Source organism: Momordica charantia, assembly GCF_013281855.1.
Source record: "Momordica charantia cultivar OHB3-1 chromosome 7 unlocalized genomic scaffold, Mcharantia_2.0 BLBB01000007.1, whole genome shotgun sequence".
Classification (NCBI taxonomy): domain Eukaryota; kingdom Viridiplantae; phylum Streptophyta; class Magnoliopsida; order Cucurbitales; family Cucurbitaceae; genus Momordica; species Momordica charantia.
Window position 1 is genome coordinate 6,694,970 of NW_028275165.1, and position 72,089 is coordinate 6,767,058.

General features: G+C 36.4%; 1 protein-coding gene, 1 long non-coding RNA gene and 2 pseudogenes across 2 annotated transcripts; 2 read left to right on the forward strand and 2 right to left on the reverse strand.

Moving 5' to 3' along the window:
• Positions 1-16,409: 16,409 nt before the first annotated feature.
• LOC148210227 (uncharacterized) lies at positions 16,410-21,435 on the reverse strand (annotated as a pseudogene).
• A 2,306-nt stretch (positions 21,436-23,741) lies between these two features.
• LOC111018851 (fiber) lies at positions 23,742-33,043 on the forward strand. The gene is made up of 3 exons (XM_022295095.2): positions 23,742-23,978; positions 32,618-32,700; positions 32,798-33,043. The coding sequence occupies exons 1-3, from the start codon at positions 23,900-23,902 to the stop codon at positions 32,831-32,833; spliced, it is 198 nt and encodes a 65-aa protein (XP_022150787.1). The 5' UTR covers positions 23,742-23,899; the 3' UTR covers positions 32,834-33,043.
• Positions 33,044-36,419: 3,376 nt separating this feature from the next.
• LOC111018825 (ribosome-inactivating protein bryodin II pseudogene) lies at positions 36,420-37,900 on the forward strand (annotated as a pseudogene).
• A 270-nt stretch (positions 37,901-38,170) lies between these two features.
• Positions 38,171-43,004, reverse strand: LOC148210228 (uncharacterized). Its single transcript, XR_015792173.1, has 2 exons — positions 42,309-43,004; positions 38,171-38,484 (listed from the first exon to the last, which is right to left on the reverse strand). It is a non-coding gene; the product is annotated as an uncharacterized LOC148210228 (long non-coding RNA).
• Between the last annotated feature and the right edge of the window lie 29,085 nt (positions 43,005-72,089).

Here is a 72,089-nt window from a genome sequence, read left to right on the forward strand (position 1 = left end):
ATCACTTTGGAAGTCAGAGTCAGTGTATCCTGTAAGGATCAAATCCTGAGCGCCATACAAAAGCATATAGTTCCTCGTTCTCCTAAGATACTTGAGGATACCCTTAATGGCAGTTCAGTGATCATATCCTCGATTGGATTGATACCTACTGACAATCCCTACTGCATAGAAAATGTTAGGCCTAGTACACAACATGGCATACATCAGGCTGCCCACCGCTGAAGCATAGGGAATGCGGGTATAATGTATGCCCTAATTTATTGTATTTTCCCTTTGCTTTATGATTATGTACACCCACTAGAGTTTAGTTCAAATCGGAGTTTGGTGGGTGTGTTGCCCTAAACTCGTAGTTTGTATTTATGTAAAAACAAATATATATTCAATAAAGTTTTATTGAATCAATTTGTTGTTGAATTCATAGCATTGCATTGTCCAAAATCCAATAAACTAAACATCCAAGGTTATTATCATGTAACCGGAACAGTATATCTATTGGGTATATATTTGATATACCCCTGATATACAAGTGGATAATGTTCCGTGAATAACCTAAAGGGTTTATAGTATATGGATAAGGTTGGGTACCTTATCCTGGCAACACTATGGATACGGTCCACTCTGTAAATGATACAGATGACTTGATCCAGGTCGTTCGTGTGTAGACAAGTGAGTGGGGGGTATCCTATACAATGAGTTTGTATAAGATTGGACCGCGAAATAGACAATCTTTAGATGTAACACCGTTAACTAACAGATTGCTATTTCTTAGGATGACCAGGCAACTCATTCTCAATCTTGATTGAGTTATGGACTCCTGCCCGTGAGGGCTCGTCCTTTGATATGTATAGGTGAGAGTAGCCCGAGTCGCTGACTCAATATTCCTATCCTTTTGGGGACGAGACCGAGTGGGGAGCTGGAAACATAACTTCACAAGATGGAATTCACTCCTCCCCGACTTTAGGGAGTAGATGAGTGTTCTCTTAAATGCTGACTCTGGGACTTGAACAATGGGCCTCACCTATGTTGTTAATTATAGTAGTGGTATTTAAGGAGCAAGATGTAACATAGGGGTAAAACGGTAATTTGAGCCACCTATGGTTACGAACACTCGTGAAGGATTGACTTGTCACTAATGGTCGTATATCCGTGGACACGAAAACATTCTGCAGTGAGAAGAGTGCAACTGCGGGTCTTTAGTGGAGTGACCCCAAGTTAATGAATGTTGATTAACTCAGTTAATGAGTTTGACCAATTAATCTTGTATCGTTGAAGCTTCTGATCTGTAGGTCCATTAGGTCCCCTTGCTCATAACGGGTAAAACGAAGATCAAGTTTTTGGAAAAATTTGAAATGTTCAAATTGCTCAAGGGATTATATGTATAGTGATACATTATAATATATAGTTAATTCTAATTGAAACTATATATTATGAGAGAAATTATTTGAATGAGATTCATATGAATACGACTCATATTAAAACTATAGGTTAAAAATAATGTGCATAAGATGTACATTACAACTATAGGTTATATGAGACAAATGCTATAGAATATGATTTTATTTTTGTAATAAATAATTAAGTATTAATTATTTATTTGATTTATATATATATGTATATTAATTAATTGTTAATTTTATAATGATTAATTAAATATATATATATATCGACTATTATATATGTTAATTATTAATATTATATATAATAAAAACTCCCTTGCAAAATTGCAGAGGAGTGGGCACTTAAGTGACGTGGGGTAACTCCCCACGTCACAGAGAGTTTTTTTTTTTTTTTGGTTTTTGAACAAGCAAGCCCAAGGAATTATACAGCATTCTCTCAATCACACTCTCTTAATTCTCCCTCATGTTCCAAACAGACGCTCCCACAAGCGAGATCGTCGTACCCTGAGGATAGTAAGGAAGATCGTTTGCTGGTGTTCGGAGGATTCATTGAAGAAGAGTTCTTCAACGGTAAAGGGAAACCATTTTTTCCCCTGTATTTCATTCTTTAGAACTATGTGGTTTTGTTCTTCAAAATTCAAGAACTCAATCTGTTTTCCGCTGTGGGATTCACATCCCATCATCTCATATCCTCAACTTCTTGAGGTGTCTTAGGACATTGTTCCTTAGATAGAGAGATTCTGTGTTTGAAAGGTATTAAACCTTTCTTGGAATTCTGCATCGAATATCTGACAAGCATTTTGTCGATATAAGTTGCATGAGACAGGGCTAGCATTTTCTTCTTTCGATTCCTTATTATTTTAATCCCCAGAACAAACTGAGCGTGTACTTTTAATTGGAATTCAGTTGCTAGCCACTTCTTAATGTTAGTTAGGAAACCTACATCATTTCCAATGAGTAGAATATCATCCACATACAACACCAAGAAAGCTACAGTGTTGTTGATGACCTTTTTGTATACACAAGGCTCATCAACATTCTGGCCAAATCCATAAGACTTGATTGCAGTATCAAATCTTATATTCCAAGATCGAGATGCTTGTTTTAATCTATAAATGGATCGTTTAAGCTTGCAAACCTTTTGCTCTTGACCTTGCTTAATGAACCTTTGGTTAAGACATATAAATACTCTCTTCAAGATTGTCATTAAAAAAAAAAAAAAAGACAGTCTTGACATCCATTTGCCAAATTTCATAGTCATAAAACGTGGCAATGGACAAGAGCATTCTTATAGACTTTAGTATGGCAACCGGGGAGAAGGTTTCCTCATATTCCACCCCTTCCCTTTGGGTGTAACCCTTTGCCACGAGTCTAGCCTTAAAGGTCTATACCTTTCCTTCAGCGTCTCGTTTTCTCTTGTAGATCCACTTACAACCTATAGGTCTGACCCCATCAGGTTGATCTACAAGGTCCCAGACGGAATTAAAGTACATAGACTCCATTTCAAGGTTCATAGCTTTGACCAATTTGTCCTTATCAACATGTTCCATTGCCTTTTTATAGGTCAATGGATCCTCAACGCCATCATCAGGTATGACGACCTAGACTTTTGTTAAACCTACATAACGATCAGGTTATGTCACAATCCTCCCACTACGTCGAGGCAGAGAGATGGATGTGACCGACATGATGTACTAGCGCCATCAACAACTATTGTTGAAGTGCTAGCTTTATCAACAACTCTTGTTGATGTATTTGTAGCTTCATCAGAAATCTCATTTAACACAACCTTGCTTAGTGGTTTATGATCTCTAATGTGGTCTTCTTCCAAGAATGTAGCGTTTGTCGATACAAACGCTTTGTTTTCTTGTGGGTCGAAGAAGAGTCCACCTCTCGTTTCTTTGGGGTAACCTACGAATAGGCACACTTTTGAACGAGATTCCAGCTTCTTCGGATTTGTCACTAACACATGTGCTGGACATCCCCAAATTCTGATGTGACGTAAACTAGATTTATGTCCTCTCCATAGTTTAAAAGGTGTTTTAGAAACACTTTTTGATGGAACTGCATTCAAAATGTATACAGCAGTCTCCACTGCATAACCCCAAAATGAGGCAGGCAATTGAGCATAGCTCATCATAGATCGAACCATGTCTAACAGGGTTCTATTTCTCCTTTCCGATACACCGTTCTGTTGAGGTGTACCAGGTGATGAGAGTTGGGATGTAATTCCATGTTCTATCATATAGTCCTGGAATCTTAAATCCATATACTCTCCACCCCGATCAGATCGAAGTGTATTTATCGTCTTACCTAATTGGTTCTCAACTTCAATCTTGTACTCCTTAATCTTTTCAAGGGCTTCAGACTTATGTTGCATTAGGTAGAGATATCCATACCTTGAATAATCATCTATGAAAGAGATGAAATATTCATATCCTCTCATGCCTTTAACATTCATCGGACCACAAAGGTCTGGATATACAAGCTCCAAGGGTTCTTTGGCTCTATAACCTTTTCCAGTAAAAGGTCATTTAGTCATATTGCCTTCAAGACGAGATTCACATGGAGGTAAGGAGTCAACTTCTAACTTGCTTAGAAGTTCACTCTTAACCAATCTCTCAATCCTATTGAGATTTATGTGACCTAATCTTAGGTGTCAAAGATAGGTCTTAACACATATAAGTTGTTTTCAAGTTTTACAGAACAAATGTTAACACCATTTCGTGAAATGAACACTTCATTTAATGAAAAGGAAATCTCTTGTTCCAGTTGACAAGAAATTGAAATTAATTTCATCTTTATTTTAGGAACTACATACACATTATCTAATAATATATATGTATTCTTGTCTAAAAACAACTTTAGCTCTCACACTGCGACTGTTGAGACGACATCTCCTGTTCCAACTTTGAGAGTCATCTCCCCAGCATCAAGCTGCCTCCAGGAACTAATTTCCTTCTTTGGCTTTCTTCTTTTCGGCCAAGTATTTTGGGTAGTTTCTCTTCCAGTGCCCATCAATGTTGCAATGGAAACATTTTCCTTTGTTTGCAACGTTGGCCTTGCCCTTCTTGGCAGCAACAGCAGTAGGGCCAGCTTTGGTACCCTTACCATTTTTCTTCTTCTTGAAAGTCATATTTCTAGAAGAAGGCACAAATTTTGTTCCTGAGGTGGAACCTCGATGGAACCGATTTGAGGTAGCAAAGTTTGCCTCCCCTTTTTGTCCCTTATTTTTCATAAGAGACTGAAAAATCTATAGCTCATTCAAGAGCGTGGTAAGGTTGTACTCTATCTTGTTCATCACAGCATTGCTGCGGAACTGTAAGAAACTCTTCGGAAGAGATTTAAAGATAAAGCTGACCTGGCTTCCCTCGTCCATGATAGCACCGTTCACTTCGACCACATTAAAGTGGACCATCAAATTGAGAACATGTTCTCGCACTGATGTTCCCTCCTTCGTGCGGGAATTGTAAATGAACTTGAGGGCATTGTGTCGGGCTTGAATGGATGGCTGTCCAAACATGTCCTGCAACGAGTCCATGATCTCCCTTGTGGTGACTATACTCTCATGCTTCTTGGCCAGCACATCAGATATGCTTGCCAAGATGTAGACTTGGCCTTGTCATTGGCCTTGATTCATCTGTCATAGGCATCCCTACTAGCTCAGGATGCATTAGGCGTGGGAGCCTGAGGACACTCCTCAGTTAAGACGAACCTAAGATCATCTACCACGAGTATCATGTTAAGGTTCGTTTTCCATTGTGTGTAATTTTCACCGTTGAGTTTTTCAACGGCAAGCAGGGCAATAGATTTAGACATGCTGAAATATAAACAAATCTATATAAGACACTTGCACTACCCATTAAAACCCAATCAATTTTAGCAAAATATTAATAATGCACCCTATCAATCAGGATTATTTTTGTGATGATGCTTCAGTGATTTAGAGCAACAACTACCGTGGGGCAGTCAACTACTCCTTCACTGAATTGAGACATTCTCAACTAAATATTACACCAGAATAACTCTTATTCCTAATAACAGTTAGTCACCGTTTGTTTGGTTAAGGAGTTACTAACAAACTTAATAACTTCTCGTAAGTGTGATCCACCATTTTCACACCCCAGAGGTCCGCCCCAATAACCCTGTCATAGGGAAGGACAAATTATGGTGCAAAACCTAAGAGACCTTATCCATTTTTGGAGTTCGCCCCGATTTTGATTCCGTACAACAGACCCTCCATAGGGGTGGTTGCTCCAGGACGACACGCATGGCGTGTATGAAACCTTAAGTTGCAAACCAATGGAAGAGACCATAGGATGTGTTGTCACACGTCCTTCTCCCACTTACTATAAATACTTTCTCCATTCACCTTGGTATTGAACCATGCAAACACCTTCCGTAGGGAGGCCACGCTAGGGCAACACGAGGCCGAGCATAGAACTCACGGTGTGAACTTATACGGAGAACATGAGTGAAAGAATGTACATATATACCATATATATCTCATATACTTGGTATATTTTATATATACACCTAATCCTCTCACTTAGTATTTTACAACTAGGGTTATTACTTAGGTAAAATCCGGCTAAATGAAATTATCTAAGTTTATTAGTTTGCCCAATATAACTTTTATATTGGATTTGTTTAACACTTAACGTTTTAGTTCATTAAACACTTTAACAAACTAACCACATTACTGCATGATGTAAAATATTGACTAATTCAACCCTCAGGTCGGTTCCCAGGTAGAGGTGTTCCCTTACGGTCAGCTTAAGTACCTCAACCTAGACAGAACTTTCCTTAGACAGGGTTCCCTTATAGGCAATATTTCATGTTAACCTTTTATTTCGACATTTTAAACCTATTTAAAACCGAAATAAAAAGTATACGACCTAAGATATAATCAATTCCAAACCCCTTTAAAATTTATTATTGAAAACATAGGGTTTGCATGCAAATCTTGATTATAGACTTTAATTTCTTTTCACCAAACTTATAGCACTTATAAATTTAAAGAAATTGAAACTATAATAATACATCAATGACATACATAAATATAGCATTTATATTTACTAAAGTAATGTCATGTTCAATACAACTTTATTTTCATCTAATTAATACAACATTTATATTAATTAATCATGAAAATAAATCATGTTATCATACATTATAACTATTATATGCATATGATGCATGAACATGCTTAACTAGGGTGGGATTTTAAACTATATGACATACTTTATGCAACATATACAACTAATTAAGTATATATTCAAAATGCATAATTGTTAAGTAGCAAAATAGACCGGTTTTTGGCTTTCTATTAGAAGTAAAACAAAAAAAACAAAAAATAATAATTTTTTTTTTATAAAACCTGGTGCCTAGGTGCCCGGACCCACCGCTGCGGCACTGCCCCCACTACTGCAAGCCCGAGCTCTCGGGTTTCTGTAGCTTTGGCAGCACCTAGGCGCCGTTGTTCGGCACCTAGGCGGTGGTGGCTAGGCGGCACTGCCCAGCGCCTAGGCGCCACCCCAAGCGTCGAGGCGCTGTCCACCCGGTTTAATTGGTTTTTCTTCACTTCTCTGGTACTCTTCACAGCAACTCCTTGCCACAAATGACAAGAACTTACAAACTCGATTTACAGGATTAAACGCCCAACAACGGGCTTTTACGTTGATCAAATCAAAGGAAAAACTGTAAATCTAATGCCAAAAACCGAAAACATATATTTGCAAACCACATACATCAAATGTATAGAAACACCCACCATTCTTTTCCTTGTTATTCAAAACAAGATCGAAAGCAGAACCTGGCTTTGATACCAATTGAAGGGATCTGATCCCGCAGCGAAAGCATGCGAACGTGTGTGCTTCAATCTTATTTTAGAATTGCACAAAGAAAAGACACATAAGCATGAATAACAAGAAGCTAGTGATACATACCTTTGAAGACACCTCTTCAATGTAGATATCAACGTCACCACAAAGTCTTTCTCGCTATCCTCTGGACATAAAGAACTCGGTTTGTAGGAACCGTCTTATAATTGGAAGGGAAATCGAGAGAGCGAGAGAGATTTTCTCGGGAACCGGGGACCAAAACAGAAGGGGAGAGACTCCCCTTTATAAGGGAGGAAGAGTGGTGGAGAAGTCACAACTTCCCCACCTCTAACCATTAATAGTGGAAAGTGGGAGGTTTTTCCTCCCATTTTCATTTTCCATTTTTTTGTTTTTCTTTTTATTTTAATCTAATTAAAACTATTTTAATTAAATTAATAATTAATTAAATCATATTTAATTAATTACAAAAAAAATTATTAATTTAATTCAATTAAATCAAATTTAACTTAACCAAATTAACATAAGTCATTAATTTAATTAAATTAATCAACATATCCCATTAATTTAATTAAATCATATTTAATCAAATTAAACTTAAATTAATTAACCATATTGGAATTTACATTTCTCTCATAATTTTGAATCCAATTAAAAAATTAACCTTATATTATAATGTATCAACATACATTATGTTAACTACATCTCATACAATTAACTTTAATTCCCGTTAACAAATTTGAACAATTCAAATTGTTTTCAAGATTAAATGTTCTTTACTATCCTTTACGAACTAGCAAGGGGACCTAATGGACCTACAAGTCGGAAGCTCCAACGATACGAGATTAATTGATTAAACTCATTAACCATATTAATCAACATTCGTTAACTGTCTATCACTCCACTAAAGACTCAAAGTTGCACTCTTCTCACTATAGAATATTTTGTGTCTATGGATTTCGACTAGTATGTTACATCTTGTACCTTAAGTACCGCTGATCCTCTAATGAACAACCCGGTTATGGTCCAACCAATAACCGGAAGTCCCTCTCAGGCCAGTGAGAGGGTGGGCCCCTTGTTCAAGTCTCGGAGTCATCACTCAAGAAACACTCATCTACTTACCCTGAAGTCGAGAATGAGTGAATTCCATCTTGTGTAGTTATGTTCCCAGCTCCCCACTCGGTCTCGTCCCCAAAATGGTAGGCATAGTGAGTCGGCGACTCGAGCTACTCTCATCCATACAAATCAAAAGACGAGCCCTAACAGGCAGGAGTCCATAACTCACTCAGGATTGAGATTGAGTTACCCGGTCATCTTATTGAAATATTAATCTATTAGCTAACGATGTTATAGCTTGTACAAACTCATTGTATAGGATACCCCCACTCGCATGTCTCCACACGAACGACCTGGATCAAGTCATTTGTAACTATTATAAAGTAGGTCGTATCCATAGTGTTACCAGGATAAGGTACCCAACCTTATCCATATACTATAGACCATTTAGGTTACTACTGGAATATTATCCACCTGTATATCAAATATATACCGTATATATACATTGTATATCAAATATATACATTGTATATTAAATATATATTGTATATCTATTATATACTATTCCAGTTACATGATATAACATTTGATGTTAGTTTATTGGATTTGGGTTAATGCAATTATATCAATAACAACTTTCTTGAATGAATATTTGTTTTATACACAAACCACGAGTTTAGGGCATAAAACCCAACACTCCCGAGCCTCAAGCAAGCAAAAACAGTAAATAAGTTGGCCAAACAAATTCAGTGAGATGGAAGAATAAAAATACTTCTATTAAAATTATAACGCCCCGCGTTACTCAGGTTAGTTATCTCGAGTCTCCGGGCCTTTTTTTTCTTAGAAATTTCTTTTTATTTAATTTCATTGTTCATTTCATTTTATTTCGAGCCGCCGTGGTTATTGTTATAGTGTCGAAGTGTACTTACGTATCCAATTATTGTGTAACGAGGAAATTGCTTTCTCTATAATTGTTCCAGTCCGTTGGGCCCAATTTGAGTATCTAAGTAAGTGGGCCTTTCTTGTTTTAAAACAAGAGGGAAGGAGAAAAGGGCCTAGCCCAAGTGGGCCCTTCTTGTAAAAAAAGGGGAACAAAAAGAAGGTAAGAGGAAACCCTAGCCCCCAACATCCCTCCCCCTTTTCGTGAGCCTCTTCTCTCCCTCCCCATTTTAGTTTTTCGTGTTCCTTCTTCTACCGACACCTCAACCCTCACCGAAACACTCGACGAACGGCGACCACCGGCGACTTGACAGCAGCAACGATAGGCGACGGCGCGGCGGGTGGCGCGGCAGGCAACGGCGGCGGTGACTTCGAGCAACGGCGGCGTGCGGCGTCGGCAGCAACGGGTAGCAGCTGCGCGCGGGTGACGGCGGCAGCAGCGGTGCACGGGCGGCGGCAGCAGTGTCGCGCGGGTTTCGGAGGTGCACGACGTTCGGACAACAGCAGTGGGCGCGGGTTTTTACAGCAGCAGATCATGGCGCGGGTTCTTGCTGTGCGCAGCGTCGTGGGCATCGTTTGAGGCTTGATTTACTGATAAATTAGTCTGGACAGCAGCAGTTTCCGATCCCGGCACCTACCCATACCCATTAGAGGCTTGATTTACGCAACCCACAACCATTCGAGTTAGGCCTGAGTTACCCACACCTAGACGAAGTCGATCTTTGCGGTAATGAACATTGCAAAATCCCTTAGGATGAATTTAGATGGCTGGAAATTTTATATTAATTACTTCATTGCTTATTGTTGTTTAGGTGGTGAGTTGACACAGGATACAGGAGCATAACAGTGTGTAAGTAGCCCGGGGGCGAGTGCGTGTGTTACCTTGTGTTAACGGAATGGATTTTGGTGCTGATTTTTATGTAGTTGCATGGTGTTGGTGCTGATTTTTAATTAGTTGAAGGGATTTTACTGCTGATTTTTATTTAGTTGTATGGTGTTGGTGCTGATTTTTAGTTAGTTGAATGGTTTTGGTGATGGTTTTTAATTGAAATAATTTATTTCATGCATTAGGAAAATAGTTAGCCATGGTTGTGCACTCACAGTAATTATCATTGTGTTACATGTTGTCGTTTCATTGCTAGACATTATGAGAATGCATGATTTCTTGTTGTTGGTTGTGCTTGGTTGGTCCGGATTATTGTAGTTGGAAGTTGTTACGTATTGTCGTTTCATTGCTAGACATTATGAGAATTCACGTTTTCGTGTTGTTGGTTGTGTTTGGTTGGGTCCTGATTATTGTACTTAGAGGTAGCTAAACCATGACGTTGTAAACGTGTCAGGGACGAAATGCATGTGTTGTTAGCCCGTCATATAGTTTTATATTACTTTGTTGGAAGTTGTTGAGTTGATGTATTGTTGGTACGAAGGAGAGTTTGCTGGTAAAAAGAAATTTGAGTTGTGAATTGAAGTGTGGAAGACTTACTTATAGGTTGACCTTGGAAGGTTAGTGGGGATTAACACGAGCGACGGGTCGGGTTAGTGGTTTGTTGATCTGTGAGGTGTCTGAACTGGAGATGCTGGTTAGTCGTATGGTTGTTCAAAGCTTGAGTGGATGCCTTGGGAATAAATGGCAAGGTCGAACATCAGGTTTCAATGGAGGGGTATTGGGGTCTTGGGAATAAATGTCAAGAACCAATACGCCGGGTAGTCATCGGTACCTTGGGAATAAATGTCAAGGACTGGTGCATAGTTCTAGACCTTGGGAATAAATGGCAAGGTCGAACCTTAGGTTCTGAAGAAAAGTATTGGGGCCTTGGGAATAAATGTCAAGGGCCAGAACGACTCGAGGGGTTAGACTCGGAGGCCTAACGCGAAGGGGGTGCTAAAGGGTAATAGTTCTAGACCTTGGGGATAAAAGGCAAGGTCGAGCACCAAGCGTGGTGGAGAAAGATCGGTATCTTGGGAATAAATGTCAAGAGCCGTTACGCCTCGAAAAGTTAGACTTGGAGTACTAACATAGTGTGGGGGTCCCGGGAGTCTAGGCGTTGGGATGCTTGTATGTATTGTTAATCCATTGTTATTGTCTCATGTTGCCTATCTGTTTGTTCTGCTATTGTCTTTGATGTGGTTGTGTTGACGAGCATGTTGTGATGTCTAGTTATGGTGGGCTACTTACGGAGTAATTATGTACTCACCCCCCCTACCTTATTGTTTCAGGTGTGAACCGGGCCGGCCGTGGTGATGACGTGGAGGAGGTTTGACTGAGACGAGATCACTAGCTGTGTCGGTTAGACTAGAGAATGGACCACTAGCTGTGTCGGTTAGGCTAGGGAATAATGTCGTGCAATGCAGACATCGTTAAGATTCCACCACTATGAAATAAAAAGGGGAATTAGACATTGGGCTAACGCCAAAGACACCTTCTCTTATTGCTTTATGGGTATTTGTTTCTGTTTTTTTTTTTTTTTTTGAATTTCTGTCGTGTTGGGATTACGAGTCAAAATGATTATATTATTGATTGGAGACCTGACCACTGAGGCGGGGTTTATCTCCTAGTTATTCTAGTATTGTGTATCTCCATTTTTTTTATGTTGCATTAGAGGAACATTACTTTTCATCACTTTAAACGGGAGGGTTCAGTAAGCTATATAGGACCGTTACTTCGTGGACCGTGCCATAAATCTGGGCCTTTACAAAAATAGTATTTAATGTCACTAAAACACAACAAGCAACAAGCCTCAAGCGAGCCCAGCCCCCCCCCCCCCCCCCCCGCCCGAAGGTGGGGTTTAGTTCATAATGAAAGAAAAGAGAAGAGTAGGTAAAAGAGAAATGGGCTCCATCGGTGAATAAGACAGCGGAGAAATGGAAGCTTCCTCAGCAGTAAGATGATGACGCCAAGGAGAATCAGTCAACATCCTTCAACTCCTTCTTCGATGAGAAAAGGTAGGGAGTGTTCTCTAATTTCGATGCCCAACTTGAGATTCTGTATTAGGGCTTCTGTTGCGGCTGGGCATTATTCTGCTATTTATATCGGGCCCTTAAAATTAGGGTAGCACCTTGAAGCTATACGAACACGGTAAAACTAGTGCAAATCAATTACTACACAGTCACATGTGCTAGAGCATCCGACAGACACCAGGCTCCAGCATCACAACTCTTTCAGTTAGGGTCCTGCATAGTCATCCCAGATTCTTCAATTCCTGTTCAGAAGCATTAAAAATTAACTTCAACTTCAATCAAATTACAGATATTAAGAATTCTAACGGCACGGAACTCAAGCTTGATAATTTCTATTGATTTCTCGCTAATTCGACAAGGACTCTCACATTTACACGTCATTATTACCCAGATTATGCCACAAAACACTCTTTATGGAGAGTTATCAATTTGCAATGTAGGGTATTTTGGGATAAAACGTGGTCAAACTTGAAAAAAACTAACAGATTCCCACAAGGAACTATGCGTCTGGCACCTTTTAACCTTACTGATCAAAACGAACCTTTTTTATATGCTTCAAGCAACGCATATCATGCAATGAGGGTCAACCGAAAAAAGAAGGGGGTCTCCACTTCAACGTGTGGATTATCAAGTTTCATGAGGAAGTAGAACATGTAGAGAAACAAACTTCAAGGGAACATGAAGACACCAAACATGAGAGCTCCAATTTAGGGGTTATTTAGGGTTTGAGTCTTAAAGTAGTGTTTTCATGTAATTAATCTTGTAACTTTCTTCTGGACTTCATGTATAATTTATTTAACAGGTCCTAGGACAAAGAATGGGGTTTTTATGCACTTTAGATCCCCATTTAAAGAAGCCCCCTCAATTTTACAACTTAGTTATGCTCTATTGTAACTAGTTTAGTCTAGATTTAGTTAAAGTCTTTTTCCTTTTATTTTAGGGAAAATCAAGTTGCCTATTTATAGGCTTCTTCTTGTACATTTGAGAGGTTGGATTATTGATGAATGAAAATAGCCCTTGAGCTTTCTTCTTTACTTCCAATACCCTGAGCATTGGTGCATCTTGATCTATGTTGGAACTTTCACTACCATAAAAAGAGAAGAGACACGTGCAAGCGTACGCGGCCACAAAATACTTGGGAGTAATTCAAGGTCGAATCCTCAAGGACTTGTGCTTTCAAAATCAATTAATGGAGTGAAATGGTTCAAGAATGCAATTGTGATTTATGAAGAAAAATGGTGGCAATTGTTGTTGTTTGGGGCTTCAAATATCAATCAATTTTATAAAACACAACATCTCTACTTCCTACCTTAGTTTTGATGGAAAAATGGAAGATACATAAGATACTATTGTTTCAATGAGATGTTTATTTAGAGAAGCAACACGTCCAATGGCGGATCCAGGAATTTCATTAGGGGGCAGAATACAAATAAAAATTTAATAAATAATCTACGATAAAAAATTTCAAAATGTTCATAGGTTGATAAATGAACTAATGGAATAACATTACAACTGTCAATGGCAAATCCAAGAATTTCATTCAGGGGCACAATACACATAAAAATTTAATAAAATAATCTACAATAAAAAAAAATTCAAAATGTTCATAGGTTCATAAATGAACTAATTGAATAACATTACAACTGTCTTTTACGACTTTTCATATTCTGAAATGGATTCATGATAACGTTGTTATCTAACTTATCTAATAAATTTTTCTCAACATATGTTATGCGACTATCGCTTATCCATTGATCTCCCATTCAATTACGCAATCGAGTCTTCACAATATTCATAGCAGAAAACGTTCTCTCTACAGTAGTTGTTGCAACAGGTAAAATCGATGTCAAGGTGAGCAATCGATAAACTAATGGATATGCCTTATCTGTATTTGTCATGACCATTTTTACTGCAAGATCATTGATCACTACAAAAAATAGGACTTTCAACGACGAAAAATTTCGTGAAAAGAAAAATATGTCGCAGAAGGTTATTAGCGACAAAACGCCTTTCGTCGCAAATTTTGTCGCTGAAAGTGAGTCGCTGAAGGCTTTTGGCGACAATCGCGCATTTTCGTCGCATTTTGCGACGAAATACGCTTTCATAGCAAAAGTTGGGACAAAAATAGATTTCGTCGCATATTTTTATTAGCGACAAAATAGCATTTTCGTCGACTTTTGGCTTTGCGACAAAAATGTTATTTCGTTGCATTTTTATTATTTTTATTGTTTTTATTTAATTATTTCGTTTTAAATGTTTTAATTTTTATTTTTTTTCATTTTAGTTTTCCTTATTTGCAAACCTTAATTTCCACCCAACTTTGAATCAACCTCAAAATTCATTGCTAAATTTAAAAAGTTCAAATAGACAAATTGCTTGAATTATAATGTAAATTTAATTAAACAATATATGTCATTCAAAACATTTACAAGTTTCTGAAAATATAAAACAACTAAATTTCTTTCTAAATTTACAAATAACATTCTTCATCTCCATCTGAACCAATGTTACAAAATATGTTTCCATCATGGTTGCATCGAATTGCATCAACTCTAGTTACTACCGTTGCACGCTCGATGACTCTTGTCAAGAATTTGTTTCCCCAAGACCTCGCGTGATTCCAACAATGGGTTTATCACCTTCATTTTTTATGACATTGTGATTAAAAAAGATTCATGGCTGATAAATAATTCCTAACAAATATTTCTTCTACTCACAAACATACTTCAGTTAGTTCCTAAGAGCGACTTAGAAGAATTAATGCTAAATTTCTCCTTAAGAATAAAACAAAAGTAATTCTAAAACTATGCAATCATAAAATCTCATAAAGCAACGTATTCTATCTATTCGTTTCAATGTCATATTCATAGCACGTAAAAATTGATATGGGTATCAGTTCCACAATTATGCAAACAGATATCATCAATTTTTTACATTACCTCCAACTAATTTCTAAAGGAACGAACAAAGACTCCTATGATTGGCCATCAAAATTAAATTCTATAATATAGAGATTTGGACTCTTCAAGAGAAGTAATTAATCAATTTAGATCTCAATCTCAAGAACTCACCAAAAACTGTTTGGAAGTTGTTACTATCTCTGCCTCTCTCTCTTATAATTGCATTTTTAAAAAATTGGTCCTCTCCTAAGTCACTATTTTGCAACATCATATACTTGGTTTGGTTCCCCGAAAAGAACAGTCCATATACCACTCAACTCAAAAGAAATAGTGAATTGAAAGACCTCTAAATCCATCTATATACCACAGCCAAATTTCCCAACATTTTGAAATTGGCTTGGACTTCATTACTAGGACAATAAACTCATAAGAAAGCTCATGAAAGGCCAATCTCATATACTCTCCTGCTTAATCATTCTCATTCCAATTTGGTTTTCTGAAAACATTATCTAAGAAAACTGAGTTTTGTTTGGTTAAACAGACACAGAGAGAAAATTTTTGAAATTAGTTCAAATTAAATCTCAAACTTTCCCAAGCAATATTTTCAATTGATGAACTTTCTTCAATTCCTTTCAAAGTTGTGATATCCCATAACTTCCTACAAGCATAAAAAATCTCCAATCCAAGAAACAAAAAATAAGAATGGAGAAGAATTCTCTGCCACGACACACCACACATTTTACTTGAATTCCATCAATTTAAAAAATTGTAAACAGAACCCAAAAACAAAATATCAAAACTGAAACAAGGACACATAAATTTTCAGAAGAAAAAGTGAATTGAGATAAAATATCAGAACTCAAACACTAGATACCCAGCAATAGATCAGATACAAAGTCCAACAAAAATCTCCTAAATTAATAAATAAAATAATGTTCACTTGTTTGAAGTATACCAACCTTGTAACGCACAAAGTTCACCAAAATCGTGTAGCGAGCAGCAACAGAATGTGAAGTAAAGGTGGAGGAGGCCAACGAGGTAGAGGCGGAGGAGGCCGGCGAGGTAGAAGTGGTGGAGAGCCACCGGAATCATGTGGCCAACGGCGAGGTGGAGGAGGCCAGCGAGGTAGAGGCGAGGAGGACGGCGAGGTAGAAGCGATGGAGAGCCACCAGAATCACATGGCCAACGGCGACCATGTGGGATCAAGTTGGAAGACGACGGCGAGGAAGAGGAGGGGCGAGCGGAGGCGGTGCAAAAGAGAGAGGAGAGAGAATTTCGATTTGGAAAGGAAGGAGAGGAAGCGAGAAAAAATGTCGTCATCAAATCAAGAACATATCATCCATCTTAAAAACTTGAATATTATGTTTATCACAAAAAGTAGAAACTTGATCCAGCAATGAATCCCAACCAGACTCCCTCAATGTTTGCAATATTCTTTACAAATTCTGACTAAACTCATGGCATTCACAATATCCTGATCTTTTCTTTGTAATGTTTGAGATACATCATTTGTGATTTCCAGATGATTTTGATAAAATGCATATGAAAAACAAAGTTGAACTATTGGATTGAACTTATTAGAATCTCTGCTTCATATTTCTGTTCTAAATTTGTTCCACCTTCTACAATTGTCTCAAGTATATCAACTACTGATGAAAATATTATCTCAAGTAATGGGCCAATAAATAGGGCCTCCTCAGAAGGAGTGGCCGAACGAGAGGGTCTAAAAAAGATTCCATCCTTGGGGCCAGTCCAAGATCGTACTGTTGCTCTACAAAGACAACAGACGCTCTCCACAGATTTCCCATCAGAGGACTACAGGAGGCGGCACCGCCGGCTGCCCGTTGGCAGCAACGCTATCTGAGTATGAGCGGGTAATACTCAATAAAGCACCGTAATGTGATCCCCACCATGTATCTCCTGGTCGTTTAATCATTGTCTCTTGATTTAATCCTCGACCAGTTGATAGTTCACCACTGTCCAAAGCTTCAAAAATTGTCATACTATGATTTTCTCGTAGAATATCACGACGTTTTGCTGATGCCCCAATAACATTCACTAAATTTGTAACAATAAAATCAACCAACAATTCTACATGATTTTTTGCAGTAGCTATAAGAGCTAATTGAAGCTTAGGAGAAACATAATGAAGGTAAAAAGTACATTCATTTTCTTTCAAAATAAGTGCTTTCAATCCATTAAACTCACCTTGCATATTAGTTGCTCCATCGTATTCTTGTCCTCGCAAACTAGCAATGCTTAACCCATGTTGAGGAAAAAATTCATCAATAGTTTCCTTAAGTGATAGAGAATTTGTATTGGCGACGTGTATAATTCCAACAAATCGTTCGTCAATCACATGACTTTTGTCCACATATCGCAATACAACTGACATTTGCTCCTTTGAAAATATATCTTTGGATTCATCAATAAAAATAGAAAATAACTTATCACTCATATCTCTTATTTGCATTCACAATTTCTACTGCAATACAATTCACAATATCCTTTTGAATATCGGGTGCAATCAATTTCAAATTGTCTGGAGCATTTTTCAAAGTCACAACTTCAATATCCTTGTTGTGGTCACATAGCCATCGCAAAATTTCAAAAAATTAAACTGATTTTTTGAATCATCTGTCTCATCATGTCCACAAAATGGAAGCCCTTGTCGTAATAAAAACTTAATACAATCAATTGATACACCTAATCGATTTCGATATTCAACTTGTGCTTGATCTGACATCCTATTAAAAAACGTCTCAATATGTTGCTTTTGTTTCAAAAGAGCCTCACATTTAACGCAAGCTTGATTACGTGCACTATTAGGACCACCAACATGAGTTTGCAATTTATCTTTTTTATTCCAGTTAGAATATCCTTCACCAATAAAATGATCACCTCCTGATTGTTCACAAACTTCTGGTTTGAATAAGTAGCAACATAAACAAAATGCAGCATCCTTTGAAATACTATATTCTAACCAATTAAAATATTCATTGAACCAAGCTGGATTAAATCGTCTTGACTTCTGTCCAAATTTCTTGAATGGAAAAATATGATTTCGCAGCTGACTAGGACCCTTTTGTAAATTAGCTCTACGAACTTGATCTTGAACATTACAATTGTAATCAGAAATTTTAGGTCTTGACCAGAATGTGCAGGTAATTCTCCTAAATCAACTTCTACATGATGATGACTCAATTGTTGTTTTTAATATTTCTCCATATTGATTTCAAATTAAATCTACAAACCATTAATAGAAAAATATTTCAGAATTAAAACATAAATTTAACAATCATAAGAAATAAAACTAAAAGTCTAAAAGAAATCGGAAGCTAATCAGAAGATAAAACTAAAAGTCTAAAAGAAATTGGAAGCTTACGTGCCAATTTTATATTCTCACTTTCTAACAAAAAAAACTCGTCATTTGAATTTAACTCTAAAATTTATAAAGAAAAAAAAATCAACAATGTAAATACAAAAGTAAAAGATTAGTTTATTTATCAATAATTCGGTATGCAAATAAAAAAATAAATGATATCTGGGGTAATGTGATATATCCTTGGCGGCTAAATTTATTTTTACTTGTTTAAGTTTATTTTTAGGGTTTGGTAATGGGCTAAGTCCAAAATGGATGGAAAACACGTAAAAGAAAATAAACTAAATCGATCCTGGGCTCTCGATGTAATATTCTAAATTTCTGTGTTTCTTTAGTCAACTGAACAACAACAAATATTTGGATAATGTAATCCATGTATATTATATTTATTTTTTTTAAGGATTATTATATATAAGAAATACATTATATTTAAAACAAATTCGGGCCAAGGGGCAGGGCCTCTACGTGGATCCACCCTTGAATACGTCCTTTCCCATATAGGTGTGATCGATCAATAAGTGTGATTGTTTGACGAAATAATGCGTCTATTCCTTTACAAACAATTTATTAAAAAAAAAAAGAAAAAGGAAAACTTAAGTACTACATCAAATTTTGTATTATTTGCTTTCTTCCAAAATGTCTATGGAAATCTCTTCTTTTATCAAAGAACCCATACTTTTCCGAAAAGGGTGTAAATTAAAAATTTTTGTTCTTCATAAGAGAAACATTGAAGCATGGCAAAACGAAGATTGGTGAATACAAAAATTAATTTTAGTTGTGAAGAGGTAAAGTATAAAATTATATTTAATGTTACTATTTATCCCTCTCATTGTTTCCATGATCTTAACTACTTCTAGATTTCTTATTGGATTTTTAAATTAATATGGTTATCTTGACTAATAATTTTTGTACAATGATATAATATGAGCGTTCTGTTTTCTAAATTGATGTAAATCTTTTTTACTGTGATCATATTCTGAGTGTTCTATTTTCTAAATTTACATGGAATGATTGTTGTATTTTCTTAACTATTTTTGGATTTATATAAAAATATATTTAATATTTGTATTTATCCCAATTATTGTTGTTTTCATCATCTTAACTAATTTTAGACTTCTTATTTTAGATTTAATTGTTTTTATCACAAACAGGTTATGTTGATTTAAATTGAAATATAATTTAACAAATTTTGAAAACGTTCAACCCAAGAGATGATCCTTAAAACATAAAAATTAAACTATAAAATCTTCAATCCCTTGAGAGGAACACAAGGCTAGTTAAAAATCCTAAGATATGGGAAAAAAATTGTATTACTTTTCGATTTTTTATTTTTTATTAATTAACTTGGAATTCTAAATTGATGTGGTTAGTTTTAACCCATAATTTTTGTATTGTGATATATTGTGAGTGTTCTATTTTCAAAATTGATGTGAATTTTGTATTGTGATCATATTTTGAGTCTTTGTTTTCTAAATTGATGTAGAAGGATGGTGTTTACTTGATCTTAACTACTTGATTATTTATTTTATTAATTAACCTTAATTTTCTAAACTGATGTGGTTAGTTTTGACCAATAAAATTTGTTTTATGATCATTTCAATCTTTGATCCGAGGAAGATGGATCGGAGTCTTGAGCTTACTGGCAATCAGCTACGTTCCATCGCAGAGAACTCTAAGCAGTGGTACCACCCGAGGCTGCTCCAAGGGCTACCAACACAGCAGCGTTGGTATTCAATTCAAAGTTATCTTCATTGATAACTTCGATGGGAAATAATTATTCAAATGCTAAATTTATTCACATTCGTTTTTTACGCTCATTCCTAAAGCCTGCCCAATATGGTAACTCTTGCTTCATTCTATTACCCCTTAGTTTGAATTTGTTTTTCCAACCACAGTTCGAAAATTTTTTATTTAATCTTTTATAATATATATATATATATATATATATATATATATATATATTAATAACTAACTTATCATAAAGAACTGGACTATTTTATTGAAATATCTCACATTAATTTATTTCTAAATTTTGATCTGAATTTAAAGCTAAATTAATGTGAGATATTCACATATGCATAAAAATAAAAATTTTGGTTTTTTTCTAAAAATTTTGAGATGAAAATTTTGAAATATTTTATCTCCTTCTTTTTAGGTGGCTTAACGACTCACTAAGTACTTTGATCTCATCAAGCAACGTAACATTTATCAACTAAAAAAAACCTTATCTTTTCAATCTTTGAAGTACTTTCGCTCTTCAATTCCTCTCAGTTCTGCATTCATGTCTTTAATTAAATTCCAAGACGGAAGTAGCCTTCACTGGAGGGATGAGAAATGTGGAACTCGAGACATTCCTCCAACAACGTTTTTGGCATCATATTTCAACAATTAAGAATTGTTGATGCAGAAATTTGGCTGCTTAGGATTCCTCCAAATTTTCACCAATCTTCTAAATATGAGAGTGATTGACGTGACCTGTAAAACAAAATAACCATAAGACCGGTGTGGCTCCTGCCACACGGGCTCTGATGCTTAAGTTAGTATTGAAGTAGTCGAGTGTAGAGAGTAGGGTATTTAGGCATACATTTATGGTTTGACTTACTTCCTTATTTATAGAGGTTGAATTCTGATCCCTCTAGGAATTATGGAAGTCGAATCCTGAAACATACATCTAGGAAATCTAGTTATCTGGACCAACGAATCTTGTTATGGGCCTGTCGTCGGATCAAGAGTCAGGACACGATGGGTTCGGGCTAGCATGCATCGCGGTCGAGTCAGGTCTCTAGAGTTTTTAGCTGGGGGCCCGAGAACTGCTCGGTGCCGAGAAGGTCTCGACGCCGAACCCTGGTGGTCGGTCGGGGGCAGGCTTGGGTCGCCGAGCACCGACCCCCTTCTGGTTCATGCCTTCTCTTGGCTGTCCTCCGGTCTTCTTTCGCTTCACTGGATCTCCTCTTTCTTCCCATAACAGTAGCCCCCACTCTTAATGTATAAGGCAATACGTATAAACAAAATGCTTGGACTTTTATGTTGAGAGTACTTGTCACTCGTCCGTTACATGAATGGCTATTTTGTGGAATAGCCCCTCCCTCCTCCTTTTGTCGTTGTCGGCCGTCGTCTTACGAGCCGGCATTTCCTAGCCCCCATTCTCTTTTTTCGTAGTTGGCTGTAGTCAAGTTTATTGGTCTCTGCTATACGGTTAGTTTTAACCGTTATATTTTTGGCATTGGGATCCAACTTTTAGTTGGGCCAGTGATACCATCCTTGGATTTCTAACCTATTTGGTTTTTACCCATGCTTTTATACCTCAAGGTTTACTCTTCGGTTTCTAACCTATTTAGGCACCCTTGGGTTTCTAACCTATTTGGCTTCTGCCAGTTTTTTACCATGAATTTAATCAACATCTTTGGGTTTCTAACCTATTTTGGCTTTTGCTAAATGGTTTTATACCCTGGGTTTCACTGATTGGCTTTTAGCTTATCGGTCTGCTTCTAGGTTTGTCCCAATGAGTTCTTTGACTAGTTGTTGATTATCTCACTCATGCCCCCACTTGAGGAATTTTCATTTAGAATAAAAGATAAATGCTCAAGTAGTAAAGAATTAATTAAACTTCACATGCTAGAATTAACCAAAAGCAAGTAAATATTCTCTGAAACATATATCAAACATAACTTGAAACAAAGCAAATGATAACCTATATAAGCAATTATAAAAAAATTAAACCTAAATTATTAACCAGGCAAAAATGAGAGAAATTAGATATTGTCATGTAATGTGTGTTTGTCAGGCTGTCATGCGTCCTCTTGAGGTGGTGTAGTAGCATCCCTGCAATACTCGCTTCTCTTTCCAATTCTTGCTTGGACGAGATTGTCGTTAGAGTATATTTCTCTAGGGGTCTCGTTGATCTAATCGGTCTTAAGTTCTATCAAAATCCCATTTTGAATGAAGTAGTTCTTCTGCACTTATATATTTTGAGCTCGACTCAATGCTTCTGAGAAAGTTGCTAGGGCCCTTTTTTCAAGGGAGAACAATAGTTCGCCATCTCTTACCCCAGATATGAAAGCGAGTAGCAATATTTCGTCGGTAAGATCTTTGACTAGTAATTTTTCTTCGTTGAAGCGAGCCACATATCCTCCAAGGCTCTCCGTTCATTTTTTTTTAACAGTAAGGAGGTAGGTCACATGTCGATTCCTATTCCACCCTCCAATGAATTGCGTGATAAATGTCATGACAAGTTCTCTAAAGGAGAAGATTGACTTTCTCCTCACTTGTCGAAGCCATATGTGGGTTGTGCCGGTTAACGTGAAAGAAAATACTCTACACCTGATTGCCTTTGTTATTCCGTAGAGTCATTCCCTATATGTGCATAGATAGTTGATAGGATCTGTTGAGTCATCGTATTGTTTTATAGTAGAGAGTTTGAACTTGGGAGGGATTTTCTCTATCATTATCTCCTCCACAAATGGCGAATCTGCCTGATCTATGGTTTCTTCGAGATCTTATCCCCTATTTTTCCGTTTTTCATTACGTTTCTACGATTCATCTGCATGCTCATGCTGGCTGAGTGCTTTTTCTTTATCGGTCAAGGTGTTCTCGATGGCTTCTGCCACGTGGGCTCCGATGCTTAAGTTAGTATCAAAGTAGTAGAGTGTAGAGAGTAGGGTATTTACGCGTACCTTTAGAGTTTGACTTGCTTCCCTATTTATAGAAGTTGAATCTAGATCATTCTAGGAATTATGAAAGTCGAACCTTGATACATCTAAGAAATCTAGTTATCTGGACCAGCATATCTTGTTATGGGTCTGTCGTCGAATCAAGAGTCGAGACGCGATGGGTTCGAGCTGGCATGCATCACGATCGAATCGGATCTCTAGAGTTCTCAGTCGGGGGGTCGACCATTAGTAGGCCAGGGAGCTAGCTTGGGTCGCCGAGCACCGGTCCCTTTCTGGTTCGTGCCTTCTCTTGGCTCTCTTTGCTGGATCTTCTCTCTTTTCGCTGGATCTAATCTTTCTCCCTATAATAAGCATTTATAATCAATCTTAATATGTGCTCTTCTATTTTTTTTCCTTTGAATTAATGTTAAAATATTTAATATTTAAATTCAATAAAAGTATATTAGATCAAATTTGAATTTCACGAAAAAAGAGAGATCAAATTTGAATTTCACAGAAAAAATAAAGTTATGTTCCAAAAAATTTTAAACCACCTAAAAATGCAGTTGATTCTAACTAGTTTTAAAAAAAAAAAAAATCGACATAAACATCGTCAGATTAGGGCTGTTTTGGATCCATAACAAACCCAGGTGCCCGTTTCCCGGTTTCGGGTCGTTGAGGGAAGTACAAATCTTTTTACACACTTACTTGGAGAATCAAACCACGAACACTGAAGAAGCGAATCAAAAGGAAATTACGCATTCTGAAAGAGGCGGAGATGCCGGTCGTGGAGAAGCTGAAGATGTTCGTCGTTCAAGAGCCGGTGGTGGCTGCATCTTGTTTAATCGGTGGAATTGGTACTTACTCTTTCCTATCACAAGCCCTAATTATTGTTTATTTTTTCAATCGTCATTTGATCAATGAGACGAAACCTGATGCTCTCTTTCATATATCCCTCAGATCTATGTATGGGGAAGAGCATATTTGAATATAATTGCCGTATCCTGTACAATTTAGGATGCCAAGAAACAATCACGATTGAAGACTCCTTATTTGACTGGATAGATTTGCGTATTAGCTTCTTGGCAAAAGTTATTATTTTTTTTTTGACCCGATTCAGCTTTGCCAGTAGTTTCATTACTTCTTGTTCGCAAACAGTGTTTCTAGTGACCAATAATTTGTAAAAATGTTGGAATTTATTGGTTTTAATACTTATTGATGTTTAAGATGGGAATTTTCAAACTCTGAGCTATCAAGAGTTGCTAGCCCAAGCCATGCTCACCTATTATATGAACTGTTTTAAACTGCTATACAAGCTGTGCAATGAACTTAATGCAATGTGTGCCAGTGGGGTTTCAATGAGATAAAAGGAGAATAAATTGGAAGAGCCGGAAATCTTTGTGTTGTCACCAAAGATTCCTACTAAATATGATAGAGCATCGAAGTGTTGATATAATATTCGCTTCACGATCAACTTTATCTCTTGAATGATATCGACGATTGTAATGAGTGGTTCACTAGACAAATGGATGGGATTCGGAAGAGGATCATTCTTGTGTTTGATGATGATTCTTGGGCGATGTTTTGAGAGCTGTTGTAGTGAAAGAATCAACTTATTATTCTACATCAAGTACTTCAAGAACTAGAACTAAAGCTTCATGTTCATCCACATGGACCATACCAACAGCTTTGGATGATGATGGAACTGATATCGAAGAGTAAGATTCTGATGGTTACAAGTCTAATGGTATGAAAAACTTGTCACTCTTGTTTGATTAGATTGGAGGAGGAAAAGAACGATTATATATCAAGGGGAATAATGCTAAATCCAACGAGAACAATGGATTGTTATTAAAAGATCTGAATCAAAGTACACACGTCTTTAGTTCAAGAAAGGCCATGGGGTGATGGTGTGCCCTCCACATACTAGGATGTGAAACATGTTCTCAGATGCTGCAATAGGTTAGCCTGCAGTTGGGAGATCATTTTTTATTATTTTATTATTTTTATTTTTATTTATTTTTTTAAGAGAAGAAGGTTGATTGTTTGTAAGTTTTCAGATCTCAATGAAACCATTCCCCACCCAACGCTGCCTCTTCATTTTCCAAGAAATCTTCTCTCTTCTACCCGACTCATCTAACACTTACTCCTGCCTTATTAAATTCCTCTAACTACTCCTTACCTACTTCTAATAACACCTCCTTAACTTCCTTATTCATATTATTGGAAATGTGAACTCCGAGAAAACTATACCTCCTCCCAATCTAATCTCTTCGCATCCTCCAAATTAGGTTTCTTGGTCTTATTGCTAATTCAATGCTGCCTCCTTGGGAAACAAACTGTTTACCACCAACATTCTTCCAACTAGCAACCTACCAGAGTATAGAGCCAGTAAATGCACAAGTACACCAGGTCCACTAGTCATCGGAGATTGAATGAAACATGGTAGATGTAGTAAGATACAAGCTTCACCACAGTCTTCCATATCTGTACTCTTCCTCCCTTATACCTTGCATCATAAGAATCTAAATCTTTTGAGCTCAATCATAATAACAGAGTTCGAATAATTCCATCCTCTATAACTCTCCCTCTTCTCCAAACACTCTCTACTCCCTTTCATTTATTTAGGAGCTTTGGTTTCATCAAATATGTTTATTACTCATTAGTAATTTGCTACGAGGCAGAGCTAATATAGTATTATAATTAGTATTATGAGTTATAAGATCTTGAAAATTTAAGAAATAAGAGTTGTTTATAATGTTTAGGGAATCGAAGGTTTTTGGAGGATATTTCTTATTTTTCTATAAAAATTTAATGAATAAAAAATGGAAAGACACCAAGGCATGCACAGCACACCCCAATGGGTATGCTTTTCAAAACATTACCTTGGGCTATGTTAACCTAGATTTCTTGAACTTTGAACCTTGGATTTTGGTACGTAGTACGGAACTTCTTAAACGGATTTATCATTGATTATTATGCCTATCATTTTTATCTTTTGAATAATTATGATTATCCTTTTTGTTGTTTGACTACCATGAGTATCCTTTTGTTTAATGAGTACATGGGGAGTTTTAATAAATCTAATTGTAACAAATGCAGGAGCTTTCCTTTGCATATCTAATTACAATAGTTTAATGGGATCTTCTATTGAAAGTTGTTAGCATTGTGATTCCTGAAAAGGAAACAAAACTTTTCATCTGAAATTATGAAATGTTACAAGAGAAATTACAAAGATTATCCGTCTCCCTTAAAGGAGTTTAACAAATAACTGCGCGTTACAACCAAACCATACTCCAGCATAACATGAGGTTCAAAAAAGAAAGAAAAATTCCACAAAACCCCATGTATTTAGAAGGTGACGCTATACATCAAAGGACTCTTTAACCTTCCTAGCCAGCTAAAAATTGAAAACAAAGCTTTGACTTATGCTGATCCAAAGAAATCTTGCACTTCTTAAAGGCTCTAGAACATTGTCTCCTTTTTAATTAAAAAAAAAAGGATATCAACTCCTTTAAAACTACCAAGTGAAAGCTACTGAAAATATTAAAGACCCCCAAAATAACTGGATGATAGACTTCAAAACTACAAAAACGAAACAATGACCAAAAGTTATCATCCAAATAAGCTCGATGATGCCTTCCAAGAGAAGTTTCTGAACAATTATATGCCACCAATATGAAAAATCATAAGCTTCCTCAAAATAGCACATCATAAACCAAAACTTTCACGAGAAGTAGGAAGACCACTCGTATCTACCTAAATCTCTAAATCTTACCAAAGACGCTTTGAGATCCATAAGACATAGATGGGAAAGCCTGCAAACTTCTTCAATAAAATAGAGTAAAGTTCACTCCATCATTAAGAAAACTATTCATCCCAAAGAGCCCAAAGAATTATTAGTTTATTTTTTTTAAATGCGTGTGTTAGAGCATCGAATGTTCTCTTGAGAGATACGATTATGAAAACGCGAATGGACCTCCCATGTAGAAGATGGAGAAGGAGAACATAACCCCATTCGTAGCCCCTGTTTCTTTGGTTCTCAACAGTGTCGAGAAAGATCTGGATGAGTGTAGCGAAGAGGGTTTTTACTCGATAGAGATTGGAAGGGGAGAGTCATCAGAGTATTGCAGCTACACCTCTAGAGATCTTTTTGTGATTTGGTGGAAGAGGTGGTGATTCTGTGGCTGGTTGATGTCTTAGATGATCTTTTGCTGTCCCTCGTAGTCACTAAAATTCTTTCGAAAGTCATATTGTAGTGACCTTTTTATATGGGTACAAAAGACTACTAAGAAAAGAGGCAGTTTTTTAGAAGTTATGGAAGTACTAAACTCGGGTGGAAAAAGCAACCTGGTAGTCCCATATGAGAGAAAGGTAAAGGGTGGTCATCATTTCAAAATCTCATTCTTGACTTTTTGAATGGCAAGGCTTCCCTTGTGGAAAATCCTGTGAGGTGATAGGGTAGGATTTAGGAAAGGTCCCTTCTATGTGGAAATGGTTAAAAAACCCTACCTCCAAGCATGGTTATGCTAAAGAGGAAAGGGTTTGGCCCTAGATAGTGCAGTTGGATCCAAGGTTCTGTTGGTTCAACAAACTTCTCAGTGATGGTAATTGGAAGGCCCAGAGGTAAAATCCTAGCTAACCTCAAAGGGGTCTTAGGCAAGGCTGCCCTCTCTCCCGCCTTTCTCTTTACACTGATTGGAGATGCTTTTAGTTGTCTAGTATACTTCTGTCATGAGAAAAGAATCCTCAAAGACTTCTTGGTGGGTTCCCAAAACACGGCTTTAACACGCCTCCAATATGTGAATGACACAATAATTTTCAGCCAAGGTGAAACAGAAGACCTATCTCCCTCTTTATTTTCATTGCAGGCCTCTCTATAAACTTGGACAAGACATCTCTTATAGGGATAAACATTGAGGGGCCTGTTATTTCGGCCACTGCTAACCTTATTGGTTGTAGAATAGAAAGGCTCCCCTTTTCATATCTTGGCTTCCCCTGGGTGGAAGTGCAAAATCTATCGGTTTTTGGGAACCTATGGTGGAAAAATTTCAGATGCAAGTCATCTGAATGGAAAAATCTCAACCTATCCAAAGGTGGGCACCTAACTTTGGCTCAATGGGTGCTTAATAGCTTGCCTCCCTATTATTTTCCTTTGTTGAAAGCCCCTGTTTTTGTAATCAAAACAATGGAAAAATATGTGAGACTTTTTCTAGATGAAGGATCTTTTCACTCGTGTAGCCACCTAATAAAATGGGAATGGACATTGCTCCTGCTCATGTATGGAGGCCTAGGCATTGGCTCTTTTAAGCAGCGAAACAATGCCCTTTCCCTTAAATGGCTTTGGCGCTTCACTCAAGAAGAAGGAGCCCGCCTCTGTCTGCTTTCTTTGTTTAAGTGAAGAAGAGACCCTCGACCACCTTTTTCTTTGCTGTCCAACAGCTTACAAATGCTGGTCTCAAGCTTTCTGTTTGTTTGATTTAGAGGTGCCTCCCTCAGTATGTTGATGATTGGCTTTCTCAAGCCCTAAATGGTGGTTGCTTTCGAAATGCCAAAGGAGCTATGTGGATCTTTGCTGTGGCTGCGATTTTGTGGAATGTGTGGCTGGAAAGAAACAGTAGAACTTTTGAGAACACTTCTTTAGACTTCCCTTTTTTGTGGGGTAATGTACAACTTACTACTTCTTGGTGGTGCTATAGTTTCAGCAAATTCTTTTATAATTATTCCTTAAGCTCTATCCTCTGAAATTGGAGGGCCTTAATGTACTAGCTTCTCTGTAAAGGGGTTCTCTCTACCCCTTGCCCTTAGGCTGTTATTTTTGTGATTAATACATATCTCTTCCATTTCTTATTAAAAAAAAAAAAAGCATGATGCGTGTATTGCAACCCCTTTTAATCCTCCTAATCCGAGTCAACAAGCTTTGAATACCCAAGCTTGCCCAATGGGAACCACAAGCAAAGCGGTTAGAAGGATAAAATGGGATGAAGTCCTCATGGTAATGGTAACTAGGAGGGACTTTCATGATGTTTTAGGAAGAGTGTTGGCAGCTATTAAGAACCAGAAGCAATTCTTTATAATCAACCTGTGTCGACTAAATAAAGTCATCCTTAATGCCCCTCAGACGAAATGGCGTGCCTTCTAGCAATGAATGTGGGTTGGGTTACATTTGGCTTGTTTACCCTAAAGATGGAAAGATGGGGTGTACCAAATCATAGTAGGATTAATGCTGTCCCTTCATATGGGGATGGGTCAAATTTGGACATGTCTTGCATTTATGACATTTTGAAGTCTTCAAAGCAATAGGGGACTGCTTTGGAGGTTTTATGGACCATGCTGAAACAGACTCATGCCTCTGTGAATGTGTGATAGTAGCCATTATAATTAAAGGTAATTATTGTGGGTTTCTAGGAAGCACAGACACGTAGAAAATTGTCGAGTGTCGGTGTCAGACATTGACACGCTATTTAGCACGTCATCTCTTTTCTTTTCTTTTTTTTTATTGGACATACCGGTGACACAGTTTGGATTCAAAATTTCTTCCCGGACACGGGATGGACATGGAGAGACACAACATTAAGAGAAATAAAAGAAATCCAATCTCATTTCTTCTCCTTCATTTGTATTTTTTTGCCGGGTTGATCGTTGTTGAGGCGAGTCCAAGGCGAAAGGAATAAAAATTGGTTCTTTCATTTGACTTTCTTTCTTATTTTCAAGCCTTGAAAATTTGAATCAAGAGCAAAGAAGGCTTAAAGCCATAAAAGCAGAAGAAAAGTCGAGATGAAGAAGAAAATGAATGAGAATGTGAATTAAAAGTAGAAGAGTGGCAGGAAAGGAAGAAGTGAAGTCTTGAAGAGAATGAAGACAAAGAAGAAGAAGGAGAAGAAGAGATTAAAAGGAAGAAATGATGGCTACATGGAGTATTTCTCTTCCATGAATGACAAATGGGAAATGTTTTCTTCCAATAAACATAACTGACAGTGTTTTCTTCCAATAAAAATAAATGAGTGATGTTTTGAGTCGGTTGGTACATTATTGAAGTGAGAGGTTTTTATGGTAGGCAGAGGCCAAGTGCACTTAACACACTTTCAACACAGAGATGACACTTGGAGTTTTTGTGAGGATAGGGATGAAAATGTTATGGCGTGGTGGTCTATTTTGCAGCTGTACCTTCAGGGGTCAGGGCTGAATTTGTATGCAGAAAACTACTTTGGTTGGCAACAACATTAGAAAAGAAGAGGTTACTCGCCAGGTGGCTAGGCTGGGTTGTGCTGCAGAATCTATGCCCTTTTCTTATCTTGGTTTCCCTCTCGGAGGGAGTTTTGGAGTCATTGGCTTTTGGAAGCTATTGTTGTACGTTTTAGAGCAATGTTAGATGGAGATGCTTGATGCTATCAAAAGCATGGTGATTAACTTTTGTCCAATCGGTTTTGAATAGCATTCCAATCTACTACTTTTTCCTTGTGGCTTTTGAGAGCTCCTAAGGAAATTGGAAGTGGGATGGAAAGGATGATTAGAGAGTTTATCTGGAGTGGGGTTCGTATAGCCGCTCCAAGCACCTTGAAAATTAGGAGGTGATGACTCGCCCTATAATCTTTGGTGCTCTCGGTGTGGGGGCTCTTTCCGCAGAAATAGTGCCCTCATGAAATGGCTGTGGCGTTTTACCCAAGAAACCTTAGCGTTTTGGGTAGAGGTCATTGTTAGCCTTTATGTTTCTTTGGAGTGGCCGCCCATTGTGAAAAGTATTAAGGGCAGAAGTCTGCGGAAGGAGATAGATAAAGTGAAAGAGATCTTTCTGAGGCTCTTGAAATTCAAAGTAGAAGATGGGAAAAGAATTCGGTTATGGGAAGACCTGTGGGTGGAAGAGACTCCCTTTAGCCATCACCTATCCAGATTTATACACTCTCTCACAAGAAGAGGATTTCCTTTTCAGATTGGGGGCTCAGAAGAGGTTTATTTGATAGAGAGCTTAGTAGCTGGGTGGCGCTCATCGAGAAGGTCAACAATTTTGTGATGTGCAGACGCGGGATAGGGCTATGTGAAGCCTAGAATTGTCTGGACACTTGTCCAAGTCTGATTTTGTAAATCTAGTACAGACGCCCAATTGGGGAGATCTCCTTTGTTTGATATGATGTCGAGGTCTAAAATCCCGGAGGAAGTTAAAATTTTCCTTTGGTGTGGCATAAAGAAGCCTAAATATGATGGACTAGCTTTTTAACCAAGTTGGACTATATTGCCTTCAGTTTGCTGCCTCTGCCAGGGTGACGGGGGACCATTGGACCATCTCTTTTTGCACTGTATGTTTGTGTTGGGGGTGGGGTTTTGTGCTGAATGAAGTGGGTGTGCAGTTCTGTCTTCCCAGTAGATAGAGGATTGATTTTTTGAAGCTTTGGGAGGTTGGAACCTAAAAGGAAAGATTAGAAAAGTCCTTTGGAATTGCGCAGCTAGGAGTCTTTGGTGGCATCTTCGGCTAGAACGGAACTAAATGATCTTCCAAGATAAGATTTCTTATTTTGATTCTTTTTGTAATAGTATCAAGTATATGGTGGTTCGGTGGTGTTCAAATCATCCTAAATTCTTTTGTAATTACAGCATTTTCATGGTTATTAATGATTTGGAGGGCGACTACTTATTAGTTTCTTTGGCTGGAGTTTCCTCTATAAACTGTTTCTAATAAAAAGATAACTATTTATAAGAAGAGATCTTATACACCACCCCCTAAAACATATGCGTTTCCTTCCTGATTCTCTAACTGCACTCACCTAACATAACCATCAGTCAACCTTCTTCCTTCTACTGCTATTGTACAGAATGGGAGGCCAATCGTTGTCTTCTTAAAAAACTTAAAAGAGTCCAAAGGAATTTGAAATAGCTTGACTAAAGACCATTCCATCAAACACTTGCTTCTGGAGTAATCAAATATAAAACAAAGAAAATCTCTGTTTTTTTTAGTTAAGTCTCCATCCCATAATGACGAAATTTTTTTTAGTTTTCTGTTTCTTAAAATTATAATTGTTCCCTCGTATTTTCTTCACTATGTTTTCCACCTTTCTTAAAGAAACATTTGAATTCTTAGCCAAGTTTCGAAGACAAAAATAAAATTTAAAAAACTACCTTTTTTTAGTGTTCATAATTTGGTTTAGATTTTAAAAACGTTTTTAGAAAGCAAATAACAAAATTAAAAAAAAATACCAGTTGGAAGTAGTGTTTATAAGCTTAATTTTCAAAAACAAAAAGTCAAAAGATTATCAAACAGGGCACAAACTAATGGAAATGGACTTATTTTTCTATACTACAAAGTGTACTAAACTTTGTCGATTAATCTCAATTTCTACTATCTTGACAAAGCAAGAGAGATCGGGAGTGAGCACCACCCCGATCGACTCAATTTTTTCATAATAAATTGACATGCCAAATCAGTTCCAGTTTACACACTGTTGACTGCTACTTGGATCATATATCTAAATTTTTGGGTTCTAACATGTTACAAACCTTGTAGGTCTCTTCCTTCCAGCCTTTGTAAGGCCAATTCTGGATTCCTATGAAGCATCTAAGCAAGTTCCTCAGCCTGCATTAAGCGATGTAAGTTCGAAAGCTCGATTAGATTAGAAATTCATGTTTTTCTGAATGAGTATCTCGGTTTGATGATCATCAAAATTATGTATTGTCATCTTTGCAGGTGGTTGCGGGTATGACTGGTAAGAAACAAGGATGATCTGTATCGGTGACAAACGATTGTTCTTGAATCAATCACCGGATTTTCCTAAATCAAATTTTATTCTCTCCTGCCATAAAATAAGGCTGTACATTTTATGATAGCATTGGTTATTATTAGAAGACATTGCTTTGCCCATGCTCGAGTAAAAGTTGTTTCACCATTAAAATTGAGGTCTGAAAACTCGTATGTATGGTTTGTTTCCTTCAATTGTTCTCTCTAAAGATTTATGCTTTTACAGGACTAACTCGAGTGTTGATTACTGATCAATATAAGAGAGTGAAGGAAACTTGATAACAATTTTTTGAAATAAAATGTGATTGTGTAGTTATTACTCTGATTATTGTTTCTTACCAGAGGGAAAAATCTCGATGTAAGAGTTATAAAAAACTTCTCAAATTGGATAAAAGAGAAGGAAAGGTGTAGCAGTGAAAAAAGGGTGAGCATTTACACTAAATTTCAACTAAAACAAATGATAACATTAAATGAAATGTGTTGCTGTGATTCTAGATTGTTTTTGCATGGTGTGCACCTTTGTGGGTAGATATTCGGGCATCACCATGGGCACTCTTGTAATTTTTATTTTTTAAATGGGCCTAATTCTGGACAAAAGTGTAAATATTGGCAATTTTGGACATTTTTAAAAGGGGCGATCGCATGATGGCCAAGATAAGTATGACCTTTTAAAAAATGGCAAAAAGTACTAGGTCAACTAACAATTCTCGTACAATTCTAAAATTTATTTGGGGCAAATATACCAAGAACAAACAAATAGTAGAAAAAAAAACATACAAAATCAAAATTAAACAAACTAAAGATTACATGAGTAGTTTCCAAAGTAATCGTAACAAATAAAAGAATTTTATAAATCTGGAAAAAACACATAATGTATATTAGGATGAGAGGATCTCATTCATGAAATGATAAAAAAAAAAAAAGATTAAGAGAATTTGTAAATGATTGAAATAAAGATTTTTTAGGATAAGAAGTTGAAAACATACTGGGAAAATATTCACAAAGGGAGGAAGGTGTTCCTTTCCATCAGGCATGTTTCCATCAAGATGATACTTTTATTAACAATTCAATGCTGGTATGAAGATATGCGGGCTAACCTTTTTGAGAATATGATGACATTTGTTTTCAGTCCGTAGAAGATAGGTGCTTTGTTATTGTTTTAAAATATACTTAAATAATGGTTCGTTTTTAATAAAACATTTTTTTTTTGAATATCCATAACCATTCTCTCTTGTTTTTATGGATTTTGTTAGAGATATCAATATATGCTATAAAACATCTACATCAAAATATTGTTTTATATTGTTTAGCTTTTATAAATTTTTGTTTACAAATACCCCGTATATTTAAGTAAATCTAATTAGAATTATTGTAGGCGTAAAAGTTATGGTTTCATGGTTGGCTATGTCTAAACACAACTAAAATGGAATCACATATTTACCTTCCTAGATTTATTCATATTTTTTGAACGGTTAGTCTTTGATTTTTTTGGTTATTTGATAGTGATTGAAATCTAAGTGCAAATAAGTATGGAAGTTAGACATATATACACATTGGTGAAAAAAATGTGCAAATAATCAAAGTTAAATATCAAAGAATCATTTTTAGGGTCAATGTCGGTGATATGCAGTGGTGTGACACTTCTATTTTTGGAGTCAATAGAGTCAATATCCACAATGATACAATAATCATTCTCCAACTCATTCGACAAAACCGTTAGAATTTATGTTACATCCGTACCTTCACATAACCTAATAATAACAGATGGGAGAGATTATAAGGATGAGACTAAAGTTTTTCGAAAAAGCCTCCTAATGAAGGAAGACCTCATAAGTATAGGAGACATAGGGCTAAAGAGAGAGTAAAAAAAAGATCTTTTGTATATAATCGTGCATAATCTTGAGTTTGAAACAATGGTGGGTTGTTTACGGCACAAGAACTTGGTTTATCTTCAAAAAGAATTTTCATTAAACGCTATTCACCCCTCTAGGATTGTCATACCGATCCAACAGATGGGGGAGAAAGAAGGATACGAGAGACGACTCAAATTGTTTGGCAAACCTTAAAGTACACACACATATATATATCTATATAATATATATATATATATATATATATATATATATATATATATATAATATTTTTTAATTTAACAGTGGGTTCGGTTCGGTTCGGATTGAACTGACCAGAAAATTTCCTAAATCGAAAACTGAACCGAATTTTCGATTCAAGAAAAAATTAACCCAACCCAACCTCGATTACGTTGGGTTCGTCAGATTGTCGGGTTTTCTGAACACCCTATGTGAGATAGTCCACATTTTGCAATTGACATAACTTAAAAATAAAGTTCTCAATTTTATAAAATAATTTAAATTCAAATCTAATTAAAAATAAGTTTTAATTGGTGGAAATATAAATAGGTGGAAATATAAATTTAAATATAATTCAAATCTAATTAAAACTAAGATTTAATTGGTAAATATAAAATCAAAGTATGATAAGTAATGTCAAATGAGAAGAAAGAAAAAGAAAAAAAAAAGGACTTAAGGGCAAAGTTGGAAGATTGTCCATTTTTGAAATCTCATAAAAATTAGTCAGTCTCTTTGGGAAAATGTGATATTCTTAACCATTTATTAAATCGGGTATTCAAATTTAGCAACTATCCAAAATTTTCCTTTCTAAAATTAGGATCTCAAAATTGGACTATCCATGTACTTATCCCTTTAAAGATATATGAAAAAGTATTAAAATATAGGGCGAAAACATCCCTAAAACATTAGGACTATAACCTACATCTAGCCTCTCTCTCTCTCTCTCTCTCTATATGCATTTTTATGGAAAAACGAAATATAAATATTATGTAGCAAGCTTACTCATTTGCCAAAATATTCAAAAATCTATTTTTTTTTAAGTAATGGTCAAAATAAATTAAAATTACCAGACTCTAACATGTATTTCTTTTTTAAATTTAATGGACATATATAAATTACACATTTTTAATATATCTATCTCATAAATCATATCCTATCTGTTGAAAATAGTTTAAACATCCATGTAGTTTGTGAAACTCAAAAATCATAGTTTTCTTAGTAAAAAAATTTGGAAATGATGATCTGAAAATCTTGCCATAAAAAAAAAAAAATAGATCATGTCTTAACCACTGAACTAATATATTGGTCTTAAAAATCGTCCTCTTCATTTGCAAAAAAAAAATTGTCATCATGGTACTCCTGCATTTAAATTTTGTCCATTATTTTTAACAAATTGTGTACACATCCATGCAAAGCAAACAAATTAATTACAACTCCACAACTCCACACTAATTTTGTTTTTCCAAAATTTTTATACAATTTTGAGAATATTTCTAAAAAACGATAAACAAGAAATATGAAAACCTATAAAGTAATTAGATTTCTTAATAAAACTAGAAATGAGAAATAAGAAACGAGCGAGAACGTAACCAAACGGGTCCTAAAAGTTAATAATACATTTTTGGAGTTCTGCTAAATGTGTGTAATAAATAACTTATGCACCCAACATTAACAAAGTTTCACTTCCCATTAATTCTATATATAAAGTCATACAATCCCATTTGCAAGCACACAATTAGAAAAGATGAGATTGGTAACGTTTTACTTTGTTCTCGCTCTCTATCTTGGCGCTCGTGCTATAGAGGCCGATGTATCCTTTTCTTTATTGGGTGCCACAAGCAAAACCTACAAACAGTTCATAACGAATCTATGTAGTGGCCGATCACGGTGAGATCTCCAATGGTGTACAATATACCTGTGTTGCAGCCCATGGCATCGGGCTCGACACGCTTCATATTAGTGCATCTCACAAATTATAATAGTGAATCCATCACTGTGGCAATAGACATAGTGAATGTGTATGTTGTAGCATATCGCGCTGGAGATAATGCCTACTTTCTGAATGATACTTCAGTAGAAGCAGACGATGTTCTATTTAGAGGTACCGAACATGTAAGACTTTCATATAAAGGAAACTACGATAGTCTTGAGACGGCTGCACGGAACATTTCAAGAGAGAACATTGATCTTGGGTTTTCTGAAATAAGTAGTGCCATTGGAAACATGTTCGACCACAATACTGGTACTTCTGTTCCTAAAGCATTTATTGTGATCATCCAAACAGTCTTGGAAGCTGCAAGATTTAAGTACATCGAGAAAGAAGTTTCTATACATATCAAGACCAACTTTAAGTCAGACCCTGCATTCTTAAGCTTAGAAAACCGATAGTCCGATCTCTCTGAACAAATACAAATTGCACAGATGCGAGGTGGAGAATTTGGTCGTGCGGTTGAGCTTCGAACTGTTAGCAAGACACCAATTCTCGTAACCAATGTTAGATCGTCCATTGTGAAGGACGTTGCATTGCTATTGTACTATAAAAGAATGTCAATGGATCCTACTACTAATCCTTTGAAAGTACTACATATGAATCACATGTACTATGTGTAACAAAAATAAGGGTTTAAACTCTCAAGTTTAACCACTTTCTTATTTGTTATATTTTCATCTCTAAAATTTTTATATTTTATTTAATCTATAAATTTAAACATAAAAAAATATTTTTGTTCTTACCATTAAGTTTAATAAGTTATATAAAAGGTACCTAACACAGACAATATTTTGTTAATTTACTTCTTGGTTAGTTATAAATATCTTATCTACAAACACAAATGTTAAAACTATTTGTAATATGTGTGGGTATTGGATTTGAAAATAGATTCGAGTTCATCTTTTAAGTAATTAATAGAAAATTGAAAGTAAATTACTAAAATAGTTTGTTTCAAAGACTAAAACTAATCATTTAAAACTGGATAGAATAAAAGAGAAGATTTGAAAGGTTGGGACCAAAACATCAAAATTGAATTTAGACCAGCCATAATTGTGTAATGTTTTATACCACCAAAATAGGGAAAATATTTCGTTTTTGAAATATGAAAAAATATTAGAAATCTCGAAAGTATGAATATAAATATACTAATAATAAATATTTATATACCTTAATTAAAAAGTCTTAAATTTTTATTAGGACTCTTAATAGACAAACTTAATTTTGTAAATAAAAATTAAAATAACATTAGTATCAAATTGATTCTAGGGTGTTGAATAGAATTAGCTTGATGGACACAAAGCAATATAACAATACACATCATAATCGATATGTACAATATAGTAGTGAGTTATTTATCTTGTACAGCGGTTAAGAGTACAACTTATTTATTCTTTAGAGGTCGAAGGTTGAATTCCTCGTCCCTTTAATTATTGTACTAAAACAAATTACGACACGTGAAAGTACATTAAAAACACAACACATTCATTATATGTTTATAAATCAGTTGTTTAATGGCTTTTAACCCAAAAGATAAATTGAAATTACACTTTTTAGCATGTATTCTCACTACAATACTTCTGGTAAATATTGTAATATTGTGTAGGAATTATGACCACAAATAGTCACAAACAATGTGGACAACTTCGTAAGAACAAAGTACTAAAAGCGCTTGCAGAAGAAATACAGAGCGGAAAAATGGTGAGATTAAACTTGTAGTTATCTTCCTCTTGTCACCTTTATCTTCTAATGAGTTTGGATTCGAAGAAGAGAGAGACCTCGACATAGAAAAAATGGGTGAATAAGTTATTTTCAAAATATTCGTGTGCTATGCTTTTCATAGCTTGTGATAACTCTCCATAAAAGAATAATTTTAGATTTATTTCGGGATTTTGTTATTATAATATGTAGGATTCTTATCTAATCTCGCTTGAATTTAGAGTCTAAAGGGTGCAATATGAAAGTTAGCCCTTAGTTCCATTATATGTGAAAACTGAGAAGAATTGACTTAGTTCTTGCGATTTTGAACTATTATGCAGGAAATGTTAGAGCGTTAGGAGCAGAGTAGTGTAACTGTGTAGCTGAAAAAGCTATGTAATGCTGGAGCATTGAATACGAAAAAGGACAATGCATGCAATAACTTATCTTCATACGAATTTTCACATGATGTCTTTAAACCTGTTATCTGCTGCCTTAAAATTAAGGGATGATATAAAAGCGATAGGAAGAAGAAGCCTGTAGCAGCAATCTTAAGGGGAAAGATAGCACAGACAAAACAAAAAGGAAAATAAATCTACTGATTTTTGGAGCTAACGCAAGGAAGCAAACAAGGATCCAATAGTTTTCTAAGAGGAAATTGAAGGATAATCTCCTGTTTTACGAGTTTGCACTAGAATGAGTTGTATTCTTCCCTACAATTTTTTGTTTCTCCTATCCATTATGAGCTAAGCCGAAGGTTGTAATCTTTTGCTGTGAACATTGGATGTTTGTAGAGATGACATTTCTGCTGTCCAATAGAGTTGTTCTTTCTTCCTTTATTTTTCTTGAGTGTTGGCCACCATTCTTGAACTACCAGTTCTTTGTATGGTTGGAAAAATATATGAGGGGCATGATTTGCTATATTTGATGTTAGATCTACATTTTCAAGTTAGTGTGAATACTTAGACATAACGTTCACATAACATTGCCTATAATTTTTTTTTTACTAAGCGATTAAGGAATGAAATTTGTAAGGGATCGTCATCTTGGTATTTCAGAAGAAAACTACATCGGTTTGGGCTATGTTAAAAACCGTTCTTGAAACCATTCGCATGCAACTTAATCAATACATTATGTGTAGCAGTACAGTGAAAATATCAACAAAAATAAATAAAAATAAAGATATTTTTCTGGTTAAAATACAAATTGGGTTCTTACATTTGTGTATAGTTTAATGTGATATTTACCGTCTTAAAAGTACCAATTTAATTGTTATAATTTGCACTTTATTTCAATCTGCTTCTTATAGTTAGGTTAAATCTCACACATCATCTTAAATGATACTTTACTCACTTGAAAAAGCTAACTTTTTTTCAAAAAATTTACTCAAACTCTACACTTCAATACAGTTAGCTAGATATTTACCACAGAAAAAATTATCAATATGATAATAATTTGTGAAGTTTGACTAAACTATATAACCAAATTGAAATTAAACTCAAATCATCTCAACTAAATTGAAAATACACTACAATCTAGATCATAGGGACTTGAAACTATGTTAGAACCATGTCGACCAACTTTATAATTTATGCTATCCCTAATTTTAAAGGTTATGCACTAACTTGATGGGATAAAATTATTTCTCATAGGAGAAGATACAATGGACCTATAGAGTATTGGCTTGATTTCAAAGAACTTGTAAAGAAGATGTTCGTGTCACCGCACTACCATAGAGAAAAACTTGATGCAAGCTTAGCAAGCTCTATCAAGGTACTAAAGGAGTCGATGAATACTACAAAGAGATGGACATGCTAATGAGTAGATTGCTACTGAGGAGGATGAGAAGGCCACAATTGCTTGGTTCTTTGAAGGACTTAACCCCGACATAGTCGACAAGGTTGAGTTGCAAGTCTATGAAGATATGGAAGAACTTCTACACCTCGCCGTCAAAATAGATGAGCAAATTCAAAAGAAGGCTAAGAGGTACGGTAAATGAAACTCTAAACCCACTAGTGGCAAATTTGAGACCAAACCCTTAGAGTTTAAACTGAAAGTTGTGTTTGAAAAGGGTTAGTCATCCAAGTCCAAGTCCCAACCCGAAGTCTATAAACTAGCAATAGTGATAAAAAATATTTTAAGTGTCATGGAGTAGGCCGCATAAGCCAAAATTACCCTAATCTAAGAGACATGACCCTTAGAGAGCGATAACTAGTGAATATGAAGAGGGAGAAATTAGAGAGGAGGTTAAGGAAAGAGAAGAAGAGAGTAGCCCAGTGGAAGAAGAATTAGAGGAGGATTCCAAAGACATAGCATTAGTTGCTAGGAGGAACCTTAATGTTCAATCGAATGAGGAACCTTTAGAGGCTCAAAGAGAGAACATCTTTCATACTAGATGTATAAAATTCCACCACTCGTAGTGTCAAAATTAAAAATGGAAGTTTTACTACTGGCGAGTAAGGATATAGTGGAGAGATTGCTATTCAATGGTTAAATGATAGTGGTTATGTGAGAGTCCAAAACAAGTCGAAGTTCCAAATTTTTGTTGAAGTATTTGGTTTGAATTAAAGTATTAATTAAAGGAGGAAGTTGAAATTAATTTGAAGAATATGTTCGAAATCTTTTTGGGAAGATTTAGGGCCATTACTGTTGGGAATGACAAAGTGTATTGACAAAAGGTAAAATAAATATCTCTTTTATGGTTTTGAAAAAAATGTTTTAATTCCTTCTAATTATTTGAACGTTACAAAATTAATTATTTAATGTTTTAATTAATTAATTAATTGTGTTTTGTAACATTTTAATTAATGAAGTTAAAACGTTTTTCTTTTCTCTTTTTAAACGAAATCAAGCTTCCTTTTGCATGGGGAAAAATTTTGAGCTTTTGAGAGGATTTTGAGTTCGTTCTTCGATTCCATCCTGCTCCAGTGAGTGCACGCCTGAGTTCGGAGTTGTGTTAACCTCGGGGAGCAACCGGTGTATATACGATTTAGCACCGTGGTCGTGTCAAAATTGCTTTCAAGGTAATGGTTCAACCATGACACAACAATCATTTCCATCTAAGTCTTCTTGTATTTCCAACAATTTGAAAGCAATTTCTTCAGTATCTATCCAGAAAAGTGTTGGGATAATGGAGTCAAAACAGATGACCCATGTCCTACGAGGAAAAGGATTTTCAAACACTACTACCAATTCCTACAAGGAGTAGGATATTATTGTCTTATAAGGATTATAATATTGTTTTCCTATAAGGATTGAGATATTTGACCTCCTATAAATAAAATCCTTTTGTTAAGGTTTCATTGGTACAAAATCCAAATAAGAGAGACTTGAGTGGTTGTGGGTAGTGTGTGAAAAAAGAAGTTTGTATCCCGTGGGTTTTAGTGAGGGTATTTTCAATTGTGTAATCCTAGGTAGCCATTGTTATGGTACTTAGAAGCAAGATAGTAATATCTTGAGTGAGATCTCCATTATAATATTCCTAACTAGAGTTGAACCTACCATTTCGCAGAAGATTGGATGAACCAGTATAATCACTGTGGTTGTTAAGCTTTTCTATCCCTATCTTTTATTCCTTTGTTATTGTTACTTACTTATCTGCTTTTAGCCTGTGGAAGGGGAAAATCAAATAGTTCCTGTTTGAAGAACTTACAGGAGGATCGATTGATCTATATTATTTTTTTCCCAACAAAAAGCCCGTTCGAATCTCTAATCTCTCTATTCAGATCTGGATCAATTGATAAAATCTCCATGACGAACGCTAAGAATATGAAACAGAGAATGATAAGTTCTATCTTTCATGTTTTTCTGTTATATTATTTTACATTCCAATATATCTAATTCGCGTAAGTTATATGTGTTCCTTTATTGCTGTTTGAAGGAGAATGTGGGCTGCAGAACATACCTGCTCGTGGTTGTGGAGTCGTCGTTCAGTCGGCGGGGTTTATGAACTGTCAATCAGATCTAATCCATGCCGGATTGCAGATCGACGCTAGTTCTATTATTGGACGTGCCTTTAACTATTCTGTTTCACTGGATCCATTTGTCGTGTCATGATGGGCTGCGCCAGAACATTGTCATGGGTCATGCCGTTGAGCAGATCTGCATGGAACTCCGATGCTCATGTTGGTCTTGCGTAGGTCCCACCGGATCGACGACGTTCCTGCAGATCGAACGTAATAGAACTGGACGGATCTAGATGGAACGTCGCCGCCCGAACCCGAACATAGAGACCTTTAGATCTGTTTAATTGCTCTTCGTAGTGGGTGTTCACACATGGATCTTAGTTTAGGTTCAGATCTAGACGAAACACGAGATATGGAGCTTTGTCACAGATCTTTATAGATCCGCTTGCCGCTTGCTGCTGCAGATTTGATGGTCGCGGGGAAGACGCCCTTACGGTTCGTTGGTGAAAAGAAAGGGAAGAAAAAAAAAAAGCATGGAGGCGGCTGGAGAAGAGAAGGAAGAGAAAATCAGTGCTTTTTTCCTTTCTTTTCTTTGAAAGGAAGAGAATAAGAGTAAGGGAGAAGTAATAGAAGAAAAATAAAATAAAAGAAAAGAAAAAAGAAAGAATCACAGAGTACGGCTTGGAGTAATGGAAAAGAAAAGGAGGGGAGAGAAGACATTGTTTGTCTTATCCGAGGGAGAGATCCCATTTATCTTATTATTATTATTATTATTATTATTATTGTTATTCCTTTCTTATATTTATGTGATTGTAATTTCCTATTTTAACGTTATAACTTCTCTAGTTTCTATTATATTCTGTAGAATTGCAGGTTGGCCGTTTGAAGATAAATAATTTCTTTGAAATTATTATCGGTAAAGATCACAACTGTGGAGGAGGCCACCGGGAAAAATAATAATAATAATATGGAGGACAAGAGAAGTCAAATAGAAATTTTCATTGGCATTATTGTCAGAGATAAATTATGTGTAAAGACAATAATTGTGGGGGAGACCACCGATAATAATTTGAAAGATGAAGAAAAGAATAAGGGAAACTGAATAGATCTCTGATCACATTTGCTATTCATGGCCTGTTTATACATCAATTGGATGTAAAAGAATAGTATTTCTTGATGGTGAGCTAGAGGAGATTTTCAACTTCGAAGTTTTGTGGTTACTGGTTAAGAGAATAAGGTATGCAAGCTTTAAGATTATCTTTAGAACTAAATAAGCTAAATAAGCTCTTAAAGTACTTTAGTAGCTTATTTAATCAAAGTTGTTTGAAGCTGATCATGTGATTACATTTTATATGTTGATGACATCTACCTTTAGAGTTGATTGTGTGATTACATGTTAATATGTTGATGACATGCTTGTTTTTGCACAAATTTATATGTCATTAATGATACAAAGTTGTTTTTATCTTCACATTTTGAAATGAAAGTTTTGCAAAAGGCTGATATAAAACTTGGTGTTAAGATAATGGGTTCTTCCTATATCTATGTTGAGAATATGTTAAAAGGAGTTGATTGTTTTGATAGTCAACCTGTACGAACACTTTATGATGCTAGTATGAATCTTTAAGAAACAAGGGTAATAGTGTATCTCAATATAGATATGAAAAAATTATAGATAATATATATAATGATGAAATGTAGTAGACTTGACATTGCATATCCTGTGAGCAGATTGAGTAGTTATATCATGGTAAAGACCATTGGACTATTTTTAATCGTTTGGATTACTGCTTGCTCTTTAACAAGTTTTATTCTATATTAGAAGGTAGTTGTGATGCAAACAGTGTTATAGATAATGATGAAGTGTCCACTAGCTAATGTGTTTCCATTAAGTGGAGGAACTATATTTCATGAAATCAGCAAACTGCCATAATGATTATTTTATTATACTTATGTGTAGAAGTGTATGAATAATTGTTATATCATGGAATATGTTAGGATTGTGGGGGGAATTTGTACTAATATCCCTACATTCTAATTCACAAGTTGTCATATGGATTGCCAAAAATAGTATCTACAATGGCAAGGGATAACATATATGCTTGAGAAATGAAGTTGTGAAGCAGTTGCTGAAAGGTGGAGTTATCTCCTTGCAGTATGAGAGATTCGAGAGAAATCTGGCAAATCCTCTCACTAAAGGCCTAACAAGAAGGGTAATTTTTCAGTCCTCAGTATGGGACTAAAACCCCAATGAGATATGTGAATCCATAGCCATTCTCTTTGGATGGTCTATGCGTAGACTTGATGGATTATTGATGTTATTCTGTGAATCCATAGCCATTCATTTTTGTAGTCTATGCGTAGACTTGGATTATGTTGTGATACACTATGAGAATCCATAGCCCTCTATTTGGGTGGTCTATATGGACTTGATGGATAATTTTTGAAAAGTCTTCGTAGCTCAGATTTTTGAGTGGTTTATCTCTAGATAGACTTGATGAAGCAATAACGTGATTGTGAAGGTAGGTCGCCTTCTATGAAAGAGTTAAATGGTCTTTTTCTAGAGTTTTCACGATGACCCGAGGTTTTATATGCATGACCATTAATAGCACTTGATTTGTATCGCGGAATCGAAAAACAAAGGATCTTAAATGTGTTGTGGGGGTCTCAATCATAATTGTTGAATGTTCAAGAGGTAACTCACTTTCATCACTTAGATTGTTGCCTCACTTCACTACGCATTAATTCAAATCGAAAGATATTAATGCTTAAGTTTATTTCCTTTGTTGCTCAGAATACCTTTTATCTTTACCATTTGTCATTCGTGGGGGATTGTTGGGAATCAGAAAGTGTATTGACAAAAGGTAAAATAAATATCTCTTTTATGGTTTTGAAAAAACGTTTTATTTCCTTTTAATTATTTGAACGTTACAAAATTAATTATTTAACGTTTTAATTAATTAATTAATTGTGTTTTGTAACGTTTTAATTAATGAAGTTAAAACGTTTTTCTTTTCTCTTTTTAAACGAAATCAAGCTTCCTTTTGCATGGGGAAAGATTATGAGCTTTTGAAAGAATTTCTGAGCCCGTTCTTCGATTCCATCCGACTTCGGTGAGTGCACGCCTGAATTCGGAGTTGTGTTAACCTTGGGGAGCAACCGGCGTATATACGATTTAGCATCGTGGTCGTGCCGAAATTGCTTTCAAGGCAGCGGTTCAACCACGACACAACAATCGTTTCCATCTAAGTCTTCCTGTATTTCCAATAGTTGAATCCCAAGGAACTTGAGCAGCTTGAACATCAATTGTAGACATCCTTAAAGCGCATCAGATCCACGAAGGTATATTAAAATACAATATTAAGGCTCCCGCGCTTGATAACATATATATTATATACGGATACAATATATATCTACAACTAAGTACCAATTGAGTAGTTATAGGAACTAAATAGGTATAAATATTATATTTATAACAAATTATTCTCTATAAGTTCGAATAATACATAGTATGAAAGTTATAAAACATGATTAATAGGTATATATATTATATTCATCGTATCCATAATAATATTTGTTTTCAAAAGTCTTCACGGTGTAGATGTTATATCATAAACTATACATATGAATAACTAATTGTTAATATTCTATAATAATACATGATATGCAAGTCATATCCTACTTTAAAGACGTATATACTTAATGTTAATTACATTACTAATAATAGTTGATTTAAAAAGTACAAGTAGCATATATGTTATAACCAGTGTTCAAATAGTCGAGCGACATGTTGACATGTCACTCGACATGTTGACGTGTTGGCATGCTCAACATCGACATAGGGAAAAAGTCGATTTTCTCCCTTTTTTGACGACATTAAAAATATCGTCAAAATATCGAGAAAATCTCGATACTTCGACAATATGTATCGACATATCGCTAGAAACAAAAAAAAAGTTTAACTTAAGTGACTAGACCCACAAAATGGGCTCAACCCATCCACGACGGATGGTTGAAGATTGAAGAAAGGTCGGGAGGGGCTTTTATAGGGAGTGCTCCCTTCCCCCCTCCTTACCCCATCCAATGTGGGATGGGGCACGACGCATAATGCATTGTGTGCTTGCTTCTTTCTTTCTTTATAATAATTTTTATTTCAATTTTTACTATTGATCCACCACATAATTATTCTTCATTTGTTTTTAACCTTAGACCTATTTTTCTCTTCAAATCTAATTACAAATTTTCAAACATATCCTTCAATTTCTAATAACTCAATTTAATGATCATATGTATGTGTATATATATCAATATTTAATATCTTGTTCAATTATGTAACTAAAATTAGATTTGGTTATAAATTATTAATAAAACATAATTAAGCAACGTTGAACTTCAATTTACTAATTCAAATTATTTTCATCAATCATTGTTATCTTATTCAGACATTTCTATCGACATCAAAATTTTCATTAGTAAGTTACTCATATTTTTAAATATGATGGATAAAAAATGATAATTATAACTTAATAAAGCTACAATTAAAGTTTTATTTACTTTTTGAAATAATTTTTATTAATTTCCAGAATTTCTATAATTTTCCCCAAATATCCATCGACATCGAGATGTCTCCGTAAAATCAGGACCTCGATATTTCTATCGATATCGACATGTCAAACCTTGGTTTTAACCTATATACAACATAAACATAAACATGAAATAATGAAAAATCAGGAACATAATTGAATGCATAATAAGAAATATATATATATATTTATTTATTTATTTATTCATTTATTTATATATATAAACTATATTCTAAGACGAAATTGAAGGATAATCTTTTGTTTTATGAGTTTGCACTAGAATGAGTTGTATTCTCCCTGCATTTTTTTTTGTTTCTACTATCCATTATGAGCTAAGCTCATTTTTGGGGAGGTTGTAATCTTTTACTATGAACATTGGATGCTATAGAGATGACATTTGTACGGTCCAATAGAGTTGTTCTTTCTTCCTTTATTTTTCTTGAGTGTTGGCCACCATTCTTGAACTACCAGTTCTTTGTATTGTTGGAAAAATATATGAGGTGCATGATTTGCTCTATTTGATGTTAGATCTACATTTAAAAGCTAGTGTGAATATTTATGCATAAGATTCACATAACATTGCCTATAATTTTTTTTACTAAGCGATTAAGGAATGAAATTTGTAGGGATCGTCATCTTGGTATTTCAGAAGAAAACCACGTCGGTTTGGGCGATGATAAAAACAGTGTTCTTAAAACCATCTGCATGCAACTTAATCAATACATTATGTGTATGTTAGGGATAAAACACAAGCTAACAAATATTATCTCAATCACAATTCCAGACAATATATGTTAACTAATCCCAGATCAGGTTCTAGTTCAAATTATAACAGAATTTAATCAAATTGGAACTATGCTAAAAAAGAGTAGATAAACCAACCAAAACCTTAAGCAACAATAACAACAAAATATAGGGCAAAGAAAGCGACACCAGATTTATATTGGTTCACCCAATGTGGGCTATGTAACTGCTACCGTTTAAGGTTTCACTAAATCCTATGAGAATCTTCCAGAGTTTAAAAATGCTCTACAATGAATTTTCTCACTTTTCTCTCAAAGAAAAATACTCACGAATCACTCTTACAAGCTTCTAAAACTCTTCAATGGAGATTGGACATAAAATTTCTCACAAGAAATTCATGCACAGAGCCCTCTGTAAGTTTCTTACAAAAGAAACCCACACCTTACAACCTTCTCTGTGTAAAAAAAATTCACACACACAAAGAAAATGGCACACACACCCGAAAAATGGGGCACATATGGCTATTTTAAATAGGGAATTTCAAAAAATGACTAAACAACTCTAAGCTTTGAAGAATGACCAAATAAAAAATAGGAAGATATCTCCTCACTTTTCAAGTACCAAATTACTCCTCCCTAACTACGTATTATTTTATTTTTCTTCCTTTCCTTTTCTATAAGAGAATCTCAACCATATTTTTCTCCCTAATTTAAAATCTAAAATAAAATTTAACCAATAAAATACCTATTAAAATCTAGCAAAAATTTGAAAGAATAGATAATACAAAATATAATTATAAATAGAAATACTAATAATCAAATACGATGAACAAATACAAATATGATGAACAAATACGATGAACAAATGAACAAATACGATGTATTTTTGTGTTTATAAAAAAATAAACAAATACAATGTGTTTTGCATGTACCTCTAAATTTTCAATCAGAGGAAAGAAATTCAAACCGCTCGTAATTACAACCACATAAAATACTCCGTAAGTAGCCCACCCTAACTAAACACCACAACACGCTCGTAATTACAACCACATCAAATGAGAACAATAACAGAACAAACAGATAGGCAGCACGGGATAATAATAATAGATTAACATTTCCATACAAGCAACCCAACGCCTAGACTTCCGGGACTCCAACCACACGACCCACTAGCCTTTGTCCCTACTTGAACTAACGCTCACTCCCACCCTATGTTAGTATTCCAAGTCTAACTTTTCGAGGCGTAACGGCCCTTGACATTTATTCCCAAGATACCGACCTCCCTCTACAACGCTTGGTGTTCGACCCTGCCATTTATCCCCAAGGTTTTGAACTGTTGCTCATAAGCACCACTTCACGTTAGTCCTCCGAGTCCAACTCTTCGAGTCGTATTGGCCCTTGACATTTATTCCCAAGGCCCCAATACCTCTCTACAGAAGCTTGAAGTTCGACCTTGCCATTTATCCCCAAGGCCTTGAACTGTGCACCAGCCCTTGACATTTATCCCCAAGGTACCGATGACTACCTGGCGTATTGGTTCTTGACATTTATTTCCAAGACCCCAATACTTCTCCATAGAAATCTGATGTTCGGCCTTGCCATTTATTCCCAAGGCACCCACTCAAAGCTTTGAATAACCATGCGACTAGTATGCATTTTCAATTCAGACACCCCATAGGTTAACGAACCACTAACCCGACCTGTCACTCGTGAAAATTCCCACTAATCCTCCAAAGACAACCTATAGGTAAGTCTTCCACATTTCAATTTACAGCTCCATTTTACCTACATGCTTTTCTTCGTACCAAACAATATACTAACTCAGTAGTTTCCAACAAAACAATATAAAACTATATAACAGGCTATCAACACATGCATTTCGTCTCCGACATGTTTACAAACGTCATGGATTAACTACTTCCAACTACAATAATCAGAACTGACCAATCACATCCAACAACAAGAAATCATGCATTCTCATAATGTCTAGCAATGAAAACAGTAACACGTAATACAACGATAATCACTAAGAGTTCACAAACCAAGGCTAACAACTTTCTAATGCACGAAATAAATTATTCTAATTAAAAATCAGCACCAAAACCATTCCGTTAACACTAAATAACGCACGCACTCGCCCCCTGGTGCACTTACACACTGCTATGCTCCTATATCTTGCGTCAACTCACCACCTAAACAACAATAGACAACGAAATAATTAATACAAAATTTCCAGCCGTCTAAATTCATTCTAAGAGATATTGTAATGTCTATTACCGTAAAAATCGACTTCGTCTAGGTGCGGGTAACTCAGGCCTAACTCGAATAAATGTGGGTTGCATAAATCGAGCCTCTAATGGTTATAGGTAGGTGCCGGGATCGGAAACTGCTGCTGTCCGGACTATTTTAGCAGTAAAAACTCATCAAAACGATGCCCACGACGCTGTGTGTAGCAAGGACCCGTGCCACGACCCGCTGCTACCGGAATCCGCGCACCACCACTGCTGCCCGGCGCCCGCGCACCACCGTCGCTGCCCGACACCCGCGCACCGCTGCTGTCGACGCCCGCACACACCTGCTGCTACCGGAAAATCGTGCACTCGCTGCTGCCTGATGCCGCACACTGCCGCTGCCCGGAGTCGCCTGCCGCGCCGTCGCCTGCTGCTGCAGCTGTCAAAACTGCCGGTGGTCGCTGTCCGTCGAGTGTTTCGGGGAGGGTTGAGGCGCCGGTAGAAGAAAAGGGAACGAAAACAAAAACAGGGGGAAAAGAAGAGGTTCACGAATGAGAGGGGATTTTGGGGGCTAGGGTTTTCTCCTTGCCTTCCTTTTGTTTTTACAAGAAGGGACCCACTTGGGCTAGGTTCTTTTCTTTTTCCCTCTTGTTTTAAAACAAGAAAAGCCCACTTACTTAGATACTTAATTTGGGCCCAACGGACCAGAACAATTATAGAGAAAACAATTTCCTCGTTACACAATAATTAGATACGTAAGTACACTTCAACACTCATAACAATTACCGCAGTAGCTTGAAATAAAATGAAATGAACAATGAAATTAAATAAAAAAAATAATTTCTACGAAAAGAGGCCCGGAGACTCGAGGTAAACTAACCTGAGTAACGCGGGGCATTACAGGACTGCTCTAGAAATGTCCACACTATGGCATACCACACTGAATCCAGATTGAAACGTATTATAACGGGTTGAATGAAGCTACGCAGTTGGTGATACATGCATCAGGAAATGGAGCGCTATGATCAAAGCCTCATTCGAAAGCTTTCAATACTTTACAAAGAATTTCGCACAATAGAGGACGATGTAGTAGCAGGTTTGAATTCTAAGATTTCTAGCTTAGATGATATAGTGATGAAAAATGTAACTTCAGGTGGCGCTAGAGCTTCCAAGGCAAAAGTGAATATTGTACAGAGCTTATCATGGCCTTACTGTGAAAGAGAGCACCAGTTCTAGAATTGCCTAGGTAACCCTACATCAGTGTGTTATTTGGGGAATCCACAGCAAAATAGGAATAATATATATGGGAATACATATAATCCAAGTTGGAGGAACCATCCAAATTTCAGCTGGCGTGGGAATTAGGCAGGTTAGAACATTGAAACCAGTAATGCTCAAGTATATCATAAGAAGACTCAGTACCTATTTGGTTTTCCTTGGTAGAATCAGCAAGCTACTCTAAAGCATCTAGAGTCCATGACCCTAGAAGAAATGTTCAAGGCTTAATGGACTAAAAATGATGCCAATGTTCAAAGTTAAGCTGCATTACTGCAGAGTCAAGTGACGTCATTGACAAACATGCAGATTGGCCAACTAGCAACAGAATTGAAAAGTAGGCCAAGGGAACTACTTCCGAGTGACATAAAGCAGCCTAAAAAAGGGTGGAAAGAACAATACAAGGCTTTAACATTGCGTAGTGGAAGAGTCGTACCCCTAGTGCATCAACAAGAAGAAGATAACAATGAAGGGACCATATCAAACGAAATCTCTAAGGGAGAAGGCGAAGTCACACATAAAGATGAGCCAGTAAGTGCAACTTCAAGATGCAGAACAGAGCAGACGGGAGAGAAAAAGGACAGTGGAACGCAAACCACATAATCAAAAAGTCAATAGCTCAACATGGAAAACAAAAATGGTAAGGTGTCCAGAACATACAATGCTGAGTATCTGTGTCTAAGACGGTTGGCAAACTGAGGCAACCAGAACAAGCCACTGCTGCAGCAGCTCAGCAGCCCAGCAGAATATATTCCTATAATACCTTACCCGAAATGACTGTAGAAAAAGAACCAAAATGGACAGTTCAAAAGATTCCTTGAGGTGCTTAAACAACTACATATCAACATCCGACTAGTTGAAGCCTTAGAGCAAATGCCAACATATGTGAGATTCTTGAAGGATGTTCTCACTAAAAAAGTGTAGGCTGGGAGAATTCGAAACAATGTTTAACCAAGGAATACAGTACAATCTTGACCAGCAAGATACTCGAGAAAATGAAGGATCCAGGAAGCTTCACAATACCTATCGCGGGTCAGAAGATTGGTCAAGCTCTATGCGATCTAGGAGCAAGCATCAACTTAATGCCCATGTCAATGTATAAAAGGTTGGGCATGGGAGAAGTGAGACCGATAACGATCACTCTATAACTAGTTGATCGATCCATTGCGCATCCAGAAGGAAAAATCGATGATGTATTGGTACAAGAAGATAAATTTATATTTCCTGCTGATTTTTTTGTACTTGATTTTGATACAGATGAAGAGCTGCCAATCATTCTGCGAAGGCCATTCCTAGCCACTAGACGAGCTTTAGTGGACGTGCATAAGGGAGAGGTCACCATGAGGGTGCATAATTAGGAAATAAAGTTTTATGTGTATGATTCAATGAAATATCCGGCGGATGCTGAAGAGTGTGCAGTCTTAAGAGTACTGGATGAAGCGATGATTGCAACACTAAGCTTCGAAGTCATGCTAGAGCATTAGAGTAGTAATTTGAACATCATGTTCGAGCAGGCAAACGAGGGTTGTCAAGAAGTTCTCTACCGGGATAGTGACAAACATCAACTAAGTCATGGTCCAGAGTGCGTGAGAGTTTAAACATCGAGGAGGTTGGCCGCAAGCAGCTGAAGCCATCCGTTGAGAAGCCTCTTGAGTTAGAACTCAAAGTGTTGCTGTATCATTTGAAGTATGCCTATCTTGGTACTTCTAACACCTTATCCATTATTATTGCTGTGAATTTGTCTAAAGATAAAGAGAATGATTTGTTGGCTATACGGAGAGAACACCGACGAGCCATAGGATGGACAATTATCGATATCAAAGGAATAAGCCCAAGTTATTGCATGCATAAGATTGTTCTAGAAGAGGATTGTAAAAACTCAGTGGAACCACAAAGAAGGTTAAACCGAGTAATGAAGGAAGTTATCAAAAATGAGATACTCAAATGGCTGGATGCTGGGATCATCTACCCAATTTCTAACAGTGAATGGGTCAGCCCTGTACAATGTGTCCCAAAGAAAGGAGGGATGATAGTGATAGAAAATGCTAAGAACGAGCTCATTCCTGATTGAACAGTTAAATGGTGGAAGATATGTATGGACTACAGAAAACTCAACAAGGCCACTAAGAAAGACTATTTTCCCTAACCTTTTATTGACCAGATGTTTGATTGATTGACTGCCCAAGAGTATTACTGTTTTCTAGATGGGTACAACGACCATAACCAAATCACTATTGCGCCTCAAGATCAACATAAGAGCACTTTCACCTGCCCGTATGTAACCTCCGCCTTTAGATGGATGCCCTTCGGTCTGTGCAACGCCCCAGCAACATTCCAGCGCTGTATGCTGGCTTTTTTCTCTGATTTAATCGAGTTGGTGGTAGAAGTTTTTATGGATGACTTCTCAGTGTTTGGGACAACTTTTGCTGAATGCTTATCAAACCTCCAACGCATGCTACAAAGGTGTGAGGAAATTTGGCCCTCAATTGGGAAAAATGCCATTTCATAGTCCAAAAGGGTGTCGGGCTGGGGCATCAGGTCTCAAAGAAAGGCTTGGAGGTAGACAAGCCGAAAGTTGAAGTCATTGAGCAACTGCCACCATCTACAAATGTCAAAGGAGTTCGAAACTTTTTGGGCCATGCCGGATCTTATAGGTGGTTTATAAAGGACTTTTCTAAACTTGCAAAGTCTTTGTGTTCTTTATTAGAAAATGATCGTGTGTTTGATTTCTCTGCTGATTGTTTGCAATCTTTTTCCACGCTAAACCATTCGCTTACCCCTGCACTGATTATTCAAGCTCCGAACTGGACCCTGCCTTTTGAGCTTATATGCAATGCAAGTGACTCTGTGTTGGAGTAGTTTTACCTTAGAAAAAGGACAAAGTTTTACATCCCATATACTATGCCAACAAGACGTTAATAGAGGCTCAGAACAATTATACAACTACCGAGAAGGAGCTGCGAGCGGTAGTGTTCGCATTTGAGAAATTCAGAGCCTACCTAATGGGAGCCAAAGTGACAGTGCACACTGATCACGCTGCATTGAAATATTTGCTAACAAAATGGGTGCCAAACCAAGACTGATTAGATGATTCTGCTGCTACAGGAGTTCGATGTACAAATAAGAGATAAAAAGGGTTCTGACGATTTGGTGTTAGCTTTATGAGCTTCAATCATACCAAATGTTTCGATGATAACAAACTTTATTTACTTAAGGTTTTAGTATTTCAAAGTGTTCATAGCATAGAACTTAGAAAGAAAAATTCAACGCATTTTGAATCACTCAAATCAAAGTTCAAACGAATAATTTATAGCAAAAACAAGTTGGGGAAGAAAAACACATGTGGCAGGTGACGTGACATCTAATAGTCAAATTATGCCACCGTTGAAATAATATGACAGTAACGTGGCATCAACAATTTTGGTGATGTGGACAAATCATGTGACGACACGTGGCGCTTTCAATCTCAACAAATCAAATTCCCACAATTCTCTCAATTTCACAATCTTTTCACAATTTCACATAATTTTTCAATCTCCACCAATTTCTCCAGATCTTCATAATTCTTTTTATTCTTTTCTTTATCTCTACTTTTAATCTCCATCATCCATCCTTGGTTGCCCTAAATTCAACGGTCAAATTTCATCTTCAAAACTCTATTTAAAGCCACCAAATTTTCACCATTCTACAAACCAATTATCAAAGCAAACATTCTTCTCTCCTCAAATCATTTTGCAATTAAATTTTCATTCTCTCCACACAAAAAGTTGTCAATATTCTTTTGTGAGAGATACATTATAGTTTAGCTTTTTAGCTATTGCTTTAGTGCAAAAGTTGCAAATCCACCTTAGTGAGGTATTTTATTTGTATTGTTAATTCACATTTTGGGTTTTGTCTTAAGGTGTGGGTGCACCTTGGGATTGTGAGAGTGGTTTGATCTTGAACCAGTGAAATGATCGTAGTGGTTTGATCCTGAACCAGTAAAAAGGATCGTAGTGGTTTGATCTTGAACCAGTGAAAAAGATAGTGTTGGTTGGATCTTGAACCAATAAAAAGAATCATGGGTTTCTCTTTAGCCTAGGACAAAAAGAGGGTTGATTGGTTTGGTTCTCACCTGCAAAAGAGCCGTTGTAGTAAAACACCGCCAAGAAGGAGACTTGGGGAGTGGAGTAGGGATTTCCGAACAACTATAAAAATTCCTTATGTCATCTCTTTGTACTCTTAAATTTATGCATTTAAATTTCATTTTATTTTTTGTTATTCTTAAATTTATTTTTTTAAATCTACAAGTTCGTAAGCAACCCTATTCACTGCCCCTCTAGTATTGTCATATCGATCCTACATTTGGTAGCTGACCACCTCTCTAAAATTGCTGGAGCATAGGAAGGTCAAGATGCGGTAGCAATCTAAGATAGTTTTCCAGATGAGCAATTACTAGCCATTTCCCATAAGAATGCGAAAGATGAAGAATATCAATTCGTAGATATTGCGAACTTCCTAGCTTGTAGAATATGGCCAGAGGGAATGACAAGGCAAGAATTAAAGGCGATTCTTCCATGAATGTAAATTCTATTACTGGAACAATCCCTTCCTTTATAGGCTAGGGTAGGACAATATATTGAGGAAATGTGTACTAGATGCTGAAGCATACCAGGTGTTAGAGAAATGTTATGCTGCGTCGTATGGTGGACCTTCGGTGGACAAAGGAAAGTAGCTAAAATGTTGCAAAGTGGTTCTTTTTGGCCCTCTGTATTTAAGGATGCTCATGACTTGGTCAAAGTATACAATGAATGTCAAAGAGTGGGAAACATCTATAACAGGTATGAGATGTCGTTAACCTATATCTTGGAAGTCGAGCTGTTTCATGTGTGGGGTATGGATTTCATGGGTCCGTTTCCATCATCCAATGGTTATCTTTTTTTATCCTGGTGGTAGTAGATTATGTGTCCAAATGGCGAGGTAATTTCTTACTCCACGAGTGACGCGAAAGTGGTAACCAAATCCCTTTTAAAGAATATTTTTACACAATTTGGCACACCTAGGGTAATAATCAGTAATGAGAGATCCCATTTTGTGAATAGAGCAGTGGCTGGTTTGTTGGTTAAGTACAATGTCAAACATAGAGTTGCTACAACATACTACCCGTAATCCAATGGGCAAGCAAAAATTTCAAATAGAGAAATCAAGAGCATCTTAGAGAAAGTGGTCAATACAAGTAGAAAGGATTGGGTGCTAAAGTTAGATGAGACATTATGGGCCTACAGGACAGCATTCAGAACGCCATTGGGAACATGTCCCTATAAATTGGTATTTGAGAAACCTTGCCATCTACCATTTGAATTAGAGCAAAAAGCCTTCTGGGCCGTGAAGAAGTTAAATTTTAATCATGCTGCAGGAGGAGAAGTTCAAAAATTATAATTGCTAGAGTTAGAAGAGTTCAGAAGGGATGCATACGAGAATGCAAAAATCTATAAGAGAAGACAAAGAAATGACACGATGCACACATACAGCCGAGAAGCTTTGAAAAGGGGCAACAAGTTCTTCTCTATAATTCTAGACTCAAAATTTTCCCTGAGAGGTTGAAGTCTAAGCGGTCGGGACCTTTCCAAATTGTGCACGTCTATCCCCATGGAGCTGTTACAGTAAATAAGTTAACGTCCGACAGAGAATTCACCATCAATGGACAGAAACTGAAGCATTATTGGGAAGACTGCTTGGAAAAGAGTGCTGTAGCATACCAACTCGCCCTTGCGTAGAGCACGAAAATTCAGGAATAAAAGAACTTGATTTAATTTCATCTACTTTTATAGCTCCCTTTAATTTATTGTATTTTGTATCTCTAGAATGTAAGTTTAAATTTATGAAGTTCTGATTTAGTTTTAATTGGCAGATCGGTGAAGATTTGGGGCATAAAATTTGCAAAGGATGAGAGAGAGAAAGGTAACGATGAGCAGCAGACGTGTTAGGCTCCAAACAGGGAAGCTGGCAAGCAATTCAAGGCATAAGAAAGGCACTCTACTCAATTCGGGAAAGATGGTAGAAGTAAATCGAAAGAGGCGGTAAAAATTTCGGCAGTGAGGTAATTTTGAAATTCAAAAGTCAAATAAAATGGGAGAATGTGGGGGAAGTTGGAAAATCGTGGGGGTGAATTTTAATTTCTCTATTTAAGGTCCACCCCTTCAAACCAACTACCCACGTTCCTCCCTCATTTCATCTTCCTCCTTGCCCTTGGTAATCTGTTCCAAGCCCTCTTTCTCTTACTTTAAATTTCCCTCTTCCCCTTCATGTCCATCCTTAAGCATGCCCAGTTACAAAACAAAGGCCAATTGGAAGTGTGCAATGGAGCATCCTTTCTCTGAGAGCTCTTTCGAGGACTTCTCGCCCATGATCAGTCAGTGGTGGTGAAAGTCTCGGAGACTCCGCAAGCCTCTCTGGTAAAGCCTGCTGTGCCCTCGATGATGTCCTCAGCCCTTGCATCCGATGCCGAACAAATCTCTGGCGCTCACTCTGAGGAAGAGGAGGATTCAACCTAATTAACCCTTCCCAACATCGTCACTACCCTGTCCCTCCCATTCCTCAACCTAACATCACCCAATACCCAAATCCACTCCACCACCGCCTTCCCCTATACTGTCTCTAGACCGACCAGCGCCGCCACCGTATATGAACCATTTCCACCATCCATCCCTAAGTCAGCTCCCAGCCTCCTCAACCTCTACACTCCTCCAACCCAGCCTCCTCAACCTCTACACTCCTCCAACCCAACCTCTCGTACACGAAAAGCGAAGCGCCCCACCGAGTCCTCCTCTGCCCCTCCTCCCGCCAAGAAGTCCAAATTATCTCCCACTCTAAAGCCTTTGAAACCAACGTTAGCCCCGTCTTCATCTGCTTCCAAGAGGAAGTAGAAGCAAAAATCGCTAAAAACCGTTTCTTGATTTGAGAGGAAACGACAAGCTTCTATGTCTTCTATGTAGGTGTAGGCTACTCCGCTTCCTCCAGGACGCCACATTGCAACGTTCTCATTCATCGGATGCTGTAGAGGTGTATGAAAAGTTGCAAAAGTGGGACTTTTTCGTTGAAAAAGGTTTCCAACTGGACGTAGTGCCCCCATTCATTCAGAAAGTGATCGATAGGAATGAATGTGCATACTTCTGCGCTCCGCCGGACCCCTACTCCCTCGATTTGTCAAGGAGTTTTATGCTAATCTCGATGCCGACAGCATCGGGATGACAGTGATAAGAGAGGTTGACGTCAACTGGAGTACATAAAAGATCAACAATACCCTCCATCTAACCTCCAACCTGGATGTTGATTTCAATCGGATGCTCGAGCACCCTACAGAAGAGCAATACGCTCGAGCGCTGACAATCGTTGCTCACCCTGAAGCATCCTAGTCCATAGCCCAACAAGGAGCCAGCTCCCTACCTTCAAATTTCCTCATGCCGAAAGCCAATACTTGGCTTTACTTCTTGAAGAGCCGGATCATGCCCACCACATATGATTCATCCGTGATGAAGGACAAGGTGCTACTCTTAACATGTCTAATGGACGGATGAACCATTGATATAAGGCAGCTAATCCACCGTGAGATCATTCAATGTGCTTCAAAGAGAATGGTGCAGCTGTTTGTCCCAAACCTCATCTCTAAGCTCTACATAAAGAGCACTGTGCCCGTTGTTCAAGACGAAGAGGTGATGACGAAGAAACGTTTCATCAACAAGCCTCTACTGGACCGGATTATGGCCAATGACATCTCCTGCAGCAGTGTTATCCCAATTACGGCCATCAATGAAATGATGGCCCAACAAACCAGAATTTCGACTGAGCTTGTTGAGCTCAAGACTAAGGTAGCTGAGTTAGCCGAACAAATCACTGTGATGTTGACATCAAGAGCCTCCTGGACAAGTTGATGAAATCTGATGCTCCTGCGTCCTCTGCCCCGCATAATGCATTTGATTCGCTGCTGGAGCGTAGCTCTAGTTCGGCAAAAGATGAAGAGCAACAAGACGATGGATCAGAAGAGGAGGAGAGCGAAAGCAATTCTATATAGCCAGCGGGCCCCTCCTTCAGTCTTCAACTCTCTTCGGACTATGAAATCAATCACCAACCACCAACCAAATCAAATCAATACTTTACTTCTTGCCTTTTAATTTAATGTCTTTACAATTTTGTTCTTTACTTTTATGCAACTTTCTTTTCTTAGTTCATCTTTAGGGGAGTTATCTGATCAATCATGTTCCCTCCTATATTTTTTAGCGAAAATTTGAATAGAAATATGACATTCTAGATCTGTTGTGTTGTCTCTTGTGTCTTCTGTGATTTCTTAAGTAGTTCCTCTGCCAAAGCATCCTAAGTATTGAATTGAGTTTTAGGCTAAAAGCATCCGCTTGCGAGCAGTAACAATCATTCTTCTGCTCTAGCATTGGCCAGAGTACGCGAGTCCTAGCATTAGCCTGTGAGTACAATGTAAGAAGAGAGAGAGCTTAGTGATAACTTTCAACCGCCGCTTTATCGAAGCCAGCATTTACCTTAGTATTTCTCAACATTTATTCATTTTATTCTCTTGCCCCTCTAGATGTCTATGTACACTACAGAAACTATAGATGCAACCAATTACCCCTTATGTATACCACTTTTCTTAGATCTAAGTTTGGGGGCATGCTGGGGAATTCTAGGCGTGCTGTTTGTCGCATTGGGGATAATATTGTCTTCTGATTTTTGTTGTGTGCGCTCTTGTATTCATGAGGATAGGCTTAAACTGTAAGACTATGAATCTTCCTAAGCCTATAATTTAGCCGATTATTCATCTTAAAAAAAAATCAAAGGAGGTTGTAGGTCTAGGAAGGGCTAGTAGCCCATAGTTAGAAGATAGAAGGAAATATCCGGGCAAAAGCTTAGGTGAGTGAAAGGAGGCTTGAGAAGAGCGTTTCTAGGTGAATTGAAGTTTTTGAAAAGTAAAGTAGGTTGATGCTAGAGCCGTAGGAAATAGTCTTTACTAGAGCTGGAACAAGGGTTTAGCTGCTCTCTTGTAGATGCCTTGAGAAAGCAAATTCATAGGCTTAATGTATGTGCTGGCAATAGGTGCAAAAGCAAAAAGTAGGGTTGATGCAAAAGGTGTTCTCATTAGATGCAATATTTGTCATATTTCTGGGCTTATATAGTAATCTTGCTTGGGGAAAAGTAAGGTTTTAAGTTTGGGGGTGTGATAACTCTCATAAGAGAGTATTTTGCGGTCTAATTTGGGTATTAATTGTATGGAAATGTGAGAATCCTTGTTAAAAGACCATGAAAAATAGAATAAATCATTTATTTAGGTCCCTGAGCTATTAAAATTCTCAAATACCTCAATTGGAATGAAATGTGCTTAATTATTGAGGTTTTATGCAGGAATTGTAGAATTTGTTGAAGGCAAGCTGAGTGCTGCAAAGCTGTGAGGGTGTTCCTGAAGCGTTATTGGAAGAGCATTCATGGTGGAGCTTAAAGCCGCTCAGATGCTCTAGCACATGTGATTGTGCAGTAATTCTTTGCATCTGTTTTTCACCGCGTTTGTACAGCTTTCAAGGGGTGCCCTAAATTTTAAGGACCCGATATATAAAGAAAATATACCCTAGCCACAAAAGAAGGACAGAACAGAGATCCATTTGGAGAGTAGTGATTTCATAGAACATTCCTTGTCTTGTCACAATCTGTTCATTGAAGAAGGAGCTAAAGGACGTGGGTTGACTTCCTTGGCATCACCATTTCTTTTGGGTGAAGAAGCTTCCAATTTTCTACTTTTTACTTCACCGATGGCCTCCATTTCTTCTCTACCCTCTATTTTCTTTTCTTTCATTATAAGCTAAACCTCACCTTCGGGGGGGATGAGCTTGCGTAACCTTGTTGTTTACTGTACTTTAGTAATCTTTGAATATTGTTTAAATAGAGTGTTTTTATTCTTCCATCTCACTGAATTTGTTTGGCCAACTTATTGAGTGTGTATTGCTTACTTGAGGCTCGGGGGAGTCCTTGTTGAGTGTGATTGCTTCTATTAGCTTTAATTCCTCTCATTTGAAGTAGGATGGTGAGGACTCAGGGATAAGGCTCATCATATTGTGCTTATAGACTGATTTTATTGTTTGCTTGCATTACAATGGGAGTTGGGTTGAAGCATGTTTTGGGTATTTCGGGAAAGAACCATGCCGGTTTGAGCATTTAGTATTTTTGGGTTGCTAGAGCATAGTTAATAAAAGGGTGAAAGAATTTGAACAAATCCCTCTCGATTTACCTTTGAATCGTTTCTTCGTTACAAGTGCGTGTTTTCTGTGTCGGATGTTCCGGCATTGTATCGAAATATTTCTACAACTGTCCACCTTCTGTTTTATAAATTTATTTTCATTATGCTCACAATATTCCAATCAAACTATTCTTTTATTTTTGCTTTTTGGTAGTCTAAACTACTGAATCGAAATATAACTCAAATCCCTAAGGAGACGGCTTTGTTTGGTACTATAATTGATGAATTGGTGTATACTTGCACTATTTGTCTCCTAATTGTAAGGAAGCGAATAGACATATGAACACATTTTGACCATTTGAAAGGCCAAGAACATCCCAAAAGAGTAAAGAGGAAGATGGAGTATGACGAAAAGTTGAGCAAGTGGTAATGCCTTAAAGAAACCACTGCTGCTTGCCCATGACAGCACAACACGACACACCATCATTCGCTAACCTCATAGAAAACAGTCGATCGCATGCACTAGCGCCCGCGCCTATCTCTACGCGTGCCTCTTGATGAATTCTTCCTGGCTACCTCGTTTTTGCACCAACTGCTTGATAACTCCCCATAAGAGAGTGTTTTGTGGAATAATTTAGGTAATAATGGCGTGTAGATGTGAGCGTCCTTGTCAAATTATCTAGAAATCAATAGAAATTAGCAAGGTTGAGTTATGTGCTGTTAGAATTCTTAATATCCATAATTTGATTGAAATTGAGCTTAATTTCTAATGCTTTTGAATAGGAATTGAAGAAGCTGGGATGACTATGCTGGAGCCTGACTAAAAGAGTGGTGATGCTGGAGCCTGGTGTCTGCAGGATGCCATAACACATGTGACTGCGGCAGAACATATTTACACTAGTTTTTACCGTGTTTGTACAACTTTCGGTGCTGCCTTAATTTTAAAGACCTGATATAAATAGAAGAATAGTGTCTAGCCGCCAAAGGCAGCCCCATAACAGAAAATCAAGTTGTGCATCAAATTTGGAGAACATTCCTTGCCCATTTTTCAAGGAGGAAGCTGAAGGAGGAGGAAGTTGGCCCCTGCTTCGTCACTGAGCTAGGACAACCTTTGCTACTACATAATCTTCTTTTCTCAATAAGCTTCATTTCTTCTCTACCCATTGTTTTATTTTCTTTCAGCATGAACTAAACTCCACCTTCGGGGGGGATGAACTCGTTGTAGCTCTCGTTTATTTATGTTTTAGTCACTCATATATATTTATGCTGATTTAATAGATGTTTTTATTATTTCATCTTACTGATTTTATTTGGCCAACATTGTTTGCGATGCTCACTTGAGGCTTGAGAAAGTTCTTGTGTTTCGTGTTTGCCTCTATTTGCGTTAAATTTCTCTTTTTGATGTAGAATGGTGAGTACTCAGAGATGAGACTCACCCTTTCATGCCTATAATCTGTATATATTGCTTGTTTAGTCTACAACGGGAGTTGGGGTTAAACATGTTTGAGTATATCAGGAGAGAGCCATGTCTGTCTGGGCATTTAGCATTTTGATTTTACTAGAGCATAGCTAGACGTAAGAGAGAGCATTAGAGTGATTCCCCCTCGATTTACCTTTATATCACATCTTTTTCGCATTTCTGTCTGTTTTCCGTTTCGGATGCTCCAGCCTATTATCACTTAATATCTCTGTTCTTGCTCATTTATTGTTCCTATCATTTACTGTTACAACATCCATACCACTTTAATATTTTATTTTTAATTTTAATTTTTGGTATTCTGATTTTCTATTTCAAGTAGAACTGTAATCTTTGTGGAGACGACCTTGTTTGGTACTACAATCGATTATTTAGTGTATACTTGCACTAACTTTCTCCTAGTTGTGGGGAAGCGAACACCGCCTAGCCGTACGCCCCACGCGTCCTTGCTTGTATGCCTCGCTCACATGCACTCGTATGCCCCTATTGCCTGCTTTGATGCCTGCCGATGCAAGCATGCCCCCTTGCCAACCTCACCAGTGCGCCCCTGCACAGCCCTTTGCCTGCCTTGTTGAGCACCCACACATGCACGACCATCTGTCAGTGCCCTTCGTTTGCGAACACCTACATGCTGGCCAATCCGCGCGACCATGCCACTAGCTAGTGTGCTTGCTTCTGCCTGCCTTGTATACACACCTACGCCCCCTCATTACGTCAGCAATGTTAATGTTAAGATAAATTACTAAACTATTGTACATTAGATAAGCTGTTAGTTGAGAAAACCAATCGGTTGTAAGAAGTTTAAATTTTATTATCAGTAAGAGAGTGGCTATATAATATTCTACGTACTCAACATGAAATATGGCTGAATAAGAAGATTAACTTCTCTGTGCATATAGATTTTCTTTACTGTTTTATGATGGTATTAGAGCACTAATGGCAAACGACTAAAGGTTATAGGGAATTAAAAATGATGAGTACTTCTACCAAAGGGAATTATGAGAATGCAACTACCCAGAATACATTAATAAATCCTGGAAGCAAGATAACTACTATGAAATTAAACAATGGAAACTTTTTACTATGCGATTTGAAATTCTTCCAGTGCTTGAAGGCAATGGTTTTGAAAGATAGATTGATTAAAATACAGAAGCACCACCGAAGTATATATAGACAACCTGTCGAAGGAACATACACAATTGTAAAATCAAATCTAGAATTTACTATATGGAATCTTCAAGATAGATTGATTGTTTCTTGGCTACCGGGATCTATAGCTAAAGGCATTCTTGCAGATCTACTATATTGTACAACAACAAAAGAAATCTAGAGCAATTTGCAACTCAAAATCTTGCAAAGGTAATGGAAATCAAAACCAAGCTGCAAAACTTACGAAAAGGTAATTATACCCTAAAAGAATACATGCGTCAAGTTAAAAATCTTGTGGATTCACTAAAAGCCACTAGGAAAGCACTTAGAATTGATGATCAAATAATGCACATTCTATCATGATTAGGTTCAAAATATGAATAAAAAATCTCTGTTATTACAACAAAGAAAGGACCATTGATGATTCAAGATATCACATCCCTTCTTTTGTCACACGAAAGCAGAATGGAAAATAAGTACATGTATTGGAAAAAAGTATATTCAATATGTAAATCTTATACAGCAGCTTATTTTTTCTCAAACTTTTGGAGACAATCAACGATTTCAAGACTTGATACTACTCCTCAACTTTCACCTGCCCCAAAATCTATTGTTCTACTTATTGTCTATTCTACTGTGTCTGCACCAAAATATATTGTTTTACCTACTGTTTATGCTACTGTGTTTGACCTACTACATGCCCTACTGATGCTACAGATTCTTCATATGTTAATGTTGTTTGGAATATCTATTCTATGATAACTCGAGATAAAAATGGTATATTCAAACCCAAGGTGCTTGTAGCTGATTATAAAAAGGTTGAGCCTTTTACTGCTAAAGAAGCTCTAAAACATGAACACTAGAGAAGAGTTATGGCTCAAGAATATTCTGCATTACAAAAGAATGATACATGGTCTTTGGGTTTTCCTCCATCAAATAGGAAAGCTATAGGATGCAAATGGGTATTCAAGATAAAAAGAAACACATGGATGGCTCTATTTGTAGATGGAAAGCTCGTATAATGGATAAGGGCTTTCATCAATATGCAACTATTGATTATTTTGAGACATTTAGCCCAATTGTCAAACCAATAACAATCGGCGTTCTTCTTACCTTAGCTATCTCGAACGTCTGGGATCTCAGACATATTGACATAAATAATGTATTCTTTTGTGGTGTATTGAATGAAAATGTATTGATGGAACAAACATATGGTTTTATAGCTCAAGGATCTTCTCATTTAGTTTGTAAATTGAAGAAAGCCCTCTATGGCTTAATTAAGCTTCGAGTACGTAGTTTTAACGTCTTAGCACATTCCTTACATCTATTCGTTTTACTTGATCCAAAGTTGATCACTCTATGTTTAGATCCTTGGATGGTCATTGCTATTATGTCTTAATCTATGTTGATGACATAGTTCTCATAAGTGATTCCACTGTTGTTATTCAATATTTGATTACGTTACTTCATCATAACTTTTCATTAAAGGATGTGGGGCGCTTGAACTACTTTTTGGGGATCGAAGTATCTTATCCGACCACTGGAGGCTTATTCTTATCCCAATCAAAGTATATTATCGATCTTCTACAGAAAACTAAAACGTTAGATACTAATGTTATTTCTACTCCAACGATGAGTAGCTCGCTAGTCTCTACTACCATGGTGATACTCTTGTTGATCCATTCTTGTATCGCAACACCGCAGGACCTCTCCCATATGTTACTTTATCTCCCCCTCAAATTTCCTTTTGTGTTAATAAGGTTTACCATTATATGCATTCCCCAACCTCTAGTCATTAGTAGATGATGAAACATATATTATGCTATCTTAAAGGTATCTACGATCATGGACTTTACCTATCTAAGTCATCTGCCCTTTATCTCCAAGAATTTGCAGATGTCGATTGGGTATCTGGTCCTGATGACAGAAAGTCTACGTCTGCCTATTGCATTCTACTTGGTGGTAATCCAATTTCTTAAGGATCCAAGAAACAATCCATCATTTTGAGATACAGCACGGAAGCATAATATCGACTCTTGCATTAGCTGCTTTGGAATTAGTTTGGTTAAGATCACTATTTCAGGAACTTCATATTTCGATTCCACTCCCACCAATCTTATAGTGTGATAATATTGTGTCATACATCTCAATATAAATCTTATACTTCACTCTCTAACCAAACATGTGGAAATCGACATTTATTTCATTAGTGATCTTGTATTAGCCCTCATACGACCATGTCCCTTTGATGTCGCGTTTACTTGCCGTCCACCCTTACATCATTGAAGGAATGTTTCCTATCATTTAACATGTTACCTGATTCTAACCCGCATTTCTTTTTTAAATTGAATGGACATATATAAATTACAAATTTCGAATATATATACTCTATATACTCAACTACTTGTGCTCGATTTAATTTTTCCTTTTATATTCGAGTAGAAACACAACTAAAGAGGAATTGGACATCTATACCTAGCACCCTTTTGAATTGTAGCTTTGAATTATTGTCTAATAATACATTTTAGTTAGCAATAGTGTAGAACTTTTTGTAAAAAACGATAAAACTTTAAATGATTATACAAAATATTACCTCTAAAAATATATGGAGCCAAATACAATAAAGCGTGCAAAATACTTTTAATCAATAAAAAAGTTGAGATATTAGAAATCTGCTTTGAAAAAATTTAAATTTAAAATAACAAATATATCATAAACTACAAAACTTCATTTTTGAATTAATAAATTAAAGAGATTTGCAAATTTGTGTTCATGTATAAATAATTGTACATATAACATTAAAAATAATTGAAAATATAACAATTTTTTAAATGGTAAGATCATTTATTAAGTTAAATAGTAATAATAAATGATTAACTATAATCTTTGTTTTGCAGCCATCGGTCTATATGTTGAAGAACTAGAATCAAAGCAAATCATATTTTGTTTTTGATCTATTCACAATTTTTTCATCTCTCGCTCTCGCATTATTATAAATGAGGTTAGAATTACAATTACTTAAATAAACATTAACCATCCTAAGTTGATTTGTTAGTCTAAACATGCTAAGGTAAATTCTAAAGAATTTGGAAAGAATAAGTTCAAACCATGGTGGCCAACCTACCAAAGATTTAATATCCAATGAATTTTCTAACCACCCAGATGTAGTAGGGTCAAACGGTTGTCTCGTGACATTAGTAGAGATGCGCATAAACTTGTTTGGACACTCACGTATATAAGAAAATGTTACTTAAATCAAATTTAAAGTTTTAAATCGATAAAAAAAATAATAATAGGTTTACGGAGTTTTGCTAAAACCACATGCCTTGATTCACAAATGCAAAGGCACCAAACGAATTAAACATGTGTGATAAATAATTTATAACACCCAACAATATTAACAATGTTTCACTCCCTATTAATTATATAAAGCCATAAACACAATCCATTTGGAACCCACACAATTAGTAAGATGAGATTGCTAGGGTTTTACTTTGTTCTCACTCTCTACAAACAGTTTATAATGAATCTACATAGTGCCCTCATAGTGAGATCTCTAATGGTGTACAATATGCTTGTGTTGCAGCCCACAAAGTTGTCATGCTTCATATGAGTGTATCTCACAAATTGTAATGGTGAATCCATCATTGTGGCAATAGACGTAGTGAATGTGTACGTTGTATCATATCGTGTTAGAGATAATGCCTACTTTCCGTGCTATTTTAACCAAAAACTCAATCAAAACATTAAATCTTCAAGAACACTAAAAAATGATTTATGATCCAGCAAAACAAGGACTTAGCACTCCGAAACTCTTATCAGTACTGGATTCAAGAGAGTACAATATCAAATTGAAATGTTTGTGTACCTTCTTCTCTAAACTGGGTATTTATTTGAAAGGAGATCTTGTATATAATTGTTGGAGTCATGTGCTCCAATCAACAGTTACCCCATGATTTTAGGCATAAAGAATATTGTGAGGCGAGGATCCGGTTGGACGGTTACCATTCAAATGTTGTCGATTAGTTTGGTAACCTTGATGTAGAGTTCAGAATCGGAGGTTTGCCATTCAATGCTTCTAAGTGTTTTATATTAGAGTTTCGCATGATGTCAAGCCGTTCACTGAATGATGACGTGTCTTCTAATTCAATTCGACCTTCATCATTAGCCTTTGGAAAAATTGAAGTCACTTTGGAACACTTAAAGCACTTCAATTTTTCCAAAGTTGTCTTCTATTAGTCGGACTATTTCTGTCGAAATGTTTATCCACGTCATCAATTTTGTTAATGTAATCTATCTTTCATACATTATTAATTTTCTATCTCAAATTACGGGCACACGACTGTAACCTATTTAAAGTGCACATTTTCATAGTCGAGCTTCATGTTGAACACAAATACTGTCGTGCGATTCTCTTTCACTACCTTTGCTCCCTTAGGGCAAAATCTTTCGTGCCTCTTGGTTCTTCGACATATACTCAAGAGTCACCAAGGGCATTCACCTGAGGTTTGCTGCAATCTCGCCTTGGTTTAGGTAATCTCCATTCGAGGCTCTATTAGTTTCTCATCCTACCTATTTAGCTTTTCGATATCATTTGATAAATGGCAAAGGCGAAGACTTTCGTTCCTAACACTCATAGACCTTCTTCCTGTTTCATCTTCGGAAGGTCTAGGGCTCCGAAATTATCTCACTCTTATTTCAAGGAAGCCTCCATTCAAATTTTGGCCATTTTACATCTCCCGAAGAACTTATCGGGATCTTTGGTACAATTATTCTATCCCCAGTAATATTGAACTTAAGATTCTTGTCGAAAGGGAAACTATTGATAAACCTGATATAGGATAGGTTAGTTTCTACCCCTAAATGTTCGAATACGGGGTATGTCTTCCCTTTTATCCTTTCGTTCAATATTTCCTGAATGTCGTTAATATAACCCCTACATAATTAACACCAAATGGCTGGGGTACCCTGATGGGCTTTTGGTATTTGTGGTGGAGGTTTCGTGAAGTAAGGTCAAATGTTCTCTCTGTGGAGCAGATGCACGTAATTCACACTATGAATAAGTTTTAAGGCCCGTAGTTGCTTCTATCTAAGTTACCAAAAGGAATTGCCTCGTTGGCAAATGGGTCTGTTATGCAGATGGGATTCACTTCTATTGTGAGCGGCCTGTCTTCCATTCTTCGGCAGCTTTAATTGATACTCCATTGGTTTTAACCAAGGCGACAACATCAATATTAGCTGGTTGTCAACGCTGTCGCCACAGGATCGTTGTTGGAAATTATCTACCTCGATGGATAATGGGTGATGTGCAAACGCACACAGTCGCAAGTAATATAGGGAAAAGACAAGTTTGTATCCTCAGATATTTTTTATTCAAAAAGACCGTGGTGAAATGTTTCAAACTACAATCTAGTTTTATTGGTAAAAATAGGTGATGAAGTCGTGATTTGGTTTTGCAAATATCAAGCTACTAAATAAATACAACCTCTATGCTTCCTACCTTAGTTTCGAGAGAAATAACCTATTGGTGTTAAAAAGCGCTAAGCATTACTTGACACTTTCCTAGAAACTAAGTTCTACTCTTATCACAAACCGCTTTTGGTTCTTTCAGAGCCTAGGGTAACCTATTGTCATATGTCTATGTGTAATTACAATCCTAGAAAATTGTTACCAATTCATCTACTTTTATGGGTCAGAGGACCTATTCTTAAAATCATGTTTTATGTACTTATGTCTAAGTCACATCCAATATTAACTCTTAAGCAATTTACTTAAGCTAACACGTTCAGTATTATGCTTCAGTTTAGCAGAACTCTTAAGTGGCCAGTTTAAGAAATTGCTTGAGAAATAAGTATGTTTAGAAGTTAACCAAGAAAGCGCCAGACACTACCTGAGTTTTTTTTTTCTCCCGTGTTAAATTAAATAGATTTTCCTAAGGAAATTTCATAGAGAGGTTGAAAATTAAATTAGAAAAATACTTTCTATTGATTGAATTTCCATAGAAATAAGAAAAATACTTTCCATTGAATGAATTTAAAGAATAACAAAGGTATAACGAACCCTAGCTTAACATTCTTCTCTTTCGAGCTTGAAGGGAATTAAAACTCGCTAGAAATTGACTAAAGAATGAAATAAATGAAATAAAAATTGTTATGGGAAGGAATACATAGAACGGAGGAAGCGATAGAAAGAGAGTAGAGGATGAGAGATAAGTGCACAAGTAAGCATCGACGAACGTCGACTCGAGCCAACTCGAGTCGACCAGGATGGAATCTAGGGTAAAGTCTTCTACAGATACTCAATCAATCTTGGGAGTATCTGAACCGTAACAAAATACCCTCGCAAGCGTCATCCTCAAAAGGTTGGTAACCGAGAGGGAAAAGTCTTCTACAGATACTCAACGAATCCTAAGAGTATCTGAACCGCAACAAAATACCCTCGCAAGCGTCATCCTCGAAAGGATGGTAACCGAGAGGGTAAAGTCTTCTACAGATACTCAACCAATCTTGGAAGTATCTGAACCGCAGCAACAAAATACCCTTACAAGTGTCATCCCCGGAAGGATGGTAACCGAGAGGGTAAAAACTTCTGCGAATACTCAACTAATCCTAAGAGTACCTGAACTACAACAAAATACCCTCACAAGCGTCATCCCCGAAAGGATAGTCACCAATAGGGTAAGGTCTTCTAAAGATACTCAACCAATATTGGGAGTATCTTAACTGCAACAAAGAGACAACAAAAACAAAGGAGCAAAAAGCAAGAGCGAGTTGGTGTGCATATTTATCTTACAATAAGTGAGCAAAGTTGAATGTCACAATAGTATTGTTGTAAATAATTTTGTAAATATCAATTCCTAAAAAAAAATGTTTAAGCAAAAAAAAAAATGTTAATAAATAAATATATATATAACAAAAAAATGGAATTTTTGTTTCTTCAAAAAAATAATAAAAATAAAAAATAGATATATTTCGTATTTACTAATTAGTAAGTTAAAAGGAAAGTTAATAATAATATTTTTATAGTTGTAAAAAAAAATTATATATATATATAATAAAACATGGCAGAAGAAAAATCTAACTAGGCTTTGTTTTAAGAGATAAATAGAAATAGAAAAAGAAAAACATAAACACGTTTCTTTTAAAGGAAAAAAAAAGGAATACAGTCCAAAAAAAAATTATTTAAGCAACCTATCATAAAAATAAAGAAATAATAATAAAGCAGGGTAAATAATGAAAAAGTTAAAAAAATGTTTAAATAAAAAAAAACAAACAACATATATACAATGTAAAAAAAGAACAAAGAAAAAAACATAATAAAATCAAAGAATTAAAAAAAAAAGTGTTTACCCATGAGGCACCCTAAGTTTGGGGAGGCGGCTGCATCAGAGCCTTCAAAAAAAATTCACTATTTCCTAGTTACAGCGGTAGGTTTCAAAGATTTTTTTTCTTTTTTTCACATGCAACGGTACGGTACAATACAATATTAAAAGAAAAAGTTGGATTTCTTACCAATAGCGTGAGATACAAGCAGGAGCACGACCACAAGAATAACACAAGGGACTATATGGAGAAGAAGGCAACAAAAGTAAAATCAGAGATTAAAAAAAAAAGAAGAAAAAAGACCGTATGGATTCTCACCGGTAATGTAAATGAAGATAAATGAACAAGTGAAGATTATGGTTTCAACAACTATACAAAGTACTACATAAAGAAGAAAACAACGCGAGTTCAAGGAGACGAATATCAAAAAAAAAAAATATAGAGAAGATGAGAAGAAGAAAAACTCAACGTTCTAGGGTAATGATTTGTGTAATTCTCTGTAACACGTATATAGGAACTTTTAAATATGGCTTCAAGACGTATATGGGAAATTTTGGTTTTGGGAAGGAAGAAATAAATCTTCTCCCTAATCAAATTAGTATGACATATCCAAGTTTTAATGTCATATCTTATTCAAATTCTCCACTCCAAAATTGAATAGAAAATTTGCTACAAGTACGGATTATTTTGATTTTGGATACTCTTAGTCCAATCAAATATAAAATTGGCAAACAAAATTTTGGGCTCAAAATTCCAATTTATAAGCATGGATGCAAGACATATATGA

Coding starts and splice junctions, on each gene's coding strand:
- LOC111018851 (XM_022295095.2), top strand. CDS start 23,900: ATGCCGGTCGTGGAGAAGCTGAAGATGTTCGTCGTTCAAGAGCCGGTG. Junction 23,979..32,617: donor TTGTTTAATCGGTGGAATTG/GTACTTACTCTT, acceptor CAAACCTTGTAG/GTCTCTTCCTTCCAGCCTTT. Junction 32,701..32,797: donor CTCAGCCTGCATTAAGCGAT/GTAAGTTCGAAA, acceptor TCATCTTTGCAG/GTGGTTGCGGGTATGACTGG.